Raw genomic sequence first — 58,854 nt, 5'->3', positions numbered from 1 at the left:
TGACGCCGAGGTTTTTGGCGACTTTGTTTGGGGTCACGATGGTGGAGCCTATCTTGAGGTTGATGCTGTGACTGAGCGACTCTTTATCTGGGATCACCAGGAGCTCTGTCTTGGCCAGGTTCAGCTGTAGGTGGTGGTCCTTCATCCATGTTGACAAGTCGGTGAGGCAGGCAGAGATGCGTTCCGAAACCGTGGTGTCCTCTGGACGGAACGACAGGTACATCTGGGTGTCATCAGCATAGCAGTGGTAGGAGAACCCATGTGTTTGAATGACACGTCCCAGGGAGGAGGTGTATATTGCAAACAGAAGGGGTCCCAGCACTGATCCTTGGGGTACGCCTGTGGAGAGGGTGTGAGTCGTAGACAGCTTCCCTTGCCATGACACACTGAAGGTGCGTCCAGAGAGGTAGGAGTTGAACCATGAGTGGACAACGCCTGTGATTCCCATGGCTCTGAGTATCCTCAGGATCTTCAGCATCTTGCTAACAAAATTGCTTTACGGCCGTCGTGACCACAGCAATACAGCCAGCCGACCAATCCAAACGCAGTGTGTGAAGCCACTCGTGAAGTCATTTTGACAATAAAGACGTATTTTACAAACATCCAGAGAGTTTAAACATTCAAACTGAGTGCTGTTTGAAAGGATAATTCATGCTGCCTTTGGGAAAAATAAAATGAACGACGATACCAATTCTCTCCCAAAGCAATGGCAGCATCTGTGGATGAGCTCCATGGAGTCCATTCATTCACAGCCTCTGCGCTCCTCTGCGCTGTCTGGATGGCGCCACTCAGTGGACAGTACCACCCGGAAAAGGTCGCGAGATTCCTCTCTCGTACTACCCATAAACACTCTCTGGTATAAATTTCAAGCCTCTAGGCATTTTCTGACTGTTCCTGTAGGTGGCAGAAGTGTCCTTAGGAACAGTCAAGGCAGGGCTTTAGTTCAGAACAAGAGGACATGTCAAGACAAAAACACCCCTTTTTTACTATTATAATATAGGCCCAATTCGAAACGGGTGGCAGTGACTCGATGACTCTCCTCCTACATAAACATGTCACTGATCAGATAGGTGAAGTTAGCTGATGAGGCAGCCGTTACGAACGGCACTAACGAGTGCGCCGCCTTGCGCATTTGATGTTACGGCGATTCTATGGCGGGAGTTACGTTCATCACGTTAGTGCTTAGCTTACGCATGCTATTTGAACGGTGAATGATAGTCAGATGGCGAAATCGTAAAATAGGCTATAAATAGATCTAGCGACAGCATATTTAGATACTACAATGTTGATTTATCCATTCAAATTTCAATATCTACATACATAAGTGTCAGAATAAAGAGTATGATAAGGTAATAGCTTGGGTAGTAGCCATGTTTGTTTTTCAGGTTTCCGGTTGAGAGGGAGGTGGCGCACAGCATGTTGGGTACCAAGGCAGAGAAGTCAGCATCTGATGTATCCTCGAAATATCCTCGTTACGCCCACAAATGCAGTCAACTGCAGAGAGAGGAAATAAAGCAATTTTTCGTTTCGATCCACACTTCATGACTCGATGTCCAGTTAGCTCACTGGAAGGACAGCTGCCTTCCCTGTTTCGAATTGGGCCATAATCTCAAAAGTAGCATAGCAAAATCATTTTTGAAAGTAAAGCACCTGTGACAGTAGTCTACTTTCTTGCCCTCTGATTTTAACACAGGTAGGCTACTGATTTTAGTGTCAGAGCCTGACCAAAAAAAACCTTCCTCTCATGACCAAAATACAACCCCCTGTTGCTATCTAGCTAGAAGGCATTGTACCTAGCTTGCCCAAAATACACCATGAGATGATCTGTGTGGCAACCTTTCATTTTGGATAATGTGATCAGCCTACACAACATCAGGATGATGCTTACAAAATATCATCTAACAGGAGAATGCACGGGACTAGTGGTGATGTGTCACCTCAGTTGAGAAATGTTTGGCTATAAAGTTTGCTACGCTAGCTAGCTAGCTAGCACGAAATCGCTAACATCTTACAACTAAGCCTAAATAAAGGAGCCTTGGTAAGTCAACTATTTTTTACTCATTCTACAGTTATTTTTTATGGATCTGTATAGTATGATCAGCTTACTGTATCATCAAAAAAGACAGGGGGGGTTGCAGATTCTTGGAACAGAGTAGCCTTTGTGTCTGGTCAGATGCTTTCAGCTCACATGAGAAAGCATTGCACTTAGCCTCAGACCAGCTAGCCTTCACCACTCCAATCGGCTTGTGAAATGTTGGATATGTGATCAGTACTTTATCAAAAGAAAATTCATTGAACAATATATGACAAGATCACTATAGCAGAACCATGATGACAGTAATCATCAATCTGCAAATTGTCCGCTCTGCCAAAGAAGCTGCAGTAAGCTACCCCTTAGCAAAAAGTAGTAAACTTAAAGTATATTTTGTTAAGTATACTTAAGTACAAGTATAAGTATACCAAGTATACTTGAGACCATGTACTTTCAGTATACTAGAAAGTATACTAATTTAATACTACTTTATACTAAATTGGAACATTTTAAGTTTATAAAAGTATACTTATAAGTTCATTTCAAGTTTACTAAAAGTACACTTTCAAGTACATTCATCAATGCTTGGTGTATCCCTCTTGAATACTTGAAGTATACTATAAGTGTACTTATTTATATACTGCCACTGTACTGGTTATATACTTCCAGTTCATGTTTCTAGTTTATTGTAGTATTCCTCAAGTGTACTTTATATGAACTTTGGTTATTTTACTAGTTTACTACATGTACACTTTATGTTTATTTATCATATTGTAGATTATGGTTTATATACTTGAAATAGACTCCTTAGTATTCTTTAAGTTTACTCATACTAAATGTACAGTGTACTGAGTGTGATGTATTTACAAAATCAGAAGACACAATGTTCAAAATAAGATTGATTTATTTTTTATTTCATATTTATTTTTACATAACATTTTGACATTTAGGACTTATTTTCGTTTACTTGCTTGGTGTAGCTCATGTTGTTGTACTTCTGTCTTATTATTCGTCTCACATCTTGCATGGTGGTCAGGGAATTTCGCCTGGGCATGAGCTGTGAGTGCAAACACACATACAGAACAAAAACATTACCTAAATGTTATTCTTATTCACGGTCCACAATAAACACACAATTGTAGGGGAGATGGCTCATCGTGTAGGCCTACATTTAAAAACAATGGGCAAATAATGAAAATGTATCTTTTTTGTAAATTCAGTGCAGTGAACATGGATTGGCCCATAGTCTATACCCGCTAAACTACCTCCATAACATGATAGATTAGGAAATGGTATGATGACGTCCCCAAATGAATACTACATCCAGTACAGTTGCACATGCTTTATTTCTAACTGATGTGTAAAATCAAAAGGTGTAGATGAACACTATAGTAAACATTTCCCCACAACACTATTAATATATGTTTATGTATTTACCATATCATCAGGCTCAGATAACACTTGAGAGCTCTGTGCAGAAGCTAGGCAATCTCCAAATGGTGTGTTGACCAGGTTGATGGAGGTGTTGGGGCCTTGTCACTACTACTAGCTCTGTAAAGGGGATGAAAACAAGACAACAAAAGCTTTGTGTTATTATTCTGTTTTGAGACCACTTTAACACATTGGATTGGTCATTTCTGTTGACTGGACCGTGACTGGAAGTGGAGCTAATTAGTTCTAGGCAGGGACAGGTGCCACGATGAGTCAGACTTTTTAGATTGTCAACGACAACAAAAATATGTTGGTATAGCAACACAGACCTCCGCCATGTTTTTCTGAACATTTTGCATTTAAGGCGAGATTCAATATTCAGAAAACACGACGAGCATCCGAGCGGCTTTAAACATAGTTTTTGGTTAATCTAAAGAGACTGTGACTGTAACTGTAATATGTAGGCCTAATGTTTAACACGAACAGATAAAAAAATGCACCACAAACTTTTACCATTGGATCAGTCAATTAAGCTAGCCGAGTAAGCTAACGGTTAGCATATAGAGCTAAGCACAACCAGACAGCCAAAAACTAATATTGGACCACTTCTTGCAAGTGTAGAATGATCTCTTGGCACTTGCATTATATCTGGTACTAGAGCCAAAACGCAATTTTCGTTGACATTGTTGTCATTGTGAGTGAGTGGTTAAACAGCTGCCTTGCTGCATGGTCAACTGTCACTTAATATAGCTAGGTAGGCTGGCTTTATGTCCAGACCCCACTTTGAGAACAATGCTGTTGAGCTAACTGAGAATCAATACAATTCACAACTTACCAGCAGTCATCAAACTTTTCCAGGCAAAAACGCTGGGCCGTTTCACTTTTTCCTGCCGTTAATCTCCCCCTTTATCTCCATCCATTCGTCTTCTTCCAGATCAGGGCACTGAGTGATTACTGTTGTTGACATAATTGCTAAATGCCATTGTAATCTATAAATTGCGGGGGGGGGGGGGGGTAGTTCTTCTCCGGCTGGGTGGTCTTCTTTGCTTCTCTTCAGCAGCGGCAGTTATTTTTTACGAACGACACGCGCGGTGAGCCCTAATTTGAAATTGGGCGGCCCCCATTGGCTGCCAGGTATGGGGCGGGACCATGGACAGAACTGCAAACGCGGTTGGGTCGTGGATACCGGAAGTTACTGACGGTTAGTTTTAGGATTTATTTTATTTGGGCACATTTTAAAATAATAATAATTATAATAATACAAACATTTCTTTACTGACGTTACGGATTGGGATTGTTTTGGTTAGGGCACATTTTCGCATGAAAAATGCAACATAAATATGTCACTTCCGCTCTCGACCCCTGCCAGAGAATTCTTTTTTTATTGTAGAAAATCATCACATGGAGGGTATGGACAAAATAACTGAGATATCTGTCATTTTAGTGTGGGAAGTTTCATGGCTCAAGTGAACCAGCCTGATCTTCATTAATGGCACATTGCACCAGTAAAGTGAAGTGTGTGAGAGCACAGTTTTGCTCAACATTTTGCAATGCATGCACATTAGGGTGACATGTCAGAGAGTTCAAAAAGGAGAAATTCTTGGTGGGCCTACATAAAGATGAATTGAGCACCCTTACTTTGTACTTAAAATGTTAAACTCCAGCATTAGCCTATATTAATAAATACATTAAATGTTAAACACAAGTCAATGACTTGTACTTGTTATGCACTTGAAGTATTAGTACTACTTTCAGACTAATGTAAAAAGTATACTTAAGTATAAGTTTTAGTATAAAAGTATAAGTGTAAGTCTAGTATACTTAGGTTCTACTTCGTCTTAGACTTCAGTTTATACTTTTAAGTATAAGCCAAGTATACTTCAGTATACTTTTAACAAGTATATAAAATATAGTTTATAAAAAGTAACCTTCAAGTATACTTACTCGATTTCAGTATAGAATAAGTATACTCATAGTACACTTGAATAAACTTCTTTTTGCTAAGGGACGCTAAGCGGAGCTGCCTGCCTACCTGCCTCCCTCCCCCACAAGACACAACACGGTACTATGGAGGAAATAAACCAGCTGTGATTAGTTCTCCAACGAGGGGAGAGAGAGAGCACAATCAGAGGGAGAGGGAGAGGGAGGGAGCTCCCGGAGTTAGGGGCACCTGCTATCATGATCCATTCTGCGCGCCAGCAACTAAACCAAAACACCCTTGTTTTCGAGTCCACCCCCGTTATATTTCAGTATATTAGGTTGAAAAGGTCATACAAACGATTTTTTGTTCAGGGTACAGATGACAGAAGACTCTGTAATAGCATCTGATAGGTTGGGAGTTGTTAGGACGATGCCATTATGGGCAAAAACGTTTGCCGTTATAGTTCTACTTCAAATGGCGTTTTCTCAGCTTTTTGGCTAGAAAGCAGCATTTTGGCGAATTCCACTTAATTTCAACAGATGATTATGAAAGAACGGAAAGGGGTAGAGAGACACCGTTTTTTTCTGATGACAGATAAGCGTCTAATCTGTGTTTTGATAGGTATGGTGTTGACATAGACACAGAACTCAATTTTCTGTGAGCCTCCAAAAAACGCCCAAAATGCTGAAAAATCTCTGGCACTCCGAGGTACTCTTTTATGAAAATGGTTGGCAGCCAATGAGTTAAGATCTGACAGGTCTGAAATGTTGCACAGAATCTGTTCCCTGTAATGTAATGTTGTGTTGCCCTTCCTGATGAGGTGTGTACGCAAGGTCATCCCCCTTTTCCTGCAAGAGACACACACACACACACACACACAAGACAGACACTAAACATTGTAGTGATGACTAATATGCCATGACATTAGGCTTAACAATTATTCTAAACAAGTTGTCATCGAATGCGTTTGTATGCCCAACCTCCATAATTCATCCCTTTATTGCAATTTCCTGATGACTTATGCCAGTGTTGTTCCCAAACTAGGGGTCGGGACCCCTAGGGGTGTCGCACAAAGAGAGAAGAGATTTTGCATAAAAATGTGAAAAACGTGGGTTAACATTGTTAACATAATTCCACTGGAATGCAATATATGGTTGCTAAATGGTTGATAGCTTTACTTTTCCTGTGAATTTCAAATTTGAATGTAGCAATAACAATCGACAATAAAGTTTTGCATTTGGAATTTGGAAGGGTTGGCGGGGTGTAGAGGGGACGTGGCGGAAATATTATTTGATCCAAAGGGGGTCACATCAGAAGACGTTTTGGAAACACTGACTTATGTAAATCAGCCTTTCCTGAAGGGACATCCAACACAACGCAGACTTTACAGCACAGTAACCTCTGGACTCGTCTTATCAGTTTAATGGCCACTGCTTTGACAGCTTACCAGAAATTATTCAGCCAGTTCCTTCTAGGTGAAGGAACAAAGGATTTCACACACAGCTTGTTCTTGAAAAAACAGACATGGAAATATGTTTTTCCTGACGGCCCTTTTCGAAATAGGCTAGCTTTGGACAATCTGTTTCCCCATTTACATAGAATCTTCACGTCAACTTGAAATTGTGGTTTGTTTGGGTTTTTCTGGTGGATTGATATTCTTACCATAATAAGTGGAGTTGGGGCCTTTGAAAAAAGAAGACATGACTAACTACTGTTGTTTTTGGGCCGTGCTGCTGACAGGGTTCTTGCTTTTGGATGACACTTGGGGACAAATTGCAAGTAAGTTAAGCGTTAGCCATACAAACAGAGTGAAGTAAAGTTAAGTAAAATAAAGGAAAGCAAAGTTAATTTCAACAGTCCATAAAACTCAGTCGTAGTTTGAATGAGCAGGAGATGATCTCCAAACGGTTGACTGTATAGCGTTACTCTTTTTGATTGTATTGTGGTCTTAGTATTTTTAATACCACACATACCGTCTTTTGCTGTTTGCTGTGGGGGGGAGGAAAGTGCCTTTAGTTATACATTACAGAATGGTCATTGACTTTTGGAAGCATAAAGGTTATAATAGAGAAGAGTTGAATGCAAATGGTTCAAAATGTTTTGAATGTTTTATTTGAGTGTGTTTTTTTGACTAATTATTTCCACTAACTGTGAGCCGATGGCATTATTAAAGCCAGGCATTGACTGTCATAATGTTTTATGGACAAAAGGTTGCCTAGTGCATGGTGAGGGTGGGGAATTATTGATTAGATATGAACAAATGTCCTGAATAAATGTATTATTTAAGAGATAACAGATAGATCTGCTAACAGATGAGTGGGTTATGAAAGTACAACGTGACAAAGTCATGCCTCTGAAATAAATAAACTGAATGTAGCCTATGACACAGTAATGAGTGTGTGTGCGTGTGTGTGTTTGAGAACAAGGTATTAATGTTTGCAATTAAACACATTCTTTTTACAAAGTTTTACAAACAGTAGTACAATTACTTGTTGTTTTCTAACGTTTTTACTGTTTTTTCTTGCAGTTCCAAATATTGACTGCAAAACTCCAATGCCATATACCTACCCACCCCTTTGTGACGGAGAAACAGGTCAGCCATTTGGTTTATTTAACTCCATGCTGTGCCATTACAATAACGTTGTATAAAGTCAGCCAGATCTGTGTAAATTGGTATGAAGTTGAGGCTGCCAACCAGTGTTGCCAGGTTATTGGGCTACTTGGGATGAGGGTCTGCAGGTAAAAACGGGACAAAATGGCCATTTGGCGTTTCTTTCAGCCGTTTTGGGCCGATAGAAGTCAATGTAATTTGTTGATTTTGGACGGAATTTAGCGCATTTTGACGGTTTTTGATAAGCTTTTGGGCGGGTTTTGGTCAGACACATCTGGCAACACTGCTGCCAACACACACACATACACACACACGTGACGGAAGTCATCTTGCACCTGTTCGTACCCCTCGGGAATCGAACCTGCGACTTCATCAACTACAACCAGGGGCGCTGATAAAATTTTTGGGCCCCATGAAAGATTCAAATTTTGAGGCCCCAAAATGACAAATTATGTTATCAGCATCCTTCCAGGGCCCAGTCAGAGCTGTTGGGCACTTAGAATCTGTAACAGCTAAACCCCCTCGCAGCACCCATGAATAAAACGGTTTGGCAATGGGAGGCACAGTACGATACCCCTGGACTAAAGGACCAGTCCCCCAGCCCAACGGCATCGAGACTGTATGAGGTTATCGGGAGGGAGGTGTTACTAACATTCTAGGCCAACTCTGCTAGTTAGCCTCCGTTACACTCTGCCCCTTAGACCTCTCTCCCAGCCGGGTCACAGCACCACTGTGACGGAGGTCATCTTGCACCTGTTAGGCCCCCTCGGGGATCGAACCTTTGACCTCGTCAACTACAATGGTCCGGCAATGGGAGGCACAGTAGGATACTGCTGGACTAAAAGACCAGTCCCCCAGCCCAACGGCATCGACTCTGCCTGAGGCTATTGGGAGGGAGGTTTTACTAACGTTCTATGCCAACTCTGCTAGTTAGCCTCCATTACACTCACACACACACACACATACAGAGTATTTTCATTAGTGTTTTCATTCATTTTCATTAATGGACCTACAACATATGACATAGGTGCATACACTGTGCACATGCAGTAGTACATTTGACTGGAGAGACAACACCGGAGCAGCACAGATGTAATTCTTCTATTTTTTATTCAAGTGCACAACATGAGTAACGTTTCGATGGTTAAACCATCTTCATCAGAGTCCATGAGTAGAATGGAAAGAAGAACCTAACTTTGTCTTTGCCAATTGTATGTCAATAGGTGATTTAGAACTGGTGAGAATCCCCTCAGATGCTCAGTTAACCCTCGAGTCGCCATTATGTCCAATCTGTCTGTCCTTCCTGGAGCTCAGTCACACTCCTGGAGAGGGACTGGCAACAGTGAGCACAACAAAACCACTGGATGCAGAATCACTAACACAGGTATAGGAGTTAAATAAATTAATGTATTACTGTTTTGACTGCATTTTGTAATATTATTGGCTTTGTGTTACCTTTCTGTTGCCATAAAATAATTATTATTAGCGTATTTACCAGAATATAAAACAATTGTGAAAACTAGACGACTCCCCTTTCAGAAAAAGATTTTTTGAAGACCAACATTTTGTTTCACATAGGAAAACTACTTCTGTCAAAAAAATCGTTTCCCGGGGGGCTTGTATGCCCACCCACGGGGACCCCGGTTCGAATCCGTCCAGGGTCATTTCCCGATCCTCCCCTGTCTCTCTGTTCCATTCACTTCCTGTCACCATCTTTGACTGTCCTGTCAAATAAAGACATAAAAGTCCCTAAAAATATATTTTTAAAAATACATTTAAAAAAAGAATTCGTTTCACATTTCACAGTGTCATTTCCAACACTCATAGAAGAACACATCCTGGCTACTCTCTGCCACTCTGCTCACTTCAGGGTTACCAGGCAGGAACTTGTGCTGACATTACATTACATTACATTACATTACACTTGGCTGATGCTTTTATCCAAAGTAACTTACAGACATTGCAGGGTATTGGTTACAGTCCCTGGAGAAATGACACTTCAGCCAGGAGGGAGGATGGAACAAATGTGATGGTACAAATTTGGAGGATGGTACAAATTTGATGCAAATCGTTCCATGTCTGGCACACGTGTGGTCCTGTTGAGAAGGATGATGGCCAAATCATTCTGGTTAATTAAAAACCTTGTATTTTGCCATTTTGTCAAGTCCAGAAAATAACACAAGTTCCCTTTTTAAAGACCAATTTTCAGAGCAAAACCCTGTCGTATATTTGGGCCAATACAGTATATTGTGCCACAGCATGGTTGAATTTCCTAATTTTACTTATTTTCATATACGCACACCTACAGTACGAAGTAGTCCCTGTTTTCACACCATGTGACGATGTTTGTCAATGTGCCAAGGAATGTTCTAATAGCTTTTATCTTAAGTTTAAAATTACAAGCATCAAACGTTGGATTGTGATATGAGGATTTGTTGTCTGTGTGTTACATCATGTGTAGTATCTAAGTATCTTTACTGTACTTTAAGTTTGAGCTTGTCAAAATGTTATTGCTCATTTCTACACGTATGTGAAAATAACAACCCTTGTTTCCATGTTATAACATTTCTTTCTCATAACACTTTTTTTTCTTCCCTAAGTACAATGGAACTTTCACCTATTCTATCGTGTGTACAAACACTGGTGTAAGTATATAATTTCTTTATTGGAAAATGTGCCAATTAAATGATAATATTTGTTGTTCTGACAATTTGTTGTGGTAATATTTCATCATGCTATATGTCTTTTGTTTGTATTCTGATGTCTTGTTAGGTTAGAAATAATCGTACAATGGAACTGAAGGACATAACTGACAATGCACCAGTTTTTGAGAAGAGTGTGTATGATGTGCAGCTGTCAAAGGTACACGTAAGAGCAGCTTATAAATAAATAGATGCTATTTGTCGCATAGTCAGTGATGGACAACTTGCATTCAAAAGCTAACCATCCAGTAGGCCTACCACATATTCCAAATGACTGTTTCACCAGTCCAAATTGGTCATGTCAACACTAAACAGGTCATTTGGAATGTGGGACTGTGGGCCTATTGTAGTAGAATGCAGGTTGCCATCGCTTATTGTAGCTTATGTTTAAAATAAGTAAATATGGTCCTACAGATATCCACATATGCCCTTTGTGTAACGTTGGCAGTCAATGCTGGACTAGCCATCTGACATACCGGGCATTTCCCGGTGGGCCCTGCACCCTCGTGGGCCCCTATTTCCAGAAAAGTTAAAAAAAATAAAAAAAATTATCTGAAAATAGGGCCCCACGAGGGTGCGGGGCCCACCAGTGCAAGTATGTTCAACTGCAGTGTGCAGGGCCAGGGGGGCAGGTCTGGATGACACCTCCCTCCCCCCTGAGCACATTGAGTCCCTCCCCTTTGTCCCTTGTCATCCAGCGCTAAGCTTCTACATGGGAAGAAAAAGAGCTCTGAAAGTCAGAGCTCTTTTTCTTCCCGTGTAGAAGTTTAGCGCTGGATGACAAGGGGGAGGGACTCGATGTGCTCAGGGGGGAGGGACGTGTCATCCAGACCTGCCCCCCCTGCACACTGCAGTTGGATGCTACTCCACCAGTGAGTCAGTTCTGCACCGCCAATTATGAGGGACCCCTTTAAGCCAAAAGTGCCCAGGCCCTGTTCCTCCCCCAGAACAGCCCTGTTGGCAGTCCAATTCTGCACTTGAACTTTCAGATTTTTCTAATTACGAGGACGTTGAATATACACAAGCCTTTTTAGTAGTGCTGTCAAAATTATCAAGTTATTATCGCGTTAACTCAACCCCTTTTTAACGGCGATAATGTCTACATCGGCCTACATCAATAGAAGTATTACAATGATTTTAAATGAGACATAATTATGTGATTAAAAAGCGATTAATCGCGAGTTAACTATGGCATTTATTGATTGACAGCACTACTTTTTAGTCTTTTTTGTAGAGATGATGAATATTTTCCCTAGACTTGCCTTTATTTTTCTGTCTTTAATTTTTTTTAAATCTCGGTTTGTGCCTTACAGTTTTCAGCGGTGGGTAGTGTGGTGGTCCAAGTCAAAGCCATTCATGCTGATATCTGTCCACAATTCAACACTGTATACTACAGCATAAAGGTATTGTATGTCTGAGGGCTCACATGTCTTATGCAGCATTCACTGCAGTTCTTCATGCCTTAGTGATGTCTTATGTATAGCCATTTTTTAAATACACCTGCTTGCACATACACGCACACACACACACACACACACACACACACACACACACACACACACACACACACACACACACACACACACACACACACACACACACACACACACACACACACACACACACACACACACACTACAGTGTTCTCATATGCTGTATGATATAATGTTGGTAACCTGACTCTGGTCATCTGGCTGAGTTTTGCCAAACCCCACACAAGGGCGTTTCGGTTTCATGCAACCATCACCTACACAGCACACTTTTCACACGAGTACTGTGAAAGGTTTCCTTTCTGACCAAATCCGGATTGGTTGGGATTTACATAGGCGGCATCAAAGATAGTGACATATCGGGACAAAGTGGTGCTACAGCACCTCCCCATTCGCCTTACCGAACAAAAAATGCCCTTTTTGAAAAATGTTCTTTTTGTTGCAATTTACCGTAGTCCATGTTGGCATGATAATCTACGAATGCTTCACGATCAAAACCATGTGACAATAATGCCCTGATGTTTTATATAGCCTCTGTAGTCTAATAAAGGCGGGCATACACGGTGCGATATTTTCACTCTTGGGTATTAAGCTCCAGCTCACACTGCACGAGAGAATTTCACGATTAAAAAGTTCACATCCTCACACTATACGAACCGACAGTCGGATGTGAGCTGAATGCTGTGCGACACGAAAGGCATGTTTCCTGGCTCGGCAGAGGAGGGAACATGCGCACCTGAGGTGGAGATGAGAGAATGGCACGGCTCTGTTAATTTGTGCATGTGTATTGTCAAATCGGGTCGTAGCACTGCTTTAACTGTTCGATTTACTCACGAGGCACGACCAGGATTTCAAACAATTTTGATTTTCTCACGATTGACCTGCGATTGAGCAAGAAATCGGCCCGACTCCCAAAAAGTCATGCGAGTGACAAATCGTGGGGAAATCGGTCAAAAAGTTGCACAGTGTAAGCCTGGCTTTAGGCAGCCGAAAGATCTACATGCCCCCCGCTCCCCGTGGAGCACCGTATGAAATGTCTGTGCATACCACTGGGTGGTGTTATGGGTCTTCTGCTGCCTTTCTCTCTCAGCTGTGTCAATGTGAGTGACTGAAGAAGACAGAGGCGGACATACAGTAACTTTAGGCAAATTCAGGCAATTGCCTAAGGCCCTGACCAAATCTGTCCCCAATCAGGGCCCCCCAAATTTCACACCATCTGCGGTAAACACTCAAAAAAGGATTACGAACACGTGTTGCTTGTAAGTCGAATACTCAGACGGTATCGGGAAGATAAAGGCTAAACATACCAGCAAGCGAGAGTCAGTTTATGGTACAGGTGCTTTAGCACAGTATTCTATACAACCCTTTCTTGTGTTACACAATTTTAAGATGCTCTCTTTCCTCTTCATCCTCACAGCCCCCATCAGATACATTTGAAGTCACATCAGATGGACAAGTGAAGCTTAAGACAGAGCTGAACCATGCTGTGACTAAATTTTACACCTTCAATGTGACTGCCAAGGTAAGTACACCTGCATTCATTTTGAAGTCATTTTTTTTGTTTGTTTGTTTTTTGTTGCATAATTCTTTTTAATAATGAATGCTAACAATAATTATATTTTCATTTATATTTTGTTCATTTTTTTGGACTCCTTAATACACAGCCCCTGTTGTGAATAAGCTATTTTTTATCAGAATAGCAATGATCAAGTTGTAATGTATTACTAAAGGCCTTGTTCGCTGTCATAGTGGTGAATGGATTATTACAACATTCTAGTAGTGGAATGGTGTGTATTTAGGGGCGTATTTAAGTTGTTTATTATATAATTTGTACTTTAACTCAACTACATCATCCTTATCGCTACTCTCATTTACTTCACATGATATTTGTGTCTACCCATTCGGATAAATATTCATTCACATGCTAACCTATTTTTATTCCACAGGACATCGGGAATAAGTCGGACACCACAGTGGTTAATGTCACTGTAATTGACGGGCCTAGGTTTGAACATAAGATGTACTGTGCCTCAGTTAGCGACAACAAGGTAAATAGAGAGTTTGTTTTACAGTTTTATGAAGCTACAAGGCAAATATCCTTGAACGCAACAAGTTAGTTCATGTTAATATCACAAATGGTGTATGGTCCATTGGACACCGTTTTAGAAAGCCAACTGAACATTCCAACCCATTTAGTGATAGATCTCTGTTACTCTTAACAGCTGTTGTTAATAATGTAAAACTTAAACTTACCCCTGTTATGTGCCATATCAGCTTATCAAAATGGCAACCATGAATAACTTCTATACTTCCTCATTGTCAACGTACCACAACTGCCCCCTCCCTTATTAATCTAGCACTGCTTAATGACCTTTGCTCCATACTTCACTTTACTTGTCAAATGGATATACAACTTTGTAATTCCTTACATGTTTTTATTTTATTTATCTATTTGTTTGTTTGTTTGCTTGTTACATTTTTAGATTCCAAAAACTAAAATAGTGAGGATTACTGTATAACACATTTTTCAAGTTGTCGACTGTATATAGTACATACAGTATACACCACTATGAGTCAACTCTGTGAAGGTGATTTGTGTTGTGTTCTACACATTGTTGTTTTCCAGGTTGGTCCCATAGAAAACCTTGACCCAGCACCAATCAAGGTTGATGTTGGAAACAAGTACTCAGTCTTTTACCACATCAGTGCTGGTAAATATTCAATACATGGGCAAACCCTCTCTCTGTCTCTCCCTCTCTCTCACCTCTTTCTTTTTCTCTCTGTCTCTCTGTCCCTTTTACACAAAGTCACTCATTTACTCAAACACACACACACACACACACACACACACACACACACACACACACACACACACACACACACACACACACACACACACACACACACACACACACACACACACTTACGCATCAATATATGGAAAATATTATGTCTGATTTCATTCACGTTATGTTTTCCAAAGCAAATACATTGTAGGCCTATGTTAGACGTTATTGTTGGGTGTAAATACATTTATTTCTTTCATCATAGTGCATCCAATTGAGTACTTGAGTCATTTCATCATGAACAACAGATCAGGCATCATCACTATCCAAAGGAAGCTCAGCCAAGAGAGAACGAGCACAGTGAACTTGGACATACAGGTGAGTGTACAAAGCATTAACTGTATGCTGTATACAGTCGTGTGTGTGTGTGTGTGTGTGTGTGTGTGTGTGTGTGTGTGTGTGTGTGTGTGTGTGTGTGTGTGTGTGTGTGTGTGTGAGGAGAGAGAGAGAGAGAGAGAGAGAGAGAGAGAGAGAGAGAGAGAGAGAGAGAGAGAGAGAGAGAGAGAGAGAGAGAGAACTAGGAACTAAAAGGAAAATACATGGGTTTAACACATTATAGGTATGTCTAATGGGACTGAATTACCAGTACAGTAACAGGTCAAAATAACATTGTATAAGAAAATGTTTTAAAACCTTGGGATATTCACAGTGTTTTTATATCTCTAGGCTTCCCTGGAAAATGGCAGTGGGGAGAAAGCCAATGCCACGGTAATGTACCTTACGTAAGCATTGTATATTAGCTTGGTCTTACCGTACTCTTGTACTCATTTCATTCTAGGAAATATAAAATCGTTTGGAGCTTATGGATGGCAAGGCCAAGCAAACTGTTAACACCATAGAAGAGTCAGAGTGTAACACTGGAATGGGAGCGCAATACTGAAGTGACAGGAGCATAGTTAATTGTCATGTCATTAATTAACAAAAAAATACACAGCTGCCCAATGAACCACCAGGCATAGTTGAGGTGCTATCGAGAACAAGGCGTCTGACACAGTTCCTACTCCTAGTAGTGGTGTCAACAATAATCGATTCGGCAATGCATTGTAGGGCAGGACAATTCAAAAATGAATTTGACAAGTGCCATTATTGATGCTGCATATCAGTACTAGGCTTTGTGCTTAATTGCTCGTCAGACATTTTAGTATTCTTGGTCTTAAGAAGGTTAAGAACTAGAGTTCTCAACGGGCCTGAAAATGTCAACCCGACCCTACCCTGCCCGTGGCTTTTAAAGCCCGAGCCCGATGTTACCCGAAACATCACTGGAATTATTTAACCGAACCCGGCCCGAGGCCCGAAGTCGGGGGTCTAGTTTCCCCACGTTATCCTATGGAGAATGACGGGTTGTGGTGGGTCTTTAAGGGCACTTATGTGCAGTAAATGAGTGAAAAGATATTTTCCACAATAGAAACATAATATAAAATGGGGAAACTTACGTTCTTGCTATTTTAGCAGAATCATCCACAGCGCGATTTCAATAACCGCCTCATGCTTCACGGCAACAACAATCTATCCACCTTTTGTTTTGACTTCTAAATGTAGGCTTACTACATTTCCATCCCGAGTGTCTGATTAAATGTAGGCTACGTGAAGTTGCCCCTCCCTCCTTGTTTGTTCATATGCGCGGATGAGATGGAAAGCCTGGCTGTGCCAAACATTGTTTAAAAGTTTCATCGAATTTTGGTCGGCACACAAGGTTTTGGACATAGCCTACTAATTTCTAGTGGCACCTGGGCTACGGTTGATGCATGGATAAGCCATGTACTTGTAGCAAAAAAGACAGATAGCCTAGGTGAGAGGATGAGATCTTCCTCGGCTGGCGAGCGCTCCCATGTGTGTGCGCGCCTTTCCTTCCCGACAGTTGCTTACAAGTCGAAAACAGCACGAAAACAGCAAAGACAATGTGATATTTCATTCAAACAGGGCCTACACGCTCCAAATAAAACATTGGCTGGGGGGATTTTCAACCAGACCGAAGCGCGAGCAGACTGTCAGTGTGAAAAGTCAAGTCTACCGGAAAAATAGCCGTCTTCGCTGCCGCTCGCTTACCATCGGTGCACGAGCCATTTAAATAGTGAAGTGGCATATCGCAACAGCACATGCGGATTAGCCAAATTATATGCAACAAAGTCGCCAACAAAGCGTGGATTTAACGTTTAATACGCATATGCCAACGTTGTGTGAATACGGGGAAAGGATAGCCTAATTGGAAAGCCACTGTCCTTTCCATAGAAGACCGCTTCGGCTTTGTTTCACCTCATAAGCATAATTTCCATGTACTGCATTTGCTGAGACTGCTAAGCATAAAGTTAGCGATCAAACTAAAAATATTGGTTGTTGTCATTACAGTATTATAGGCTACTATGGCTGTTGTTTAAAATAGCCATTGGATTGCCAACCGTCCCTTGTATTAAGAAACAAAAGTATGGTTCCATGAGCTGACATGGGACTCAATATCGTTAAAATTGCATCTAAGATTTTTTCCCCCGTTTTTATTCGTTTGCGTAATTGTAGCCAGTGTAGTTTTTCTGTGCGTTCAGGGACCTCTGTCCAACTCATCATCGCTGTGATGTCATGTTTGTTTTGCATTCCTGTACCTTGTGATTTACAAATTAAGCACTGCGCGCAACGTTGCATGCAGCAGCCTGCCAGACCTTCGTTACGCAGGCCTACATATATTTAGATAGATAGGCCTAGCTTTACTGACCCATCAAGGGGAAATTCGCCATGATTCACGGTAAACAGCAGAACTGATTTTTTTTTTCACTGGGCGGAAAAGATTGAGCCCGCGGACCGAACCGACCCGAGCCATATGCTTATATTTTCGACCCGAACCCGGCCGAACCCAAGGGGCCCGTCGGGTTTGTCGGGCTGACCCGACCTGTTGAGAACTCTGTTAAGAACGAAACGTCTGACGGGCAATTAAGTACAAAGCACTGCCCTGTTTCTTTTTTTTTTATAATTTCAGAATACTTTCGGAATAAGCATCCAGTACTCTTTACTTTTGTTGAGTTGAGTGCATTATACACCTTATTAGATAAATATAATGAAATGTGTTTTTTAACCCATGATCAGGTAATACTCAATGTGGAGAACGGACCAGAAGTGGACAACAACCCGCCCAAGTTCAGTCTCCAGGTGTACACGAAGGAAATCTACAGTGTGCTTCCAGTAGGCTCCCCGGTCCTGGAAGTCAAGGTTATACATGGGCTCAGCCTCTCACTTTTCAATTAATCATTGAGTCAACAAAGCCATTGACCTACTACTAGCTCTGTAAGATATATGTCTGCTATGTGGGAACACTGGTATGAGTGCCTTCACTAGCTTCCCTTTTTATTGTATGTGTATTGTTGATGTGTGTATTGTAATGTGTCCAATGTGGGCCCTGAGCCTGTAATAAAGTGTATATATACTGAACCACAGAGCAAACAAAAACATATTTAGGCCTACATGAGTTTATTTCTGTGTGCCAAAATGTATGGTAGGCCTACTTGGATGAACATGACGGGAGGACAGGACATTACTGTAAGAAAGTTCATTGTATTACATGTTGATTTTTACACAGATTCCCTTAACAAAGTTCTTTTCATTGACAGAAATGTGTTGATTTACACAGATCCCCTTATCAAACATCTGCCTAATACGGTATATGTCCATCTCTTCCCTGTCACCCCAGGCCACAGACCCAGATGTGGGGGAGACTGAGAAGCTGCAGTACTCCCTGGTGGAGCCCAGCACTGCGTTTGATATAGAGCCCTCTAGTGGCCAGGTGTATGTAGTGTCTGATATTCATCCTGGAAATGTGACCCTGACAGTGAAGGCAACAGACCCGCAAGGACAGTCTGACACAGCAAAAGTGGAGGTGAGAAGAAACTGTTGGAACTGTAATTTATTCTTTATGAGAGCAAACATGTTGCCCTGGCACAAATGTGCCCTTTCACATTCAAGAATTCCGGTTCAAGGCTAAGCAGAAGATTACTGGACTGTGCGAGGACTTTATCTGTACCAGGACAATGGAATGCCCAAACACAACAGAGTTGCATCTCCACATATCAGGCCAAGGCCTGTGTGTTCGTTGCCTGATTATCATAGACTTGCAATCGAGATTCGATCTGCAGCGCCGCCGAAGGTGTTGCGTCACTAGGAGGGCGCAGCCTGGCTAGTGTGTTCGTGTGTTAGTGTGTGTGTGTGTGTGTGTGAATGAATTAATCTCTATCCGGGTACGCCCCCTTTTCCCTTTAGCGGATAGAGATAATTGTTATCAGGGACAATCCTACAATAAATATGGCTTGGAGATATTTCAGTGTTAGAACGAGTGGGGAAAATGGTAACTGACGGTTCTCCCCATCCGCTCTCCAAGCCGGCTTGAAACTTAATTAAGGATTCTCTGTGTCTTTCATTTCAGGTGTTTCATATTTACAAATGTTAAGGGTTTGAACCTAACATTTACTTGGTCCTTCAGAGCCGGATCCCAAGATACCCGACGATTCCAGCACGCGAGGAGGGAACCAGGAAAGTCTGTGGCCACAGCACTAAGACCCGTTTCCGGGACTGGTCTCTCCCTCGCAGGCTGGGATCCGACGGTTGACGGGAATCTTGAAAAGACCAGAGAATCGTGAGTAGGCCTACATTTTTATTTTTATTTAAAAAGGATTGAATGAAAAGACGGTAAAATAAGAGAAGACAAAACCCTGACAATTCTAGACCCTATCAGGTAAAAAGGGAGGCCAGACTCCTCTGTGTTGTTGAACAAGTTAAAATCTGAAGACTACGTAAAGTAAAGTACGTAGTACGAGTACGAGAAACTAGTACGAGAAACTTTTAAATTCTGTGTTCTCTGGGTTGAGAGAAAGTGTGCGTGAAAGGATTCGTATTACCACTCGGTAATACGTTTCATACCAATACAACAAGGTCCAAATAGCGAGTCTTTGTGGAAGCCTGTATGCAAGAAGATTCCACCTGTGAGGTTGAAGTGAATCTTACCACAAACGATCGTTGATCGCTATCTTGTTGAAAAGTGTATCCAACAATAGAGGCACTGTAGGTGTTGTGACGTTGGACTAAATTCATAGAGACAAAAAGGGGGGCAGGCAGTAACAGCAAAAGAAGTGAAAAGTTCCTTGCTGAAATGCAATGCAAGGACTGGAAAATCGTGCATAGAGAAAATCCTAGTGCAGTAGACTGGTTTGATGATAATGAGGAAACGGACGGGGATGTGGAAGAGGTAGACGTCGTTCTAAACTTAGAGGGATTGTTTTACCAAGAAAAAATTAGACCTGAAATTACCCTTCTGGTCCAAGGGACCCCCGTACGTTTCCTCTGTGACTCTGGTGCTAGCCGCACTGCAATGCAGGAAATAGCAAAAATAGCAAAACTAGTGTGAAAAAGCAAATGACAGCCATTTGGATTACTCACTGAGCAGTTAATGTCTCAGATAGCCTACCATATAATAATAATAATAATAATAATAATAATAATAATAATAATAATAATAATTGTATTTGTATAACACTGTGTCATACAAGGCAAGTAATATGGATATCTGTTTGTCTGTCTGTGTGGGCCCTATTTGTTGTATGAATTGTCCTAGTGGGACACCCCACTGTGTGTGTGAGAAAGATTGTATATGTGTCTGTGGAGTGTACGTGTGTATCTGTGGAGTGAGTGCCTAAATATGTCTGAGAGTGGAAGAATTTTTTTTGAGTGTTTAGTGGAGGTACTCTATTGTATTCAGAGTTAGCTGGAGCTTGGGAGTGCACATGTTGAAACAACATTTTTAAATAAGAATAAGCCTTTTATTTTATTCTACAATTCAACTTTGAGGTGTAGGATTTTGTCATGATTTTGTTTTTCCACACATTCTTACCCATTTATTTTTGATTAGGAGAAAACGGGGGTTGTGGAGTTATGTTGTTTCTTTACTATTTTCAATTGAAAGTTAACATGTTAATGTTTAAGCCTTTAAGACACGGCATTATAAATTAGCTGTTACCAGAATGGCAATGACCAAGTCATAATGTATTACTAAAGGCCCCGTGCACTGTCATGGTAGTGTAGTGTAGTTGCAAAAGAGTTTGCTTTCATGATTTACTGTACAAAAAAGTCTTTGTTTCTTCTAAAGAATAGATGAAGCTTTCTCCTTGTTCTTATTTTTTTTTTAAAGAACAGTGGGTTTGAGATCTTGAAATAACGCAGGCGTTATTTGATGGCCCAAAGGTGTTGTGAGTAAACCCAATTTGGACCTGGTCTGAGAGTTAGGTCACATGTGCTGAACGTTTCTAGAAATTTAGGTTGTCATTTTGTTTTTATTGACGTTTAACTATGACTTATTTCTTTGTTTTATTTCATCGAATTTCTTGCCTTATTATGTTCTATTTTGATGAGTTGTTGATCAATGGATCATGGGTTTGGTTTAAAAAAAAAAAAAACCCTAAAAGTTGGGTAGTAGTACTCAAATACATTTCCAATGCAATTATGATCTGGAACTTTATTTTAATGACAATGTTGACTCTGATAAACCAGAAAAAACTAGACTCTGAATACACAGAGGCGCTTGACAAAATCACCCCAGCAAAGATAACAGTGTCCTATGTGTAGATGTTTTCATTAGCTCGGATAGATATTAAAAGGCTCAGAGGCTCTCTCTAAGTAGCCCAAGGTCTTCTGCAGGCACCCCTTATCAGACACAGCAGGCCCAAACTATCAACATGCAAATTTCTGTGGCAGAGACAGAAAGACACTTAATATTGAAACCTCCAACAGTGTATGCTAAACCACCTGTTTGTCACTGAAAAGACAATAAGAAATAAAAAAATAAAAAAACTGAACACCGACCTAGATAAACAATACCAAAGCTTAAAGTTATGTTAAATATCTATCATTGTCATTAGTTTAATACTGTAAGTGTGAACATTGCTTCACATGGTGTGTGATGAGACATGTCAATGTTCTCTATTTGCTTTTAAAAGTTTGAATTTGATGACGTTGGGATCCTTATATTTTCATTTGTTTGATTTATAAACAAAGAGACAGTTGTCTAACTCTGTCTTTTCATTTCAGTCGTCAACTTGCAATCAAAGTGAAAACTGATTGCCAATAAGGTTTTAGTTCCGTTACAAAATGTTTTATGTAGCCGATACATGAAGTCAATAATTTTTTGCTCTGATTTGATTTCAAATTGATCTGGCTTGAGTGTACATGAAAGAAAGTTGTTTTCCCTATAATACTTTTTTTTTGTGTTCTTTGAGGAACAGGCCCAGTGTTATGGAAACGAGCTGAAACACAGCTGATGTGAATGGAAGGAACCTAGACAATACCAATGATCGCTAGGTTAAGTGAATTTTGTTTTTAAATTTGATAAGTTTCACAAGATTTTCCCAGAGTTTGTTTTGTTTCAATTGGGTAATAATTTTAGTTATAACACTTGATAAAATAACAACTGTTATTTTTTTTCTTTCTTTCAAACCATGAAAAGTTTGACCTAAAGTTAGACAAGGTCTTACCTTTATACCTTAGATAAAGGGTCTGTCCGGTTGTTTGTTTCATTTTTCTTTTAAAGTTGCGTATTTTACAATGGCAGTTGTGTTTTCTTTCTTTTTATCTCTTACATTTTGATTGGTTGATCTAGTGATCTGTATGTCTGGGTGATGACAGTGAAACTTTGGAATGGTGTGAGAAAGTAGGATTCTCAAATATTTTTGGATTCTCAAATATTACTCATACTCAATTTTTTTATTTTTACAAAATACATTTTTGAATGTACTGACATTATTGGCAGGAGTTGGGCTAGGCCCCTATATCACCATGACCTCATGACAAAAGGACAGTGAGGACTGAATGCCAATATATATATATTTCAGTTCTGTTACAAAGTGATTTATGCAGGCCTAACTATCATGTAAAGACAGCCAATACTATGGGTATAGTCATTTTGTACGGCATGCTTAATGTTTCTTCTACATTCTATATTGGATGAACTATGTGGTCAACACCACATTTTGTCAGTTTGCGTTTATCGCCTATTCTGTAAGGAACTCTAATGTAAACGTGAGCCACAATAGTCAGATACTGACCAGAGTAATTTTCTTTTTCATAATTTTGCTCTTGATAAATTGTTGTTCCCCGGGAATGTAGAGCTATCTATTTTATTTTGATTATAGATTATGAGAGAATGGTTGGGCGGCTTTGGGTTTTGTTTTGTCTAAACTAACAAAACATTTTTTGTTTCTTCTCTATGATAATGCTCTCTAATCTGTTACAACTGCGCACCTCCTCCACACTAATGTCTGTGTGTGGATGAGTTGACTTCTGAGAGCTTATTATTATTTTTTTAAACAAATGTTTGAAAAAGCCTGCCTTGATGTAGGCTATGCGAGTGATTCTCTGATTCGGCTACACTTTTAAGTCCGTGGATTTGATTTGCCAATTCCACTAACTATTAAGATTAAGCTTGGCAATTTGTTTGTTTGGCACTATGTAAACATCTAGGTCATTTAGTTGGGAAAAATACTGATAATTGACTTTTTGCTTTTGCCAAAAGCGTAGGGGAATCGTAGAATCACTCATGCACCCATGAACTGGAGGGTGTTGGAAGATGTTTACTTCTCATCATTTACTGTGCTCAAAGTCTGTTTCGGAAATTACTTAAGTCTTATTGAGTCATGTGGATGGCACATGTCTCAAACAGGAGAGATATTTTAGGATTAATCAGTTGCATCAAACAAATATGTGTATAGGGCACATGTTAAATAAAACTTGTTCTGAAACTTCACCCCTTAACCTAACCTAAAACAAACATAAGAGAGCTACAATGTGGAATCAAATTGCATCAGGGTTTGAATCATTTGTATGTTGGTGGTGTACTATAAAAAAAAAAATGTGGACAGAATGAACAACATCCACTATAAATGTGCAGGCGCTGGGCAACAAAACTGAATTCGGGTTCAGGGCCATCCATGAACAACTGAAGGCAACCTGCCTAATGGCATTCCAATCTCGTATTGCGGTTGATATGCTTTTGGGCCGATAGGAGTGTGTGCTCTATTTTTGGTTATCAATGTTGTTCCTTCATACCGAACAATACGGCAGCTGACGAAAGTGGTCACCAGGGCGATAGAGGGACTGGGATCCCTCAACCAAAAAGAAAATGAAAGACCACTCCAGGGTCGACACTTCAGTGTGGGATGGTTTTCTTGACATGTTGGCAAATACAGACAGTTGGCAGCGTCCATAATCATGTCTATTGCAATATTTGCGGCGATCCTCACGTTATGTGGATGTTGTTGTATTCTTTGTATTAGAGTGTTGTGCACCAGATTTAGTACCACTGCCATTGCACAAATGGAAGAAAAAATGTCAAACCTATATGCTCTTCTAACTAGACAGGATAGTGATGTCGATGACACTATGATGATGTTGTTGGTGGAGACCATGAGCCTCCACACCAATCTGACGATTCCATCCAGGTCCCTGATCTGTTCCCTGACCCAGGGGATTATGCTCGGGGCCTCTAAGTGTACCTATTTAAAGAAAAAATCATTTGAAGTCATCACTGGATGATGTTAATGTTTGCCTCTATATAGAATAAACAGGGGGAAATGTTGGAACTGTAATTTATTCTTTATGAGAGCAAACATGTTGCCCTGGCACAAATGTGCCCTTTCACATTCAAGAATTCCGGTTCAAGGCTAAGCAGAAGATTACTGGACTGTGCGAGGACTTTATCTGTACCAGGACAATGGAATGCCCAAACACAACAGAGTTGCATCTCCACATATCAGGCCAAGGCCTGTGTGTTCGTTGCCTGATTATCATAGACTTGCAATCGAGATTCGATCTGCAGCGCCGCCGAAGGTGTTGCGTCACTAGGAGGGCGCAGCCTGGCTAGTGTGTTCGTGTGTTAGTGTGTGTGTGTGTGTGTGTGAATGAATTAATCTCTATCCGGGTACGCCCCCTTTTCCCTTTAGCGGATAGAGATAATTGTTATCAGGGACAATCCTACAATAAATATGGCTTGGAGATATTTCAGTGTTAGAACGAGTGGGGAAAATGGTAACTGACGGTTCTCCCCATCCGCTCTCCAAGCCGGCTTGAAACTTAATTAAGGATTCTCTGTGTCTTTCATTTCAGGTGTTTCATATTTACAAATGTTAAGGGTTTGAACCTAACAGAAAGACAAAATGGAAAACTGCAAAGACAAAATGTCATGTCTGTCCATATGATTGGAGAAATATCTCGTTAGCCTACAGGTATATTCCGTTTACAATCCTTCCTTCTCTTCTGAGTAGTGCAACAACCATGTTTATAGTCCATAATTTGGTTATATGGATCTATGACAAAACAAGCTAAATTCCACTTCTGAGTCTGGTTGAGCACTGTCAGTTGACAAAATGTTTATCTAAAAAGGTGCTGTAATACCTATGCATGCATAGCGTTTCGTTCATTACGCTCTAATCAGTGCTGCAAGATGGGTTACAAATTGGTGTTGGCCTATTAGTTTGAGCAGTTCCGCAGAGGTAACAACAATTAGCCTGACGTGTAGCAATTGAATTTTGCTCCGTCAAACAGTGTGGCAAAAGCCAAGAGGAATCCGTCTCCTGGAGGGTGGGAGATGGTCTGATTACTCTGCAATTTAAATTCATTCGAGTTCCGAATTCAAATGAAAACATATTTTGCTTTATTAGCATGACAGTTATGATATACCGTCGCAAATAACAAAACAACAAATAACAAAATGAAAGTGTGAATATAGTTACCTTAACCAATCAGCAACGGACTTTGCAGGTGAGTTCTGCGTCACCACTCTCAACTGCTTGCTGATTGGCTAAACACTGAGAGAAAGGCTTTTGCCAGACGATGTCTCTCTCTCTAGGTCGTCCTCAGACGAGCCTTCCATCGATGTGCGGAGCCAAAATCTTTGGGTGGAGTACATAGGATGGCGTCGCCAGGCTAGCAGTAGTCCCCTTTAAAGTTTAAGGCAAGAGGGAATCCCCAAAACCTCAAATCTGGGTGACATTGTTTCAGAATTTGTTCCATTGCCTTAAGGCATGATTATATATTTGGATGATAGTTGTTTTTTTCACTTTTCCCACAAAAAGGTGATAATGACAGACTCCAGCAATGTTGTGCAAATATCAATCAACAAGCCCTCTGACATCGTGCTGGACAAAGTTCAGGAGATGGAAAAGTGAGTACTGTTGTAGTAACTTAAAACCTGTATTCATTTTTCATTTGTCTTTTCACACATTCCTTCACAATCTCTCTTTTTATCCCCTTCTCTGTCCCTTCCTCCCTCTCTCTCTCTCTCTATCTCTCTCTCTCTCTCTCTCTCTCTCTCCACCAGAGCACTTGTGCAGGCCCTGGGACTGAACGTGACGATAGTCAGTGTGACTGACAGTGGCGGCAACACCGTGGTCAGTTTCATCGCCATGGACACTGGTGGAAATGTTGTCCCGTTTGAGGACGTCAAGAAGTAAGATTGGTCGAGAATAACTTGTAGTATGCACAACATCCTACAGTATACCATACTGGGCACATCAATATACAGTATGTATCAATGATCACACATACTACTGTAAGATTGTGCAACACGGTTTTGTGGTTAAATTTTTATTCTTATAGGATTCTTATGTAGATTCTTATATGTACATGTATAGGTAGGAATATAGATGTATATGAATGTGTCTATATATATATTTTCCAGTTGTGTTAAGTATTTTAATCTCAGCTTGTGTGAGGCCTGGGGGCCTGTCAGCTGAGGTGGGACTGGGCTAATTTGCATCTGTAAAGGGCCATTTGGCTGGGTAGGCTACTTAACCAAGGGGAGAGGAGACCCTAGTGGGCTTTTTCTACCAGGGGTGACAGGAACACAATGTTGTCCTTTGAAGAAGACGCCTCCTGTTCCATTAGGAGCAGTAATACAATTAATCTGCAGAAAACTCATCGGATCAAAAGTGCCTGTCTGACATTAATAAAAAACCCCAGTTTTCTGTGTGTGTGTGTGTCTGTCTGTCTGTCTGTCTGTCTGTCTGTCTGTCTGTCTGTCTGTCTGTCTGTCTGTCTGTCTCTCTGTCTCTCTGTCTCTCTGTCTCTCTGTCTGTGTCTCTGTCTGTCTGTGTGTTCTTCCCAAACAGTGAACTGATAGAGAACAAGCAGGAAGTTAATGAAGCGCTTCAGGCAGTCTTTGGAGCTGACACAGACTTTGACATTGTGGACGAGGGGAAGAAAACTGTCATCGGTGCAATCATGGGGGGAGTAGTTGGGGCCGTTGTAGCTGTTGCTGCCATTGGCGCAGTAGTTTACGGGTAAGTGTGACATTTATATTCACTAAGTTGGACATCCAGGAATTTTTGCATGAATGTCAACATTCTGCCATATTGACGGGTTAAAATGCGTAGGACACGCCATTCAAAACGTACAAAATTTTGATACATGCCATACTTACCATTCTACCTTCTAGTTTGTTTATTGCTGTGTATTCCTATTTATTATTTCTTTATCCATCTTTTTTTACAGTTTTTCTCAATTGGTTTTGTACATTTCTCACAACAGAATAATGATTCTCAAAAGTCTTTGTTCAATTGTGATTTCCTGGTGTTACCTGTGCACATGGTCAAATCAGTTTCTCATTGTTTTCGGCATATAGTAAATGCTCTGTACAATTCTCAGTGATTTCGTACATTATCAATTGCTTTTGTCATATCACTCAAAAAGCTTTATCACTGAATGCATGAAAATATCTCAATCTTATCTGATCAATGTAATATAAATCCGAATTTACAACATTTCCCATCCAATCTAAACAACATTTCGCTTCAGAAAAGATCCTCAAGAGTGTACTATTCAATTGACAACATGAGAAATTGATTTCACTAGCTTGTTCATACACTATGACACAATAACTAACCATTCTGCTGGCGCTGATACGTTCATTGACTAACATGATCTCCAAAAATTCCGTGCTCCTGGACACGGATGTTAAGGACACAAAATCCGTGTCCTGGAGCACGGATTTTGCCAAAATTCCGTGCTCCTGGACACAGAATTATTTTCCGTGATGGACACACAGAAGTGCTTTCTCTATACTCCCACAGCTGCATGTTTCCAGTCTTGTGTTTTCTCAGGATTTTTCTAATTTCAAATATTTAAAAAAAAAAAACATTTCTTACTGACAGGTTAGAGTGAGGCCAGGGGCGGCGCCAAGGGGTTGCTTGCCGTTGCTATAGAAACCTCAACCAATTACTCAGAAACCCCAGAGCAACCCCTGATTTTTTTGTCAAACAATATTTTTGAACAATGCAACTTTCCATAAATTGGTATTGAATATGTTAAACTAAACCTATGACCGAATGACACCGCTACCCGTCACCATTCCGACCATTCCTGACGTATAAATAATATGCATAGCTTTTCATTCGAGACCGTCTCTGGTGTTACGACCTCGACTTCACAAAACGCAAGACTGCAACCTGTAGTTCTATCTGGTCCCTAATGCACGCCGTAGCCTCTGTAAACAGTTCTGTTTTCATTTTGTGTTGTGAATCACACAACGTGTCTTGATATATTCATGTGTTGTAAATACCTCCTTTTTAGTTGAGACAATATAATTAGCATAGTCTTATATATTTATACATGAGGCATTTTGTATGTGGGAAATGTCTGAAGAAATGGAAGAAATTAAAATAGCCTATCGTTCTGAATTACTAATACCATGTTAGCACATATTCCAAATTGCTTGCTAGCAATGTTGGTGTGTTTAACCGTATGGATTAAAGTGGAATATTGCAAGACGTCCTGTGATCAAGACATTGTTTTAAGGTAGACCGTTTGGTCATTAAGTTTGCCCGTCGCAGCACGACATGTTATTTTGTTTTGAAGTAGAACTAGATTCTAGGTTTGGCTCATGCCAAAGGATGGGTTTACCGTAGCCTGGTATGACCCGCCCTTAATAGAAGTATTATGAAATATAATAGTATCAACAATAATAGCAACTATTGTATTAATATTCCACATAGGTCTTCATTTTAGACCTAACGCGCAACTAATATGAATGCTTTGGAATGTACTGTGGCGACGGTAGGTCAGAGGTGTGCAATTCACCACTATTGACAGGACAGCTATTAGTTGGGGGACTGCTGATGACGGTCTGTTGATTGAGAGAACTATATGTTGTTTGTTCCACCTGGGGACCATTCTATCATTGCTGCTGAATTAAGCGGCGCTTAGGTGCAAAAGCCAAGTTTCAACTAACGGCAGCTTAAACTTCAGGCCGATGCCATTCCACCACTGAAGATCAGCTGTGCCTAGAGCTCTATGCTAGGTTCACTTCTTCCGTGCTCATCTAAGCTGGCGTTGCGCTCGTGCACGTTGTACAGGGGAAGTCCATATCAATGTCGAAAATGCGATCATATTGTAGACTCGGGTATGCCTTGTCAAAACAAGTCTTTAGTTATATCGCAGATGAGGTGCGAGCTTCTGTAGGTGAGCTGAGCAGTAACGCAACAGCACTCTGAATGAAAGTCCCGCATTCCTTTCCCACCTTGCGCAATGACAGAGCATAATGCAATCATCAAAGAAAGAGCCACCCCGTCCGAACTTCGAATGCAATCATTTCAATGTAAAAGATAGGACAGCGCACGTCGAACTGTCAAATGATACGACCACCGTGAATCACAGTGGTGCGATTAGTCTGTTGTTGTAACTGTAGTAGGCTACTGTAAACTTGCCTCGTATGGGACCGCAACCATCCCAATCCCCGTGCCGAAAATGTCTTCCCGGCAAATTATAGGTGTTTTGATCAAGGGTTTTTTTTTTTACCAGCAACCTCTTGAATTCATACAGCAACTGCTAAGCAACTGCAACGAATTATTTCTGGCACCGCCACTGGGTGAGGGATTGTTTTGGTTTTCTTTCATTCATTATATGAATTAGATAGCCTAGCAACCAACTGGAAAAGGTATGTCTCAAAAATATGTCTTTAATGACAGGTTAAGGTTAGGGAATGTTTTGGTCAGGGCACAACTTAAATTGCTATAGCATTATTTTGTTTAGGATTAGCATTTGGTATGTATTTTCTAATGATAGAGTTAACACAGTGCTGTGGTAATAGCCTATAGAAAGCACTTCCGTGTGCCCATCACGGAAAACAATTCCGTGTCCAGGAGCACGGAATTTTGGCAAAATCTGTGCTCCTGGACACGGATTTCGTGTCCTTAACATCCGTGTCCAGGAGCACAGAATTTTTGGAGATCAGGCTGCATTGACACAACAACTTGGTTTTGAAAGACAAACTAAGGGTTTTGAGCAAGAGACTCGGTTTTGCAGGTTATCCACAGTGTTTTGCCATTTGTTAAAGCTGTTTTGAGAATGAATATTATGTTTTGCAAATTGCAAGAGAGATTCGAGAAATGTACAAAACCAATTGAGAAATACTGTAATTAATATTTACAATTAATACAACTAACAATTAATATTTTTCTTTTCACAGGGCAAGACAATGTAGTATATCACAGATTTATTCAAGCCGCAGGAAAAGTCAAAGCTCATTGTATGACATTATAAATTTCGACAAAAAAAGGTGAGACAACGTAATTTTGCCTATTGATCAAATAATGAGACCAGATGACTGTGTTGTTTGTGCTTTTTGGATTGGGTATACTAACTGTTTGAGAGGCTAACAATAGCCATTCACTTCTGCTAACCTACCACCAAACACTTAAGAAATTACAAGGATTGTTTGGGTTATCAAAAAAAGTATCTCCTCATGTCGGCAAGACTGACTAACTATAGGAAATAGGGTCTGATGTCAAAAATCCCTGAGGGTTACTTTAAGGCTGAATCCCATTTCACCCCTTAGCCCTACGCCTTTCCCCTTCCCCTCCGTTTTGCGCCTTCACAGGCTAGAGCCATCCCAATTCTCATTCAGAATTAAGGGGAAGGGCTTTTTACCCCTTCAAATGGAGATTGCACTAAAGGCAAGTCCGCTTTACAGTAATGTATTTTCTCCGAGAATGAGGTCTAATTAATTTCATTATTACAGTTTTTCTCGATTGGTTTGGCTAATTTTTTGAAACCGAGATGACATTTCTATAAATTTTGGGTCATTTGGCTAAACATTCTTACACTTCTGCACAACAGTTCAAATAACTAGCAAAATGTCATATACCTCCCAAAACAGCTCATTCTTGCATCAGCACTAAACCTTCTCCCACATATATAGTCAGTACCATAAAAATGACATATATCCTTCTCAATTGGTTTGGCTCATTTGCATTCATTTAGTCATTCTGTCAAAATAAACTGGATGGTTCAGCAAAACGCCATGGATCCTCATCACTTGCTCATATCACTCCAAAAACAGTTTACCTGTGTGTCGAAACTAAATTCCTTCCACAGAATGCCGTTTGAAAAAAAGAAATTATCCAAATAACAGAGGAAACTGTAGTATACACGGTTGTAAAATTATTTTCTACAAACTAGTAAAGTTACAATACCATCTGGCCTGTTGAACACTGTCATGAATTTACTGTTTACAGTAAAGACATTCTTAAAATATTATGTCCTTGACTGTTTTGACAATTGTGTAGACTACTTTGCATATGATGACTCACACAATGAAATCAGGCTGACATGTTTTGGAGAGGGCAACCATTAGACTCAGAATTGTCTAATTTGTTGAGATTAGACAGGTCAATTTATTTGGAAAATGTGCTAAATGTATGCTCAATGTGTCAACTGTAGGGTACTTGTATATAGCCATCAGCCGAGATAAACTAAACATTTGAGACATGTACAAAGCATTTGAAATTTGATGAAAGCAATGTAAAATGCCATTCTGTTGTGGGAAATTGTAAGTTGGTTTGGAGATTTGTCCGTGTTGTTTTGAGAATGTCATCTCAGTTTTGAGAAATTAGCCAAACCAAAGGAGAAAAACTGTAATTCATACCTCTTCTTCTTTGCAGGAGTAGTCAATCATCATCGAATGACATGGTCAATTTCAACAAATAGAATGCGGCTAGAAATCTTATCCTGCAAGTTTCTTGAGAGTGGATACTAGCAATCAATGCAACAAATCTAGGGACACCTAGATTTTTTCTGATACCTATTACAGCCTATTAATCTGTCTTTTAGCCTTTGCCATCATCTAAATGTGCTCTTTGATGTGAAAATATCGAAACAAAAATGATTTGGTTTACAATATCCATTGTTCAAAATGGTCTTAATTAAGCCGTCATTTAGAGAATACCACACTATGATTAGCCTACAGAAAATAACCTAACCATAACCTGTTGGTAATGAAATTAAAACATTTAAATCTTAACCGGTGATGACAAAATGATTAAGACATAAATGTCAGTGTTTGTTTAATAATTAGAAGGGGCGGGGGGCATGATTGAGCGACTAATGTCAACTGCACAACTCTGATGGGCAGAGAGTTCATTTTCCAACACCTCAGGCATCTTTTTGTGACTTACGCTGACTGATATAATCAAGGCTGAATGTATAGTGTCCTACCCTCATATGTAAACCTTAACTAGTCTGTTTCTCCCTTGATATTGGTGTCAGATTCACACAAATGCAGTTCTGGGGTGCTACCTTGCTACTAAACAGGCGCAGCAAGTATTATTGAAATCTGTGTCGGTCGGGTCCCTAAGTGTCTGATTTCACGTGAAATGACCCATTGGGTGAAACTCGGCAGGGTTTTTTGTACTTTTTTTTAACATCAATTAGCAGAAATTTCCGTTGCAGGAGCTCATATTAGTAAAACAAATGGAAACAATGGAACAGACTGTTCTGAACTGTAGTTCATGTACTGTAAATGTACTGTGTGTGTGCGTGTGTGTGTGTGTGTGTGTGTGAGAGAGAGAGAGAGAGAGAGAGAGAGAGAGAGAGAGAGAGAGAGAGAGAGAGAGTGTATATGTTTAATGTGTCTATTCATGGTATGTACAAATATTTTGAAGTGGCCTGTTTTGCATTACATGATTTACACTAGTGCATAAAAATGAGTGCAGTATAGCCTATGCTACTTCCCCAAGATGCTAGATTGAATGTTTGTTTAGTTGAATAGTTTCATACTATTACATTCATGTATGATTAGTCCTATGAGACCAGCTACAGTAGCCGCCAGCTTGGTAGCTAGCTTGGAGGTAGAAAAAAATGTTAATCACGGGTCCTTCTGTGTAGTGTCATTTCCTTTGACATGGTCTTCTGACACAAATGAACAAAATGGCTCATCAAATGTTCGTAAATTCCCCGAATTACTTACAAAAAATGTGAAAATTATATTCTGATTCTTCTTTTCTGTCACTGTTTACAGTTTTTCTCGATTGGTTTGGCTAATTTCTCGAAACTGAGATGACATTTTCAAAACAACAAGGGCAAATCCCCAAACCAACTCGCAATTTCCCAAAAGAGAATGGCATTTTTCATTGCTTTCATCAAATATCAAATGCTTTGTACATGTCTCAAATATTTAGTACATCTCTGCAGATGGCTATGTACAACTACACAGTAAATTTGGCAGTGTTAATTTAACACTTAGAGAGTAAGATCAACACTGTGGGTGTTATATTTGACTCTGTGAGTGTTGAATTAACACAAAAATATCTGCTGTGTACTCCACAGTTGACACGTTGAGCATACATTTAGCACATTTTCCAAATAAACTGATCTTGCTTATCTAAACGAATTAGACAATTCTCAGTGTAATGGTTGCCCTCTCCAAAACATGTCAGCATGATTTCATTGTGTAAGTCATCATATGCAAAGTAGTCTACACAATTGTCAAAACAGTCAAGGACATAATATTTTAAGAATTTCATTAAACAGTAAATCCATGACAGTGTTCAACAGGCCAGATGATATTGTAACTTTACTAGTTTGTAGAAAATAATTTTACAACCGTGTATACTACAGTTTCCTCTGTTATTTGGCTAATTTCGACATTCTGTTTTGAGCCATTGCTAGTTGCTTTGGGATGTGTCCATGTCATTTTGAGAATGTTATCTCTGTTTTGAGAAATGAGCCAGACCAATGAGAAACCTGTAATATATGGGCATTACTTTCTGTATTTGAATTTATAGTAAAGAAAGTCACTGATAAATGTCCTTGGTAAATTGTCTGTGTTGTCAAACTTCAAGGGTTTCACTCACTTTTCATTTTTATACATAGCCGAAACTATGTAGTCCCATAGTGTCAAAACATCTAACCATTTTGACTTGCAGTGCTTACACAATAGTAAAGGGACAATGTATTTTGGGGTTACTGATGATATATGTGCGGAAGGAATTTAGTTTTGACACATGGGTAAACTGTTTTTGGAGTGATATGAGCATGTGATGAGGATCCATGAGGTTATGCTGAACCATCCAGTTTATTTTGACAGAAGGACTAAATGAATGCAAATGAGCCAAAGCAATTGAGAGGGATCTATGCCATTTTTATGGTACCGACTATTTACGTGGGAGAAGGATTAGTGCTGATGCAAGAATGAACTGTTTTGGGAGGTATATGACATTTTGCTAGTTATCTGAACTGTTTTGCAGAAGTGTAAGAATGTTTGGCCAAATGACCCAATGGTTATAGGAATGTCATCTCAGTTTCAACAAATTAGCCAAACCAATCGAGAAAACTGTATCAAGACAAATGCAGAATTATGCCAAAGTAGTTTATAATATGTTGTGTCGAGAATTTTACCTGTTTTGAACAGGTTGAAATTTGTAGTTCATGTTTTTACCGTTAATTTTTTTACCTTTATACCCTTATTATTCTATCAAAATGTATTAAGTTGAGATAAATTGTGCTTGGTAGCGCCAAGTCTTTCACCCAAATATAAAGGGACAAAACTGGAATAAAAATAAAATGTATTCAAAAGAACAATGAGGTTGTTTTGTTTGTTTTTGTTGTTTAGTTTATTTCTGCTCTCAGTTAAATCAGGACTGAATAAGCCTACTTTTTAAGTCTAAAAATGTCCCATTGATTCAATAAGTTATATCAAGGTGGACGGTCTGAATATGTTTCACCACCATGGGTATTTGTTTTGTTATTAGAGTAGTACAGTAGAGCAGAGTAGAGTATCATTTATTAATCCCGAGGGAAATGAAGGTGTCAAGTAGCGTACATACATAAATACAGAAGAAGACACAAAGACATCACACACAACATTGCACATATATCCACCATACATATATTCACAGGTCAGATCTCTCTATCCCCCTCCCACACACACACACACACACACACACACACACACACACACACACACACACACACACACACACACACACACACACACACACACACACACACACACACACACACACAGAATAAGCCTATAATATATGATACTATTATATTATATACAGTGAGTCCAATAAGTATTTGATCCCTTGCTGATTTTGTTGATTTGCCTACTAACAAAGACATGATCAGTCAATAAATGTTATGATAATATGTATTCTAATATGGAGAGACAGAATATCAAAAAGAAAATCCCGAAATTAACTTAAGAGAATATATATTAATTTATTTCCATTTCATCGAGCAAAATAAGTATTTGATCCCCTGCCAGCTGATTACAGTTCCGGGCCCACAGACCAGATGGGCACTTCCGATCAACGTGTCATCTGAATTAAAGACACCTGTACATACTAACATGCATAAAAGACACATTGAATCAGCAGAATCAGTCCATAGTATGAGTGAATCAGTCACACTCCAACCTCACCAGCATGGGAAAGACCAAAGAGCGGTCAAATGATATCAGGGACAAGATTTTAGACCTGAACAAAGATTAAATGGGTTGCAAAGCCACAAGAAAGAGACTGGGTATTAATGACCCAGTTGTTGATGCATTTCTTCCAAAATATGAGGAATACAAAATGACTATCCATCAGCCTGTCTGGGGCTCTATACAAGATTTGACCTTTTGTAGGGATTTGATAATCATGAGAAAAGAAAGAAAGCACCCTAGACCTGTACAGGATGAACTAGGCAATGATATCAAAGCTAGTGGTACCAAAATCACTGAGAAAACTACTGGTAGCATTTAATGCCACAGGGGTTTAAAATCCTGTAGTGCACACATGGTACCTCTACTTCAGAAGGAACCTGTGCAGTCCCACCTGAGGTTTGCCAACGGATATCAGACTGGTTTAGGATATGATAAGGAGGTGCTGTAGTCAGATGAAACCAAAATCAAGCTGTTTGGCATTAACACAATTCAATGTGTTTTGAGAAAGAGTACTGCTGTCTATGATCCCAAGAACACCCTCCTCACCATCATGCATGAAAGTGGTATCATTGTGGTTTGAGGGTATTTGTCTGGCCAAGGCACAGGACAACTTCACATCGTCAATGAATGGATGGAGGGAGAGATGTAATGTGCAATCCTGAGTGCAAACGTCCTTCCCTCCACCACTACACTGAAGGGTGGGCCATTTTTGGATCTGCCAACATGACAATAATACACAACATACAGTCAAAGCAACGAAGGAGTGGCTCAATAAGAAGCATGTTAAAGTCGTGGAGTGGCCTACAGTCTCCAAATATTAACCCTATAGTAATTCTATGGAGAGAACTGAACCTCCCATGTATCAAGCTACAGACCACAAACTGTTAATGTTTAAGAGATAATATGCAAAGAAAAATGGGCAAAAATATTTCCTACTATATGCACAAACATTGTCATCAACTAAAAGAAGCATCTGACCACAGTGCTAGACAACTAGGGCTTTGCCACAAAGCACTTTATCTTCTTTAGCTATAGGGGTCAAATACTTATTTGCCTAAATTAAATACAAATAAATTAAAATATATTCTTTTGAGTTATTTTCTGGAATTTCTTTTTGATATTATGTCTCTACATGTTTGAATACATATTATCATAAATTTATAGACTGATCATGTCTTTATTAGTGGGCAAACCGGCAAAATCAGAAAGGGATCAAATACATATTGGACTCACTGTATAGCCATATTATATTACTATGATAATACAGTCTATGCCTCCTTTCTACATCTCAAGCCCACCGATGCAAGCCAACATGCACAACAACATGCATGCGAGGATGGAGTTTCAACATGGGCCTTATCAAATGAGTCCATATGGCCGATCGTACCGTTAAATATCTGCAACAAACTTTTCAAGTCTGTTAATAAAGTTAAACGTTGGGTTGTGGTCCTGCTTTAAGTTGTCTCATCCATGAATTTTACACCAAAGGAATTGCAATTAAATTGTAAAATGGATTCGGAAAGTTGGGCATCTTGTCCATTTTCCCCTGATATACAGTACTGCCACCTGTTAATGTAGTGTGGTGTGTTGTAACGTGAACTAAGAAAACAGCTGTGCACCTTGGAAAAGATTTACACAAAACTTCCTGACAGATTAAAAAACAAGTGTCCAAAGTGTCAAGGTGCCAAAAGTCACTGTGTATAGTCCAAGGAAGAGATCCAGGGTCAAGTATCAATTGAAGAGCCGCCCACTGTGGATTCCCGGCTCTTCAATTAATACTTGACCTTGGATTTTTGTCATTATTATTTCTATTGTTTTTATTATTTTATTATTATTATTTTATTATTATGTATTATTATTGTCTTCAATACTGACTATTTTATCCTTTGGGGCAACCAAATAGGAAAGGTACACCTTATAGGAAAGGTACACCTTATATGATGCCACAATGACAAGCATAATGAGACAAGGGAGATTGGATTGGATAGGATAGAATAAGCCTTTAGAGAGAAACTTGTCAACATTTTTTGGGGAACAAGTCTAACGCCCTAACCGCTTAACCTTGACTGCCCTTTAAGACAATAGACACAATAGACAGTAGTATACTGATTAACCACCTAGACTCCTGGATGGGACTGTCTTCTGGTTCTAACCATACAGCACAGGAAGGCATTTTTTTTACAATTGGGGAATGGTACCATTTGTCCACATGGTACCATTTGTTACCATTTGTTAACAATTATGACGTGCCCTTTGGAGCTGTTCAGGGTTAGCCTGGCTCCCACGCAGACCCTTCGTGCTTCGTGCATCCTCGTGAGCTCGCACGAGGGTCTGGAAATCTTAGACGAGCCCGAACGGAGAACCGATCATAAGAAAGACTGCACTGTTCCACGCAAGTGTTTTCTGTGAAAACGATGATGGTGGCAACTTTTCAAGTGTCTCATTGAGTTTGTCTGAATTTACAAACATTTATGCAATCATACTTCCCTGTTGCACTTTGATAAAGGAGCATGTAAATGCACAGTAGGAGCAGAAGCAGTATCGTCTCCTCATCCGGGGAGTCCTCCTTTTTGTTGTTTTCCTTACAGTGTGTGTCCAATTTCCAGATCGCAATACTGCTCTCTCTCTCTCTGCCCCCTGGATGATCCCGCCATTATTGTGCATGTTGGTCTACTGCGTCTAAAGCAAGTATGTGCAGCAGGGCCGTCGTTAGCCCTATATTAGGGGGGGGGGGACAGGTATAGGAGGGGGGAAACAGGTATAGGATTGTGCTTTGTGACTGACACCTCGAGAAAAGTGTAAATACTTACACGGAAGAAATCTTCCGACCCAAAGTTCCAATTTTCACTCACAATTCCTGTGTAATAAATCCATTTGATAATGTCTTGAAATTATAGTTGAGCTTTAATATTTGTCTTAACAGTTTGAAAACACACATGAACTGATTAAAATAGCTACTAATGGAGTAAAAATGACCTAATATCTGCCGGGGATGCATAGTTTTCCAAGTAAGGAACCTGTTTGAATGAATCGCTTCCTGACCACTGCTTCTCCTGGAGACGTGCAGTTAGTAACTCCTTAAAGTTCCTAGTCCTTGTGTAAATTATGCTCTCGGCATTGTAATCTAATCATTTTAACTTCCGTACATAATATTCGTCAGTTGAAACATTTTGAAATGTTTTGTTTAGATTAAATATAAGGAATGTTCATTAAAATGTGAATAAAAAAAAAATCTACTGTAACTAGTGTTTAAAAATCGGTATGATGTTCTTAAAATAATTGTTCAAGAAGACGCTTTTGCACACCTCTGTAGGTGGGCAGGTGCGTAGGATATTATCCCAGTGGGGTTGTCATTCAAGTGTAAAGAAATCTTGCACACTGTCCATTCCACCAACAAACTTTAATACATTGTTTCGGTCATCCGACCTTCTTCATGTTGTATTAAAGTTTGTTGGAGGAATGGACAGTGTGCAGGATTTCTTTACACTTGTATGCGGGATTTCTTTGCTCTTAAAATAATGAATTCGTAGTGACGGGCCTGATGTGCAGTCAGTCGCACGTGATGGCGTGCGTAATTTAAGGCTTGCGGCAAATGTATCAAGGGCCTTAGATCTGCACTCAAGCCTTGGTGACATAAGTAAGCACACTAAATATACAGTAATCTGCCCGACCATGGCGCAAACGGTTGGGCACTCATCTGCTATGCAGCTGACCCGGGTTCGATTCCCCTCCGTGGGTCCTTTGCCGACCCTTCCCTATCTCTCTCTCCCCACTCACTTCCTGTCATTGCCTTCACTGTCCTGTCAAATAAAGGGAAAAAAAGATAAAGTAACCAGCCTAGGAGTGGTCCTTGACTCCAATTTGAGCTTTGTGCCCCAAATCAATAAAATCAAATCTGCTTAATTCCATCTTAGAAACATTGATGAGGTATGCACGTCTGTCTCCCAACAAGACGCAGAAAAATTGTTCATGCGTTAATCACGAGTAGATTAGATTACTTAAATGCTCTCTTCTCTGGTCTGCAAAAAAAGTCAATTGAAAAATTCTGCAGCAAGACTTTTAACAAAAAACTCCCTTTCTGGCAGGCCTGCACTGGCTGCCTGTATTCTATAGAATTGACTTTAAAGGGACACTGTGCAGGAAATGGGCAAAAAAGGTACTGCACCTATGCTGCTCATTGAAACTGGGCTGCATATTGCCAAATGTGATCTTTACATGAAAGTTTACTAAGTAGGATAGGATGGATGAGCCTTTATTGTCTCTTCTAGAGAGAAATTTGGTATGGGCACAGAGAGTCTAAGCGTTTACACAGAGAACACATATCAACACATTAGACAAACACAAAAACACACTTAACATGCAGGACTGGACCACAAAACATGTAAACATGTAGCCTACATCCAAACATGCACATATACACACAATTATATCATACCATGACTCTTTCAACCCCCCCCCCCCCCCCACACACACACACACACACTCCCCAATTCAATAGACCTAGAACATTTACACAAAAAATAATCCTGAGTATACAGCCTTAGCAGCGTGGAACTAGGAAGACACCCCCACCCCCCCCCCCCGATAAAAATGGCTATTTTTGGAAATTCTAATTGGCGTACCATGGAGAAGATCCCCGTTTTCATGTATGAAAAGTGCCATTTTTCCAGTCATAATGAATACTTAAAATTGGATGCTGATGATAAGTATTCATGAAAAAGGTAACATTAGTGAATGGGCAGCATGAATTCTGAAAATAAACAACTATAAATCTCACACAGTGTCCCTTTAAGATATTGCTGAGTGCTGACAGTGAGTGCTCAAAGCATTAAATGCTCTTGCTCCCTGTTACATCTCTGACGTGCTCTCTTTTAATGCCCCTGCCCGAGCTCTCACATCCGCTGATGCTAAGCTGCTAAGGATCCTTATGCTGCTATGATTCACCGCAGGCATACATGACAGTGAAAACATACAGTAGTCGCCATCCCCCAACACACAGTAGGCCCTACCCATAGGGAAATGATTTACAGCCTCACAATACACAGACACTGAACATGGTAGTGATGGCTAATACACCATGCCATCACAAAATATTCCAAACAAGTCTTAATTGAATAGCTCTGAATGTCCAACCCCCTTAATCCATGCATCTATTAGTAATGTAACCTATTAAGATCTGAGGGGTCTGAAATGTTGCACATTTACTGCTCTACTGCTCTTAACAGGTAATGTAATGCTGTGTCACCCTTCCTGATGAGTTACGTACGCAAGGTCATCCCCCTTTTCCTGCAAGAGACACACAAGACAGACAGTAAACATTGTAGTGATGACGCCATGACATTAGGCTTAACAACTATTATAAACAAGTTGTAATCGAATGTGTTTGTATGCCCAACCTCCATAATTCATGCCTCTATTGCAATTTCCTGATGACTTATGCCAGTGGTTCCCAAACTGGGTCTGGACCCTAGCACAAAGAGAGAAAGGAGTTTGCATAAATACGGGAAAACCTTGGGATAATTCAACAAACTGGAATGCAATTTATGGTTGCTAAATGGTTGATAGGTTTACTTTTCCTGTGAATTTCAAATTTGAATGTAGCAATAATAATCAACAAAAAAAGTTTGGCATTTGGAATTTGGAAGGGTTGGCGGGGTGTAGAGGGGACAAGGCGGAAATATTCTTTGATCCAAGGAGGGTCACATCAGAAGACGTTTGGGAAACACTGACTTATGTAAATCAGCCTTCCCTGAAGGGACATCCAACACAACGCAGACTTTACAGCACAGTAACCTCTGGACTCGTCTTATCAGTTTAATGGCCACTGCTTTGACAGCTTACCAGAAATTATTCAGCCAGTTCCTTCTAGGTGAAGGAACAAAGGATTTCACACACAGCTTGTTCTTGAAAAAACAGACATGGAAATATGTTTTTCCTGACGGCCCTTTTCGAAATAGGCTAGCTTTGGACAATCTGTTTCCCCATTTACATAGAATCTTCACGTCAACTTGAAATTGTGGTTTGTTTGGGTTTTTCTGGTGGATTGATATTCTTACCATAATAAGTGGAGTTGGGGCCTTTGAAAAAAGAAGACATGACCAACTACTGTTGTTTTTGGGCCGTGCTGCTGACAGGGTTCTTGCTTTTGGATGACACTTGGGGACAAATTGCAAGTAAGTTAAGCGTTAGCCATACAAACAAAGTGAAGTAAAGTTAAGTAAAATAAAGGAAAGCAAAGTTAATTTCAACAGTCCATAAAACTCAGTCGTAGTTTGAATGAGCAGGAGATGATCTCCAAATGGTTGACTGTATAGCGTTACTCTTTTTGATTGTATTGTGGTCTTAGTATTTTTAATACCACACATAACTTCTTTTGCTGTGGGTGGAGGAAAGTGCCTTTAGTTATACATTACAGAATGGTCATTGACTTTTGGAAGCATAAAGGTTATAATAGAGAAGAGTTGAATGCAAATGGTTCAAAATGTTTTGAATGTTTTATTTGAGTGTGTTTTTTTGACTAATTATTTCCACTAACTGTGAGCCGATGGCATTATTAAAGCCAGGCATTGACTGTCATAATGTTTTATGGACAAAAGGTTGCCTAGTGCATGGTGAGGGCGGGGAATTATTGATTAGATATGAACAAATGTCCTGAATAAATGTATTATTTAAGAGATAACAGATAGATCTGCTAACAGATGAGTGGGTTATGAAAGTACAACGTGACAAAGTCATGCCTCTGAAATAAATAAACTGAATGTAGCCTACTGCATTAAGTTATGACACAGTAATGAGTGTGTGTGCGTGTTTGAGAACAAGGTATTAATGTTTGCAATTAAACACATTCTTTTTACAAAGTTTTACAAACAGTAGTACAATTACTTGTTGTTTTCTAACGTTTTTACTGTGTTTTTCTGCAGGCACATATATTGACTGCGTTACCAACTCGTCATATAAATACCCACCCCTTTGTGAGGGACAAACAGGTCAGCCATTTGGTTTATTTAACTCCATGCTGTGCCATTACAATAACGTTTTATAAAGTCAGCCAGATCTGTGTAAATTGGTATGAAGTTGAGGCTGCCAACCGGTGTTGCCAGATTATTGGGCTACTTGGGATGAGCGCCTGCGGGTAAAAACGGGACAAAATGGCCAATTGGCGTTTTTTTTTTCAGCCGTTTTGGGCCCATAAAGTCAATGTAATTTGTTGATTTTGGACGGAATTTAGCACATTTTGGCGGTTTTTGAGAAGCTTTTGGGCTGGTTTTGGTCAGACACACAATACTGCTGCCAACACACATACACATACCCACACACGTGACGGAAGTCATCTTGCACCTGTTCGTACCCCTCGGGAATCGAACCTGCGACTTCATCAACTACAACCAGGGGCGCTGATAAAAATGTTGGGCCCCATGAAAGATTCAAATTTTGAGGCCCCAAAATGACAAATTATGTTATCAGCATCCTTCCAGGGCCCAGTCAGAGCTGTTGGGCACTTAGAATCTGTAACACCTAACCCCCCCTCGCGGCACCCATGACTAAAACGGTTTGGCAATGGGAGGCACAGTACGATACCGCTGGACTAAAGGACCAGTCCCCAAGCCCAACGGCATCGAGACTGTATGAGGTTATCGGGAGGGAGGTGTTACTAACGTTCTAGGCCAACTCTGCTAGTTAGCCTCCGTTACACTCTGCCCCTTAGACCTCACTCTCATCCGGGTCACAGCACCACTGTGACGGAGGTCATCTTGCACCTGTTCGGCCCCCTCGGGGATCGAACCTTCGACCTTGTCAACTACAATGGTCCGGCAATGGGAGGCACAGTAGGATACTGCTGGACTAAAAGACCAGTCCCCCAGCCCAACGGCATCGACTCTGTATGAGGCTATCGGGAGGGAGGTTTTACTAACGGTTCTATGCCAACTCTGCTAGTTAGCCTCCATTACACTCACACACACACACACATACAGAGTATTTCATTAGTGTTTTCATTCATTTTCATTAATGGACCTACAACATATGACATAGGTGCATACACTGTGCACATGCAGTAGTACATTTGACTGGAGAGACAACACCGGAGCAGCACAGATGAAATTCTTCTTTTTTTTATTCAAGTGCACAACATGAGTAACGTTTCTTCATCAGAGTTCATGAGTAGAATGGAGAGAAGAACCTAACTTTGTCTTTGCCAATTGTATGTCATTAGGTGATTTAGAACTGGTGAGAATCCCCTCAGATGCTCAGTTAACCCTCGAGTCGCCATTATGTCCAATCTGTCTGTCCTTCCTGGAGCTCAGTCACACTCCTGGAGAGGTACTGGCAACAGTGAGCACAACAAAACCACTGGATGCAGAATCACTAACACAGGTATAGGAGCAAAATAAATGTATTACTGTTATGACTGCATTTTGTAATGTTAGCCTATTAGCTTTTTGTTTCCTTTCTGTTGCCATAGAATAATTACTATTACCGCATTTGCCGGAATATAAAATGATCGTGAAAACTAGACGACTCACCTTTCGCAGGTACATTTTTTTTTAGGAAAACCTTTTTTGAAGACCAAAATTTTGTTTCACATAGGAAAACTATTTCTGTCTATATGTTAAGAAATCGTTTCACATTTTCATCATGTGCAGACTACATTACATTACATTACTCTTGGCTCGGGCTTTTATCCAAAGCGAGTTACAGATATAGCAGGGTATTGGCTACAGTCCCTGGAGCAATGTGGGGTTGGGTGCCTTACTCAATGGCACGTCAGCCGTCAGCCATGGAGGGAGGAAGGAACAAATTGGATTGCACAACTTTGGAGGATGGTAGAAATTTGATGCGGATAAGACCATTTCTTGATCTTTCCAATATGCAATATTGAATGGTGTGGCATTGTTGAAGGATGATGGCCGAATCATTCCGGTTTAATTATATTTGGCATTTAGTCTAGTCCTAAAAAATAAGACGATTTCCGTTTTTAAAGAGCAATTTTTAGAACAAAAAACATCTTATAATTGGGTCAATACGGTATATTGTAGGGTCGAATTTCCTATTGTGGTGTGTTCTACAGATAATTCATTATTTTCTTAAACACACACCTATGAGGTAGTCCCTATTTTCTAACCCTAAGACAAATGTTTGCCAATGCGCCAAGGAATGTTCTAAAAAGTAGCTTTTACATTACGTACAAGATTACAAGAATCAAACGTTAGATTGTGATATGTCTGTGTGTTACATCATGTATAGTATCTAAGTAGCTTTACTGAGCTTGTCAAAATGTTATTGCTCATTTCTACACGTATGGGAAAATAACATCCCTTGTTTCCATGTCATAGCATTTCTTTCACATAACACTTATTTTTTCTTCCAAAAGTACAATGGAACTTTCACCTATTCTATTGTGTGTACAAACACTGGTGTAAGTATACAGTTTCTTTATTTACTGGAAAATATGACGATTAAATGATAATATGTGTTTTTGTGACAATTTGTTGTGGTAATATTTCATCATGTTATATGTCTTTTGGTTGTCTTCTGACGTTTTCTTAGGTTATAAATGATCGTACAATTGAACTGAAGGACCTAAATGACAATGCACCAGTTTTTGAGAAGAGTGTGTATGATGTGCAGGTGTCAAAGGTACATGTAAGAGCACATTTATAATAAATAAAATATACGTATATATTTATAAATGCTATTTGTCGCATAGTCAGTGATGGACAGTGATGGACTTGGATTCAAAAGCTAACCACATATTCCAAATGACCAGTCCAAATTGGACATGTCAACACTGAACAGGTCATTTGGAATGTGGGACTGTATTGTAGTAGAATGTAGGTTGCTATCGCTGATTGTAGCTTATGTTAAAAATAAGTAAACATGGTCCTATAGGTATAATATCCATACGCCCTTTGTGTAACGTTGGCAGTCAGTGCTGGACTGGCCATCTGACATACTGGGCATTTCCCGGTGGGCCCTGCCTGCACCCTTGTGAACCCCTATTTTCAGAAAGGTAAAAAAAAAAAAAAAAGAAATTAACTTCTGAAAATAGGGGCCCACGAGGGGGCGGGGCCCACCAGTGAGTCAGTTCTTCGCCGCTAATTCTGAGGGGCCCCTTTAAGCCAGAAGTGCCCGGGTCCTGTTCCTCCCCCAGAACAGCCCTGTTGGCAGTCCAATTCTGCATTTAAACTTTCAGATTTTTTCTAACTACGAGGAAGTTGATGAATAAACACAAGCCTTTTTAACCTTTTTTGTAGAGATAATTCATAGACTTTCCTTTCTTAATTTTTTGTCTTTCATTCATTTTTTCTCTGTTTGTACCTTACAGTTTTCAGCAGTGGGTAGTGTGGTGGTCCAAGTCAAAGCCATTCATGCTGATATCTGTCCACAATTCAACACTGTATACTACAGCATAGAGGTATTGTATGTCTGAGGGCTCACATATCTTATGCAGCATTCACTGCATGCCTTAGTGATGCCTAGATGTATAGCCATTTTTAAATAGCCTACACCTGCATGCACACGCAAACACACACACTACAGTGCTCTCTATGCTGTATGATATTCTGTAACCTGATTCACGTCATCTGGCTGAGTTTTGCCAAACTCCACACAAGGGCGTTTCGGTTTCATGCAACCATCACCTACACAGTACACCTTTCACATGAGTAAAGGTTTCATTTCTGAACAAATATGAGCCAATCTGGATTGGGTGTGATGTACAATAGATAGGCGGCATCATAGATAGTGACAAATAGGCACAAAATGGTGCTAAAGCACCTGCCCATTTGCCCTACCGAACAAAAAAAAGCCCTTTTTGAAAAATGTCTTTTTTTGATGCAATTTACCGTGGTCCATGTTGACATGATCAAAACCATGTGACAATAATGCCCTCATGTAATACATAGCCTCTGTAGTCTAATAAAGGTGGGCATACACTGTGCAATATTTTCACTCGTGGGTATTAAGCTCCTGCTCACACTGCACAAGGGAATTTCACGATTAAAAAGTTAACGTCCTCACACTATACGAACCGACAGTCGGATGTGAGCTGAATGGCATGTTTCCTGGGTCGGCAGAGGAGGGAACATGCACACCTGAGGTGGAGATGAGGACACGATCAAGAGCGAATCGCACGGCTCTATTAATTTGTGCATGTCTAGTGTCTAGGGTCGTAGCACTTCTTTAACTGTTCAATTTACTCACGAGGCACGACCAGGATTTCCAACAGTTTTGATTGTCTTGTGACCTTACGATTGCACGATCGTGAGGTGAAATCGATTGTCGTTACTCTACACTACACGATGCGAGACTCACGATTGACCTGCGATTGAGCAAGAAATCTGCCCGACTTCCAAAACGTCAGACGAGTGACAAATCGTGGGAAAATCGGGCAAAAAGTTGCACAGTGTAAGCCCAGCTTTAGGCAGATCTACATGCCCCCCGCTCCCCGTGGAGCACATGGCAAAATGTCTGTGCATACCACTGGGTGGTGTTATGGGTCTTCTTCTGCCTTTCTCTCTCAGCTGTGTCAATGTGAGTGGCTGAAGAAGACACAGGCGGACATACAGTAACTTTAGGCAAACTTAGGCAATTGCTTAGGGCCCTGACCAAATCTGTCCCCAATCAGGGGCCCCCAAATTTCACACCATCCGCGGTAAACACTCAAAAAAGGAGACCAGATCTTAATTTTTCGCTTTTGTAAAGTAATCGAATATATAGGCAAGGCAAGGCAAGGCAAGGCAAGTTTATTTATATAGCGCATTTCATACACAGGTGCAACTCAATGTGCTTCACAAAGTTAACAAATGTAAATGAAAGGAAACAGGGAAGAAAGAAGGAAATGAATTAGAGTCAAAAAACATTTAAAACATTTAGATAAAACATAAGGTAAAAATAATAATAAAATAAAACATAAATAAACATAAAACCTTGAAAAACATAAAAATAAAAGTAATAATAATAAAAAAGAATGATATGTAATTTAAGCTAGGGGAAAGCATCTGAGAACAGCTTTGTCTTGAGTCTAGATTTAAAGCTAGCATTTTTTACGTCATCTGGAAGCTGGTTCCAAAGCTTTGAAGCATAGAAGCTAAAGGCTGCCTCTCCACACTTTGTTTTGACTTTTGGAATCACCAGCAAATTCTTCTCCGTTGACCTTAGTGACCTGGTCGGTGCATACAGCTGAAACATATCCAGTAGATATGTGGGTCCCATTCCATTTAAATACAAGTAGCATTGCCTTAAAATCAATTCTGTAGCTTACTGGGAGCCAATGCAGCGATCTTAAAATTGGAGTAATGTGGTTGAACTTCCTTGTCTTTGTAAGAACCCTTGCTGCTGCATTTTGTAGAAGTTGAAGCTGTTTAATGGTCTTATTGGGGAGGCCAGTAAAAAAGACTGTTACAGTAATCAACCTTACTAGAAATGAAGGCATCCATTAGCTTCTCCAGATCATGTTTAGACATAAGGCCCCTAAATTTAGAGACGTTTTTTATGTGATAAAATGCAGACTTAGTAATAGCTTTCATGTGACTGTTGAAGTTTAGGTCACTGTCAATGATGACAAAACAGATTTTATGTCTATATAATGACTTTTGAAGGCCCCATGTTTATAATTGGCCTAGTTCCACAAAATGGCTAGCTCCGCCCCTGGAAGTTGGGCATAATTCGAACACTTGTTGCTTGTAAGGAGAATACTCAGACGGTATCGGGAAGACAAAGGCTAAACATACTAGCAAGCGAGAGTCAGTTTATGGTACAGGTGCTTTAGCCCAGTATTCTATACAACCTCTCCTTGTGTTACGCAATTTTAAGATGCTCTCTTTCCTCTTCATCCTCACAGCCCCCATCAGATACATTTGAAGTCACATCAGATGGATCAGTGAAGCTTAAGACAGAGCTGAACCATGCTGTGACTAAATTTTACACCTTCAATGTGACTGCCAAGGTAAGTACACCTGCATTCATTTTGAAGTCATTTTTTGTTAATTATGCATAATTCTTTTTAATAATGAATGCTAGGAGCGGGAAAGGATCTGCACACTGCTCGCAAACGACTTAATTAATTGGAAAGATCATTCATCTTCTTCAGGCATCTTCCCAATAAATTAAGTCTTTGCAAGCAGTGTGCAGACCCTTCCCCGCTCCTACATGTGACAGTTTTTTGGATCTGGCACCTGCTGATGCTTTTTTGCTGGATGTGCGCACTTTCCACTACACTCTAATAATGAATGCTAACAATAATTATATTTTCATTTATATTTTGTCAATTTTTTGGACTCCTTAATACACAGCCCCTGTTGTCAATTAGCTGTTTTTTATCAGAATAGCAATGATCAAGTTGTAATGTATTACTAAAGGCCTTGTTCACTGTCATAGTGGTGAATGGATTATTACAACATTCCAGTAGTGGAATGGTGTGTATTTAGGGGCGAATTTAAGTTGTTTATTATATAATTTGTACTTTAACTCAACTACATCATCCTTACCGCTACTCTCATTTACTTCACATGACATTTGTGTCTACCCATTCGGATAAATATTCATTCACATGCTAACCTATTTTTATTCCACAGGACATCGGGAATAAGTCAGACACCACAGTGGTTAATGTCACTGTAATTGACGGGCCTAGGTTTGAATATAACATGTACTGTGCCTCAGTTAGCGACAACAAGGTAAATAGAGAGTTTGTTTTACAGTTTTATGAAGCTACAAGGCAAATATCCTTGAACGCAACAAGTTAGTTCATGTTAATATCACAAATGGTGTATGGTCCCCAAACCACATTGGACACCGTTTTAGAAAGCCAACTGAACATTCCAACCCATTTAGTGATAGATCTCTGTTTCTCTTAACAGCTGTTGTTAATAATGTAAAACTTAAACTTACCCCTGTTATGTGCCATATCAGCTTATCAAAATGGCAACCATGAAACAATAACTTCTATACTTCCTCATTGTCAACGTACCACAACTGCCCCCTCCCTTATTAATCTAGCACTGCTTAATGACCTTTGCTCCATACTTCACTTTACTTGTCAAATGGATATACAACTTTGTAATTCCTTACATGTTTTTATTTTATTTATCTATTTGTTTGTTTATTTGCTTGTTACATTTTTAGATTCCAAAAATCTGTTCATAGTGAGGATTACTGTATAACACATTTTTCAAGTTGTAGACTGTATATGGGTAGATGATGTGACGTGTAAATTTTGCTGTCGCAGGCTCTTAAAATTAAGTAAATTCATGCTTTCAAAATTGTCAATGCTTTAAATGATTAAACTAATGTCTATGTTGTGAAAAAGTAATGTGTAATAAATCCAGAGCTTAAATAAGTATACTTAATTTTGAGTCAAATGTCACATTTGTCCTATGGTGTGACTGAGGCAAGCCTGGTTCTCCATATTAAAACATTTTTAAATAAATAATCAAAGCTCAGTCATTTGTCTAAACAACCCTGGCATGTTTTTCAAGGTGTCTATTTTAGCAAGTGGCAATGCTTAATTTTTTTCCTGTTTTTCTGAGACCGTATGGACTTATGAAACTTTGTCGCAGAAAACAATGTCCTGTGGTGTGACATCATAGTTTTGGTTAATTCTGTGGATAATTATCTATTGTTGAAGCTCCAGCGGTACATAAATTGTGACTTTAGACCCTTAAGAAGCCAATGGCAAGGGTGGATTTTAGATTTTTCTCTCCGAGTTCTTCAGTCAATCAATTATGTTTTGCTACCACAAGATGTATTAGTTTTGTAGTCCTTTGGTGTGACAGCCATAAAATACATTTTGACAATAGTGTATATTTTTCATATTTTTTTCTTATGTAGATGTATGAAAATGCATCTTACTAAAGGTGAAATTGTATTTCAGTTGGCAACGACATGACTTTAAATTAACTCAAAAGCTCAAAAGTCCTATGGTGTGATGGTAAAAGTCCTATGGTGTGATGGTAAAAGTCCTAGGGTGTGACACTTTGGAGTATCACACCAAAGGACAAACAGGTCACACCAATGGACTAGATATTTGAGAAATAGCTTTTAAAACAACTGGTAGTACATTTTTTTTTTGTTGGACTAGATAAATATTGTGTATTCAAATTACTTATTCCTTTATTGACCTTTGGAATTTATACTTTGATGCATTGTTGATGAATATTTGCTGTTGATTTTAGGTACTGTCAAATGATATAAAATGTCATTAATGGTGCTTTGAAACCATAAAATATAACAGTAACAGTGAAGGAAAGATCAGTGAGAGAGTATATAGAGGAGTATAGATGAATAAAGTATGCTGTGGAGAGCTCAATATACAGCATAAATGTGCTGTCCAGCTTGAGATACCAAACAGGCACTGGCCACTACACACTACAGGTTCAATGGTGTGACAGTCATAGCATACCTACAAAAGTGTGATGGTCATGCCAAGGTCACACTTCAGTACGAGTCTTATGAGCTCTGCAGGTTACATTCAATGACCGCATGGCTGTCATTAAGAGTTACGATAGGCTGATAATCGACGATTCAAAGACTTATAAGTGTAAAGTGTAGGTCCATATTGACTACAACATTATATTATGATCAAAAGATGTTGATATATTTGTTTCTGGCTTAGTTTTGCATTTCTGTCCTTTAGCGTGACATGAATGTCCTACGGTGTGACATGTTTTAAACGCTCAAATATTTGTTTGAGCTAAACAATATGTTTGATAAACACTGAATATTGCATTAGGGAAGAACAAATTATCGTCCCTGAAAAGTTAGTATCAATTCGGACAATTTTGAACATTTAAAAGAAAGATATCCCTGTTTTTCCTCGAAGGTTTCTAATAATCTCACATCTAATGGGAAAAAAATACTTAAATGGTAATTTCTCATTAAATTAAGACTTTAAAAATTGCAATAAATATGAAGAGTGTAACAATGTTCATAACACTTCATCAAGCCATTTCTACATTACTTAATATATATATTTCTTAACGTCACACCAAAGGACATATTTGCAGCAAATTGCTTTATCAATGTAAATAAATAATCAATGAATAGACCAACATTGTGACCACTTGGATTTTTTGAAAGATTAATTGCTGCACTACGTAGACATATACTTTTTTCCCCTCATAAACAATGTTTTGTAAAAAAAATAGTTTTTTTGCTGCCTGTCATCTACCCATATAGTACATACAGTATACACCACTATGAGTCAACTCTGTGAAGGTGTCTTTGATTTTTGTTTTGTTCTACACATTGTTGTTTTCCAGGTTGGTCCCATAGAAAACATTGACCCAGCACCAATCAAGGCTGATGTTGGAAACAAGTACTCAGTCTTTTACCACATCAGTGCTGGTAAATATTCAATACATGGGCAAAACCTCTCTCTGTCTCTCCCTCTCTCACACCTCTTTCTTTTTCTCTCTGTCTCTCTGTCCCTTTTACACAAAGTCACTAATTTACTCAAACACACACACACACACACACACACACACACACACACACACACACACACACACACACACACACACACACACACACACACACACACACACACACACACATATTACGTCTGATTTCATTCACGTTATGTTTTCCAAAGCAAATACATTGTAGGCCTATGTTGGACGTTATTGTTGGGTGTAAATATTTTTTTTTCTTTCATCATAGTGCATCCAATTGAGTACTTGAGTCATTTCATCATGAACAACAGATCAGGCATCATCACTATCCAAAGGAAGCTCAGCCAAGAGAGAACGAGCACAGTGAACTTGGACATACAGGTGAGTGTACAAAGCATTAACTGTATGCTGTATACAGTCGTGTGTGTGTGAGAGAGAGGGAGAGAGGGAGAGAGATAAATGACTTCTAGGAACTAAAAGGAAAATACATGGCTTTACCATATATTTAAAGGGACAGTTTGGTCAATTTCAACATGCAGTTGTAATGCTCACACTACCCTGGACTTGTCAGTGCCTGAGATTTTTTTCTTCTTCTTCTTCAGCCGTTTCCGAGATCCTGGTCATTGTAATGGGGGCAGCTCTTTGTTTACATTTCAAAAAAACATTTTTGTTTATTCCCAAAAACATCCGAAATGTTATAAAACATCAGCAGATAACTAGCAAACAGCAGTACCTTTTGGGAAAATATTTGGAGTTGGCCTATGTTTCATTTTTTAAAAATGTAAACAAACGCTGCCCCCATTAGAATTGCTCATATCTCGGAAAGGGCTGAGCCGAAAAATGTGGCATCACCAGGTACTGACAAGTCAAGGGTAGCGTGAGCAATACAACTGCATGTTGAAATTGACCAAACTGTCCCTTTAATGGGACTAAATTACCAATACAGTAACAGGTCAAAATGTTTGAAAACCTTGGGATATTCACAGTGTTTTTATATCTCTAGGCTTCCCTGGAAAATGGCAGTGGGGAGAAAGCCAATGCCACGGTAATGTACCTTACGTAAGCATTGTATATTAGCTTGGTCTTACCGTACTCTTGTACTCATTTCATTCTAGGAAATATAAAATCGTTTGGAGCTTATGGATGGCAAGGCCAAGCAAACTGTTAACACCATAGAAGAGTCAGAATGTAACACTGGAATGGGAGCGCAATACTGAAGTGAAAGGAGCAATGTTAAAGTGTATATCTCAGGTTAATTTTTATTCAAAATAATGGACTTCCTTTGATAGTTCTACCACTTGAACAATTATCCATCATTTTTTTCATGCAACAGGACATCAGAAAATGAAATATGAGGAAAAGTGTGTATTTTCAGTAACATGTTCAAAGAATTCTAATCTATTGTGTGACGTCAGGCGAGGCCATTCAGTAGCCCGCAGTAGCGGTAGCCCTGCATTCTGTACGGTGTGTGATTGAATTATGCCGTACGGGTATGAAATAAATATCATTGGCAATATTATATCATGACCGCTACAGGGTGCCATGTGACCGTGAGGCAGTAAAAACCAGTGTTCGAACTATGCCAAAAAAAAAGGGGGGGGGTTACGATTGCGCTTGCCTCAAAGTGCCAGTCTCGAAAGCTTGAATTTGAAGAAGTAGGCCTACCATGTGATTTCAAATGTAATGAATGTAANCAGCGACAAATAATAAATAAATAAAACCGTTTGGGTGAATCATTCGCTCCAAGCTTTTTAACGGCAAGGTGCAAAGCAGTCGGCTGCATTGTAAGAGTGCCAGAGATTACCAAATTCAAACGACTGCAAAGCAATCTCTCTGAGCGCAACGGAAAGCGCCTGTGCGGTCCACACGGCCGTCAGCAGAAAACGAATGAACCTCAATAGGCTACGTCCGAGAACATCAGTACACCGTATGTCAAATGGCGCATTTGTCTACTTGTTTCGAGCACCAAGTTTCATTGTTATTGCCGCGAGTTTCTGACAAACCACATAGTTGAGCTGCACAACGTGACACTATCATACACAACATGATGAAGCGCCCCCCTCACGTTTGACATCCTCGGGCCGAAGTCTCATAAGGGGGTAAAGACAGTGAACATAGTGACACACACTTCACAGTGGTGTTGGTGAAAACGAAACGAAGTTGCCTCCCACGGCCCAAACGCAAAATAATGCCGAAAATTGAATGCCCCCTCAGTTGTCCTGGCTAGGGCAACTGGCGCGTTATCACTGCTTCTTATTCAATGCAGCAGCACTTTCATTGTACTCGCGCTGCACTTGTCTCACAATGCAATCAGCTGCGTGCTCCGGGCCAAATAGTCAACTCTCCCACCTTGTGGACACAGGAGGGAACAATTTGAAGAACGCGTTTCAGACGGACGGACAGACATAGCCTACCCTTTTATAGAGATGCTGGGACGCATCTAAAAACATGGATCCAACGCGCGTAGTAGGAAAATAGAGACTGAAAAGATACAACCAAAAGGCTCTACTCGAAGGCTCCAGCCAACGCCGTTGAAAGATTGTTTGCCTCTCTCCCTGGCCATCTGAATGAGATGCTTTTATCAAACGTCATACCAAATCTACATTGGCCTATAGGCTAGTTTTGGTATTTATGTTTGATCTGGCGACTATTGTTGTTTTACTGTCTTGCTTGAATCGCTCTGTTTGGATTACATTACTTGAAGACTTTCCATGGATTATCCTGCATCGCAGTATCGTGAGTAACCTGGACCATAAGTAGGCTATATCATCAGAGGTGAGCTTAGTCACTTTTGGCCGCGAGAGACTTGGAAGGCGCTACATTTGCGCCACACAACGTGGATTATTGAAACTGAAGACTTGATTTATTCTATTGGATAATTTCGTTTGGTAGGCCTATAATTACGGTCAGTGTAGTTTTTTTGTGACACAAGGACTTTTTTTTTTCAAGGAATATTGGTTAACCGAAATAGTCCCGCCGCCGCGTGGGTTACCTATGCTATTAATTTGTGATACGCATGTGGGTGACCTTTATTGAAGTTGCATGTAATTCTATAGAACAGTCAAAGGAAATTGAAAATGTGATTTTTACAACAGCGACATGACTCGGGTGGTATAGGCCGACTTTAGCCTACTGTTTTGCACCTTGGAAAAGTTTGACGCGATTTCAGCACCATGGACAGTCCCTCCCCAGTCGGGCGAATAGCACCACATTTTATGCTACGCAGATAATTTCCCGTTTGTGCTGTTTGTAATTTAGGTAGCCTATTGCATTTAGCTGACACGATATTGGCAGTACATTAAACATGATTAAAAGCAAGCCCAAAAATATGAAGGGACTAGTCAAAAAAAAGAAGCCCATGTCGCATAGTCTAGCATAGCCTATAGGCCTAGGTCCAAGCAGAATTTGCAACCCTGCATGAATAGCATTTCTACTAAAACTAGTTGGCCAAAAGTTACTAAAGCATTTGGAAGTTGTTACAGTGCCCTGCATGAGAAAAGCCGCACGATTACAGTTGCGATTTCTATTATAGGCCGGCAGGCCACGGCCGTTATATCATTAGTGATCGTCACCTCGCCTACGTAAAATTCCAGGCAAATAAAATTAGAACATTCACCCATGGACTCGCCTGACGTAGTCGCCAGGTTACGGTTAAACCCACATTTGCCACAACAAACAACAAAAATCGTTGTTTAACATCGTTTTTGGAGGGACTTATATATGTGGATCATTTATTGAATACAGTGTGTACACATTGATCCAAAGTCATGGTTAACCTGCGATATACACTTTAATTGTCAGGTCATTAATTAACGAAAAAATACACAGCTGCCCAATGAACCACCCTGCATAGTTGAAGTCAAAAATACTGAATCAGAGCAAGATATTGCAAAACATGCCCACTCAATGCAAAAGCGTGTGCTCAAGTTGGGTCTCCTAAGGGGGCGTTGTCCCCTACTTCTTCTTCTCTTTTTGAGGTGTTTGCGCAAGACGTGCGCTACCGCCATCTACAGCGCTAAGGGGACTTCATTGATTTTCAACCTCAGGACTCTGAAGGTCTCCTAACCAAGGTCTCCTAAAGGACCGTTCACCCAACATAAAGTGGATACCGGAAAAGAAACAAAATGACGCTTCTTGTTAGATCCACCTTCTTTGGTTGAAGTGCTATCGAGAATAAGGCGTCTGACATCATAGCATCATAGGGTGCCAGCGAGAATGGCAGCAAGTGTTTTATGTCTGTTGTAATCGTCTTTCTTGTAGTTTTTCATTTGTTATTTTACCAGTTCTTAGCTTAACTACTAGTTTTTGTTTCCTTGTATGTTATTGATTAGATGTTTTTATTCCTAAACTCGGACAAGGAGTTATTTATTTTATTCTATCCAATGGATGCGGACAAGTCTGTGCGTTGCTATGGACGCTGCAACATTGTTTACTCGCGCAGCCAGCTGATGTCTCTGCGGAAGTTCGCTGGTGCGGTGGCCGATCATGTGGATATTCCCAAAGAAGTCTTCAGCTTTCGAGGATGCAGAGCTGGAGCTGCCGTGAGAGCTAGGCGACGAGAGAAAAAGTGGAGGTACAAACCATCTATTCCGGCGATTGTAATGGGGAATGTGAATTCGCTGGCGAACAAGATCGATGAACTGAATGCCCTTGTACGGAACGAAAAGCTATACCGGGAAGCTAGTTTGATTTGCTTTACTGAATCCTGGTTAACTTGACACGTCCCGAATGCAAATATCAACCTGCCTGGCTTCAGTGTCGCCCGACTCGACAGAGACAATACGCTTTCGGGGAAAAGGAAAGGTGGCGGACTGGTTATGTACGTATGTCAAGAATAAATGGTGTCACCCTGGGCATATAACAGTGAAGGAGACGATCTGCAATAAAGACCTGGAACTTCTTGCAGTGAGTTTACGTCCATATTACGTCCCAAGAGAATTTTCTCATGTAATTGTAATCTGCGTGTACGAGTCATTCCAGACAGCGCGTGTGACGTCATCCACTCCACTGTTGCGAGGCTTCAAACACAACACACGGATGCCTTCTTCTTAAAGGGCCGTACACACACGTCGCTGCTAGTTACTCGCTCAGCGGATGAAGTCAATAGAATGTCTACGTGTTCCAGCGAGTCTCGCTGGCGAGTAGGCGAGGAGAGTACAAGCGATGCGATGTGGGCGGGTTCCGAGATAAACTTATTTTATCTTCGAGCGACGCGAGTTAAGCGAGTAACCAATTGGAATGCAGAATACAGATTATTGACAGGTGACGTTGCCCCTGTGGTGTTCTAACCACCCAACTTCTACACGCCATCACACTTTGGTTAAAAGTGTTGAGGAAAATACATACAGTGTACACCATCAAAGGCTCATATGCATGGTTGTGCACAGCACACGATCAACGTTAAACAGCGTAGGCCTACATTTTGTTTCGTACGGACGTTATTGGCGCGGACAGCGGGAACCATGACAACCAGTAAACAAAATCACCAGAGCGAGTGGCAAGTAGGCGAGTGAGCAAGTAGCGAGTAATTAGCAGCGACGTGTGTGTACGGCCCTTTATAACGGGGGATTTTAAACCATGTAACGCTGAATAGAGTTCTCAACGGGCCTGAAAATGTCAACCCGACCCTACCCGGCCCATGGCTTTTAAAGCCCGAGCCGATGTTACCCGACACATCACTTGGAATTATCTAACCGAACCCGGCCTGAAGCCCGAAGTCGGGGGTCGAGTTTCCCCACGTTATCCTATGGAGAATGACGGGTTGTGGTAGGTCTTTAAGGGCACTTATGTGCAGTAAATTGCATAACCCACTTAAAAACCTAGTGAAAAGATATTTTCCACAATAGAAACATAATATGAAATGGGGAAACTTACATTCTTGCTTTTTAAGCAGAATCATCCACAGCGTGATTTCAATAAGCGCCTCATGCTTCACCGCAACAACAATCTATCCACCTTTTTTTGACTTCTAAATGTAGGCTTACTACATTTCCATCCCAAGTAGGTTGACTTCTAAATGTAGGCTTACTACATTTCCATCCCGAGTAAGCCTGGTTAAATGTAGGCTACGTGAAGTTGCCCCTCCCTCGTTTCATTCATAGGCCTATGCGCGGATGAGATGGAAAGCCTGGCTGTGCCAAACATTGTTTAAAAGTTTCATAAAATTTTGGTCGGCACACAAGGTTTTGGACATACTAATTTCTGGTGGCACCTGGGCTACGGTTGGTGCATTGATAAGCCATATAGCAAAAAAGACATAGCCTAGGTGAGAGGATGAGATCTTCCTTGGCTGGCGAGCGCTCCGCATGTGTGTGCGCGCGGTTCCTTACCTCCCAAGACCCGACAGTTGCTTACAAGTCAATTTGAGCACGAAAACAGCGATACTTCAACAGTGACATTTCATTCAAACAGGGCCTACACACTCCAAATAAAACATTGGCTGGGGGGATTTTCAACCAGACCGCAGCGCGAGCAGTCAGTCAGTGTGAAAAGCCAAGTCTACAGGGGAAATCGCTGTCTTTGCTGCCGCTCTACCATAAGTGCATGAGCCATTGAAATAGTGAAGTGGCATAACGCAACAGCAGTATGCGGATTAGCCAAATTATATGCAACAAAGTCGCCAACAAAGCGTGGATTTATGTTTAATACGCATATGCCAACGTTGTGTGAATACGGGGAAAGGATAGCCTAATTGGAAAGCCACTG

General features: G+C 40.2%; 1 protein-coding gene and 2 long non-coding RNA genes across 3 annotated transcripts; 2 read left to right on the top strand and 1 right to left on the bottom strand.

Moving 5' to 3' along the window:
- Nucleotides 1-2,918: 2,918 nt before the first annotated feature.
- On the bottom strand, nt 2,919-4,431 carry LOC134456852 (uncharacterized). The gene is made up of 3 exons (XR_010036382.1): nt 4,299-4,431; nt 3,470-3,583; nt 2,919-3,089 (listed from the first exon to the last, which is right to left on the bottom strand). It is a non-coding gene; the product is annotated as an uncharacterized LOC134456852 (long non-coding RNA).
- Nucleotides 4,432-14,811: 10,380 nt separating this feature from the next.
- Nucleotides 14,812-15,741, top strand: LOC134456798 (uncharacterized). The gene is made up of 3 exons (XR_010036380.1): nt 14,812-14,898; nt 15,239-15,351; nt 15,700-15,741. It is a non-coding gene; the product is annotated as an uncharacterized LOC134456798 (long non-coding RNA).
- A 2,340-nt stretch (nt 15,742-18,081) lies between these two features.
- On the top strand, nt 18,082-33,655 carry LOC134456799 (cadherin-23-like). The gene is made up of 7 exons (XM_063208358.1): nt 18,082-18,228; nt 18,707-18,892; nt 26,127-26,215; nt 26,372-26,500; nt 27,162-27,332; nt 30,515-30,604; nt 33,652-33,655. Exons 1-7 carry the CDS (start codon nt 18,082-18,084, stop codon nt 33,653-33,655), a joined length of 816 nt encoding a protein of 271 aa, XP_063064428.1.
- The last annotated feature ends 25,199 nt before the right edge of the window (nt 33,656-58,854 follow it).

This window comes from Engraulis encrasicolus, chromosome 1 (assembly GCF_034702125.1).
Source record: "Engraulis encrasicolus isolate BLACKSEA-1 chromosome 1, IST_EnEncr_1.0, whole genome shotgun sequence".
Classification (NCBI taxonomy): domain Eukaryota; kingdom Metazoa; phylum Chordata; class Actinopteri; order Clupeiformes; family Engraulidae; genus Engraulis; species Engraulis encrasicolus.
The sequence above is the reverse complement of the archived record's forward strand: the minus strand, read 5'-3'. Positions and strand labels throughout refer to the sequence as shown.

Excerpts from the sequence above, each read along its gene's own strand:
- LOC134456799 (XM_063208358.1), top strand. The coding sequence starts at position 18,082 with ATGTGTTTTTTAACCCATGATCAGGTAATACTCAATGTGGAGAACGGA. Across the intron at positions 26,216-26,371 it reads AAAGTTCAGGAGATGGAAAA|AGCACTTGTGCAGGCCCTGG; the intron begins GTGAGTACTGTT and ends TCTCTCCACCAG. Across the intron at positions 27,333-30,514 it reads ATTGGCGCAGTAGTTTACGG|GGCAAGACAATGTAGTATAT; the intron begins GTAAGTGTGACA and ends TTCTTTTCACAG.